Source organism: Scyliorhinus canicula, chromosome 13, assembly GCF_902713615.1.
Source record: "Scyliorhinus canicula chromosome 13, sScyCan1.1, whole genome shotgun sequence".
NCBI lineage: Eukaryota > Metazoa > Chordata > Chondrichthyes > Carcharhiniformes > Scyliorhinidae > Scyliorhinus > Scyliorhinus canicula.
The window spans coordinates 80,677,909-80,749,997 of NC_052158.1; the positions used below are offsets into that span (position 1 = coordinate 80,677,909).

A 72,089-nucleotide genomic window follows, 5' to 3' on the forward strand; every position below is an offset into this window, starting at 1 on the left:
CCATGGCTAAACAAGGAGGTCAAGGACATTACAAGGACAAAAACTAAGTTATATCATATTGCAAAGGCCAGTGGAAGGCTGGAAGATTGGGAAACTTTCAAACATAAACAAAGGGATACTAAAAATGTAATAAAAAGAGCTAAGGTAAATTATGAAACAAATCTAGCACAGAATATCAAAAAGGATAGCAAAAGCTTCTCCAGCTACATAAAAAGGAAGAGAGTCACTAAGGTGAATGTTGGCCCCTTGGAAGATGAAATTGGTGAGTTAATAATGGGGAACACAGAAATGGCAGAGATGCCTATCAATACTTTGCCTCAGTTTTCACAGCGGAGGAAACCAGTACCATTCCTATAGGAACGGGCAACTCAGATGTAATAGAAAGGGCAGAACTTGGAACAATCACCATCAATAGGGAAACGGTATTCAACAAACTCTTGCGATTGAGGGCAGACAAGTCCCCAGGGCCTGATGGCCTACATCCTAGGGTGTTAAAGGAAGTGGCAGTAGAGATAGTGGATCCATTGGTTATGATATTCCAAAATTCCATGGACACAGGAAAGGTTCCAGAGGATTTGAAAAATGCTAATGTAACACCCTTATTCAAAAAGGAAGGGAGGCAGAATGTGAGAACTTACAGTTAGTTTAACATCTATTGTTGGAAAATTGCCCGGAATCAATTATCAAGGATGTAACATCAGGACATTTGGAAAGCCAAAGTGCTATCCATAAAGTCAGCATGGTTTTATGAAGGGCAAATCATGTTGACTAATTTGCTTGAGTTCTTCGAAGATGTAACAAGCAAAGTGTCTAATGGAGATTCTGTAGATGTAGACTTCCAGAAGGCGTTTGATAAGGTGCCATGCAGAAGGTTAATTCACAAGGTTCGATCACATGGGATTAGGAGTAATTTATTAGCTTGGCTAGAAGACTAGCTGATGGATAGGAGACAGAGAGTTGGGATAAATGGGTATTTTTCTGGATGGCAAGATGTAACTAGTGGGGTGCCACAAGGTTTTTGTCCTTGGGCCCCAGACATTTATAATCTATATTAATGACTTGGATGCAAGGATAGAAGGTTCTATAGCCAAATTCGCAGATGACATAAAAATGGGTGGGACAGTAAGCTGCAATGAGGAAATAAGAACTTTACACATGGATATAGATAGGTTAGGAGAGTGGGTCAAAATGTGTAGATGGAGTTTTTCATTGGTTCGTGTGAAGTCATGCATTTTGGTTGAAAAAATGGAAAGGCAACTTATTATCTAAATAGAGAGACTTCGGAGTGCTACGATGCAGAGAGATCTGGGTGTCCTCATGCATGAATCACAGAAAACAAGCATGCAGGTCCAGCAGATAATAAGAAAGCAAATGGGCTGTTTGTATTTATAGCAGAAGGAGTTGAGTGTAAAGGTAGGGAAGTGTTGTTGCAACTATACAAGGCATAGTTTTGATCCCCTTATTTGAGGAAAGATTGGAGGCAGTTCAGAGGAGGTTCACTAGATTGATTCCAGTGATGAGGGGTTTGTCATATGAGGAGAGATTGAACAGTTTAGGCTTATATTCTCTAGAGTTTATAAGATTGAGAGGAGATCTAATTGAGGTATAAAAGGTATGGATAAAGTAGACATGGAGCTGATGCTTCCTTTTGTGGGGCATTCGAAAACGAGAGGTCATAATCTTAGAATAAAAGGTAGCAAATTTAAAACATATTTGAGGAAAAACTACTGCTCCCAAAGGGTTGTGAATCTGTGGAATTTGCTACCCCAGAGTGCAGTGGATGCAGGGACAGTGAGCAAATTTAAGGAGGAGTTAGATAGATTTTAATTGGTAATGGGTTGAATGATTATGGAGAACAGGCAGGATGGTGGAGTTGAGGCCAGGATGGGATCAGCCATGTTCACATTGAGGATGTTAAGCTCGGGCAGCTAAATTACTTTCTTCTGCTCCTAGGTCATGTGTTCTGGGGAGGAGATGCTCTGGCTGATTTCACAATCCAGCTCTTGGTCTGTAGCATTGTAGGTAGCAGATGAGGAACATATCAGCATTGATAGAATGGTGGAACAGACGCGATGGGCTGAATGGCCTAATTCTGCTCCTTTATCTTATGAAATTATGAACTTATGCTCCTCATCCCGAAAGCTCACCCTCACTAACCCCTTGACACATCCCTGCGGATAAAGAGCAGTTGATTGGTGCAAGAGGGAGCTTGGATGCTACCACCTTATCCTGGCACGACAGGAATAATGACTCAATCCAATTAAAATGTCCGGATAGGTAGAATCGTTCTTATGTCCCACTCACCAACTATTCCACCTCTAATTTGATCCTGAAGCACACCTCTGTACTAACACACTGACAGACACATTGTTTAAAACACTGTCATTTAAAATGTTCAACTTCACCAATACATTTTTTTCATGGGTATCATTACCTAGTGCCATTGATGTAGTTTATATGGATTTCATAAATGGCTTTTACAAGGACCCATATAGGAGACTGATAAAGAAGGTAAAAGCACATGGGATCCAGGGTAATTTAGCAAGTAGGATCCAAAACTGTCTTAGCTGTAGGAGACAGAAGGTGGTAGTAAAAGACCATGTGTGACTGAAGGCTGGATACCACAAGGATCAATGCGAGATCCCTTATGGTTCATTGGATATATAAACAATATAGAAAAGAATGTGGGGGGGGGGGGGGGGGGTGGAGTGATAAGTAAATTTGTGGATGACATGAATATTAGCAGGGTGGTTAATAGTGAGGAAGGTCTTAGGTTGCAGTAAGATATAGATGGGTAGATCAGATGGGTAGATAGAATTTAACCCTGAAAAGCGAGGTTATGCACTTCGGAAGGAGTAACAAGACAAGGGTGTACTCAATGAATGGCAGGACACTAAGAAGCTCAGAGGAACAGAGGGATCTTGATGTGCTTGTCCACAGATCTCTGAAGGTAGCAGGGCAGGTTAATAGGGTAGTTACGAAGGCATACAGGACACTTTTGTTTAGTATTCATTTACGGGATGTGGGCGTCGATGGTTAGGCCAGCATTTAGTGCCCATCACTAGTTGCCCTTCTGGTGGTGAATTGCCTTCTTGAACCATTGCAGTCCTTCAGGTGTAGGTACACTACCTGTGCTGTTAGGGAGAGAGTTCCAGGATGTTGCCCCACTGACAGTGGAGGACTGGTGATATATTTTTATGATGTGGAGATGCCGGCGTTGGACTGGGGTGGGCACAATAAGAAGTCTTACAACACCAGGTTAAAGACCAACAGGTTTGTTTCGAATCACTAGCTTTTGGAGCGCAGCTCCTTCATCATTCCTTAATCATTCCTACAAATTTGAGAAGACAGATTCTTACCCAGACCCATGAAGGACATCAGGGTTTTGAGAAATATAAGCAACGTGCGAGGCAATCCGTGTTTTGGCCTGACATAAATTCTGATATTGAAAATTATATTTCTGAATGTGATATTTGTCAAAGAAACCAGTCTACTCAACTGACTAATACAAGTCCCAATCAGAAGAAAGAGAATTCTGGCTACATGACTGGATTGAGAAGATCAACGAGGTCAAAAAAAGAAACTGATCATCTCAATCTATGAACTGTAAAACATTGATTTAACTCATGTGTAACTTTAATAATGTTCATTATTGTACATTGCCCATACTGTCTGCATGTAAAGTTGAATGTAAAATTAAAAGTTTTCAAAGAAAGGGGGGTGTCACAATATGTGGATATTGTAAGGAACTTTTTTTTTATTTGGAGTACACAATTCATTTTTTCCAATTAAGGGGCAATTTGGCGTGATCCATCCACCTACCCTACACATCTTAGGGTTGTGGGGGCAAGGCACACACAGGCGTGGGAAGAATGTGTGGCATCCGGGCGGACAGTGGCCCAGAGTCGGGATCGAGCCTGGGACCTCGGCGCCATGGTGCGGCTGTGCTGACTACTGCACCACTGTGCTGCCCATTGTAAGGAACATAAAGGGTTAATGTAATGTTACTACTCGAGTCACTAGATGGTGCTATCGAGCAACCATATAAATATTACATGCCTCAGGGCGGAACGGTGGCGCGGTGGTTGGCGCAGTTGCTTCGCGGCTCCGGGGTCCTGGGTTTACATTCCTGGCTTGGGTCGCTGTCTGTGTGGAGTCTTCACATTCTCACCGTGTGTGCGTGGGTTTCCTCTGGGTTCTCGGTTTCCCCCCACGGTCCAGGGATGTGCAGGTTGGGTGGATTGGCCATTCTAAATTGCCCTTAGTGTCCAAAAAAGGTTGGGTGGGTTACTGGGTTATGGGGATAAAGGGGATAGGGTGGAGACATGGGTTTAAGTAGGGTGCTCTTTCCAAGGGCCTGTGCAGACTCAATGGGTTGAAAAGCCTCCACCTGCACTGTTAAATTCTATGAAATTCTATCAGGTAAGATATACTTCAGATATATTTCTAATTCAGGGTGGTGAGTGACTTGGAGGGTAACCTCCAGGTCATGGAGTTCCAGGTGTCTGCTACTCTTGTCCTTCTCGATGGTAGTGGTCGTGGGTTTGGAAGGTGCAGTCTGAGGTTACTGCAATACATCTTGTAGATGGAACACAAGGCTGCCACTGTTCGTCAGTGGTGGAGAGTTTGAATATTTGTGGAATGGGAGCAATCAAGCGGACTGCTTTGTCCTGGATGGCGTTGAGCTTCTTTAGTATTGTTGGAGCTGCACTCATCCAGGCAAGTGGAGAGTATTCCATTACACTCCTGACTTGTGCCTTGTAGATGGTGGACAGGCTTTGGGGAGTTCCGGAGGTGAGTTACATGCCACAAGATTCCTAACCTTTGACCTGCCCTAGTTGCCACAGTGTTAATATGGCTAGTCCAGTTCTGGTCAATGGTAACCCCCATGATGTTGCTTGTGGGGTATTCAACGATGGTAATGCCATTGAATGTCATTTTAAAAATAAATTTAGAGTACCCAATTATTTTTTTCCAATTAAGGGGCAATTTAGCATGGCCAATCCACCGACCCTGCACAACGTTTTGGAGTTGTGGGGGTGAGACCCACACAGGCACGGAGAGAACTCCACACGGACAGAGTCCCGGGGCCAGGATCGAACCCGGGTCGTCGGCGGCATGAGGTAGTGGTTCTAATCGCTGGACCACCGTGCTGCCCAATGCCATTTAATGTCAAGGGAGGATGGCTAGATTCCCTCTTGTAAGAAATGGTCATTGCCTGTCACCTGTGTGGTGCAAATGTAACTTGCCACTTGCCTTTATCAGTCATAGCATCGATTATAAGAGCAGTGAAGTTATGTTGGAACTATTGAAAACTTTGGTTAGGCCACAGCTGCAATACTGTGTGCAATTCTGGTCGGCAAACTATAGGAAGGATATAATTGCACTGGAGATGGTGCAGAGGAGATTCACTGGGAGATTGCCTGGGATGGAAGATTTGATCTATGAAGAGAGGCTGGATAGGTTTGGGTCATTTTCTATAGTGCAGAGTGGGAGAGTGTGTATAGGATTATGGGGGCCAGTTTAGTTCAATCTGTTAGACAGCTGGTTCATGATGCAGATCCAGGCCAGCAGCATGGGTTCAATTCCCATACCAGCTGAGGTTTCTCCACCTTTCCCTCTTGCCTGAGGTTTGGTGAATTTCAGGTTAAACCGTCACCAGTCTGCTCTCTCTCAAAGGGGAAAGCAGCCATTGTCATCTGGGACAACTTTACCTTATACGATTATAGGGTGTATGGACAGGTTGGATTGGAAGCAGCTGTTCCCCTTAGTTGAAGGGTCAATAACAAGGGGGCAAAACTTTAAGGTGAGAGGCAGGTTTAAAGGGGATTTGAGAAAACATTTTTCACCCAAAGGGAGTTTGGAATGTGCTGCCTGGAAGAGTAGCACAGCTGGAGAAACCTCACAATCATTAAAAAGTACGTTGGCGAGCACTTCAAGGTTATGGCCAAAAGCTGGAAATCAGATTAGTGTCGATTTAGTGTAGTTTTGTCGGTGCAGACTCGATGGGCCGAAGGGCCTCTTCTCTACTGTATGACTCTGTGACTCTAATATTTAAAATAGAAATAGAAAAACATGTAAGTGCAAAAAGGTGAGTGCCAGAAAATCGAACTGAGTGGAAATGCCGTTTAGCGTTTTAATTAGTCTGATGACCTCGCTCAGTGACAAGCATTTATACAAAAACAGAAAGTACTGGACAATCTCAGCAGGTCTGACAGCATCAGTGGAGAGAGAGAAGGGAGCTAATATTTAGAGTGTAGACCACTCTTTGTCAAAGCTGCATTTATACAAGTCAACGTCATTAATTGTAATCGTTAAAGAGAATTTTGAAAGAAGGTAACAATGATTATTCAAAAGCGAATAATATGAAACATGCAAAAGGAAGATGTCAGTAATCAAACACTGCTATCAGAGTTTAGTTTCAAACTTTATACTATTTTGTGAGCAACCTTTATAATTCAGTACATTTCATGTACATTTAGAAAAATTAAAGCAAGAACAAGAATGTTATTACTCAAATTAATTCACTTGCTCCCCAGAATTCCTTAGCTGAATAAGCCAGTAACTGAACCAAATGAACCAACAAGGATCCACTGTTTATTCTTAAGTCTAGAGCTCGGTATCCCAGCCAATGAAATGGTAAGGAAGGCACATTTAGTCACTGGGGTTAAAAAAAAAAGAAAGTGAGCTAGATTTCCAATTCTTTATTGCAATGACGCCTGTTAGGCACAGAAGATTGAATGAAAGATTCAGCTTGAAAAATAATGCCTCCTCTGGTGAAATAAGGGATTGATTCTCACCACACCGAGTCAAGAGTGAAGAATAGTCACTTAGATCAGTCAGCACAGGTGAAGAAGGGTTTGGGGTTTTGGAAGGAAAGGGGAGAAAATTGGTCAAAGGGAAGGAGAAAAGAGAGACGGAAATGGAGGCTGGAAGGAAGGAGGGGAGGGGAGGTGTGGAGGTGAGGTGGGGAAGGGAGTTGAGCAAGAAAGGGAAAAGGAAGGGAGGTTAAAATGAAGAATGAGTGGAAGGGAGGTGGAGAAGGGGTGGGGGAACAAGTAAGGTGATGTACCATCAATGATCACGAAATGAAATGGTGAAACTATTGAGACTTTATTGCACTAGATGTTAAGCCTCCTTCAGCTGGAACCAGAATGGAAGCAGCGCAGGAGAGTATACACTTTTATACACCGCCTGCTGGGAGGAGCCAGCAGGCTGGGATTTACTGTATTAACTGTAGTACAGTGGCAGTACCATAATACATGTAGTGTATGACCAGTGATGTTTACCACATTCACCCCCTGTTTAAAATAAGAGTCCAGCGGGGGTGAAATCAACGCTACAGGCTGTGTCTGTCAGGGGCTTTGACCCTCCGCCGCGATCGCCTCAGTCCTGGTTGTGGTGTGGGCGCTGATGTGAGTACCCGCGACTCCGGGAGCGTGTTGTCCTCCCCTTCTTCACTCAGCAGTGGATCCGGTGAGGGGACGGATGCTGCTGGGGTGGGGGTTGCGGTGAGGGTCGATGGTGGGAGAGGTGAACGGCGCTGGGGCGGTGGAGGCAACCGGAGGGGCAGGGGATGGTACCAGGTCGGGCTTGGTGGTGGTTCGCATGGGGAAGGAGGGAGACTGTGTCCTGTCACCCGCCATGGTGTGCCACGTAGGGTTCGCATAGAGGAGGAGGACTTTTTCGACAAGGGGATCAGATTTGTGGCTCCTCGCATGCTTCCGGAGGAGGACAGGCCCAGGAACTATCAGCCAGGTTGGGAGCGAGACCCCGGAGGTGGATTTCCTAGGGAAGTCAAACACACGTTTGTGAGGGGTCTCATTAGTAGCAGTGCACAGGAGCTATCGGATAGAGTGGAGCCAGCAGGAGACCGGGAGATTCCTAGACCGAAGGGCCAGCAGGACGGCCTTCCAGACCGTCGCGTTCTCCCTCTCCACCTGCCCGTTTCCCCGGGGGTTGTAGCTGGTCATCCTGCTCGAGGCGATGCCCTTGCTGAGCAGGAACTGACGCAGCTCATTACTCATGAAGGAGGATCCTCGATCACTATGGATGTAGGTGGGGAAACCGAACAAGGTGAAGATGCTATGTAGGGCCTTGATGACCGTGGCAGAAGTCATGTCAGGGCATGGGATGGCGAAAGAGAAACGTGAGTACTCATTAATGATATTGAGGAAGTACACGCTGTGGTCAGTGGAGAGGAGGGGCCATTTGAAGTCCATGCTGGAGGCCTTCACCAGATGCACCCTGTCCGGCTGGTAGAAGTGCTGCTTGCACTCCGCCAGAATTGGCAGTCCCTGGTCACAGTCCTGACCTCCTCGATGGAGTAGGGTTTGGTGAATGTGTTATACTAATAATCCACCAGTGTACTTGCATCTGTGCTGTCGCACTTGTATTTGTATATTTGTATCTGTGCCATTCTGTTGTCCTTGTGGGCTTCTCCTATGGGCCATTGTATGGCATTATCCATAGGGGAACATGTTGGGGCATCTATGGGCTCCGCCCATGGCTCCTCCCCCTTGAAGGGAGGTATAAAGAGCAGTCAACCTGCAGGCAGTTCTCAGCATTGGTTCAGTCGCAGGCAGGCACTGTTCTAAATTGATTAAAGCCACGGTTTACTTCTACTCATGTCTCGAGTGAATTGATGGTTGCATCATAGGGCAGGTTGCGGGCCTTGATAAAGTGGAAGAACCGGGTGACCCCCGGGTGGCAGAGGTCATTGTGGAGAGCCCGAAGTCGGTCCACTTGTGCGCTGGCTTATGTACCGCAGGATAGGGCATCTGGGGGCTCATTGAGCTTCCCTGGGCGATACAAGATGACGTAGTTATAGGTGGAAAGCTCGATCCTCCACCTCAAGATCTTGTCGTTCTTGATCTTGCCCTGCTGTGTATTGCTAAAGATGAAGGCAACCAACCGTTGGTCAGTGAGGAGAGTGGATCTCCTGCCGGCCAGGTAATGCCGCCAATGTTGCACCGCTTCCACAATGGCTTGGGCCTCCTTTTCGACAGAGGAGTGCCGAATTTCGGAGGCATGAAGGGTGCGGGAGAAGAAAGCCACGGATCTGCCCGCCTGGTTGAGGGTGGCAGCCAGAACCATGTCCGATGCATCACTCTACACCTGAAAGGGGAGGGACTTGTCGACCCCATGCATCGTGGCTTTGGCGATGTCCGCCTTGATGTAGTTGAAGGCCCGGCAGGCCTCAACCGTCAGGGGAAAAACTGTGGACTTGGTGAGTGGGCGGGCCTTGTCCGCATAATTAGGGACCCACTGGGCATAATGTGAGAAGAACCCCAAGCATCGTTTCAGGACCTTGGGGCAGTGGGGGAGGGGGAGTTCCAGGAGCGAGCATGTGGTCGGGGTCGGGCCCTAGGACTCCATTTTCCACAATGTAGCCAAGAATGGCTAAGTGGGTAGTGCGGAAAACGCATTTGTCCTTATCGTAGGTGAGGTTAAGAGGTTTGGCGGTGTGGAGGAATTTCTGGAGATTCGCGTCGTGGTCCTGCTGGTCATGGCCGCAGACGGTGACATTATTCAGGTACGGGAATGTGGCCCGTAGCCCGTACTGGTCAACCATTCGCTCAATCTCTCGCTGGAAGACCGAGACCCCATTGGTGACGCCAAAGGGAACTCTAAGGAAGTTAGAGAGGCGGCCATTTGCTTTCAATGCAGTGTATTGGCGGTCCTCTGGGCAGATGGGGAGCTGGTGATAGGTGGACTTCAAGTCAACTGTGGAGAAGACTCAATACTGCACAATCGGATTGACCATGTCAGATATGCATGGGAGGGGGCACGCATCGAGCTGCGTGTACCGTTTGATGGTCTGAGTGTAGTCGATTATCATCCGGTGTTTCTCCCCAGTCTTAACGACCACCACTTGAGCTCTCCAGGGGCTGGTACTGGCCTCAATGACCTCTTCCCGCAGAAGCCGTTGGACTTCTGACCTGATAAAGGTCCTGTCCTGTGCACTGTACCGTCTGCTCCTCATGGTGACGGGCTTACAGTCCGGGGTGAGGTTTGCGAAAAGTGAGGGCGGATCGACCTTAAGGGTCATGAGGCCAGAGACGGTGAGGGGGGGGGGCAGGGGTCCGCCAAACTTCAGAGTAAGGCTCTGGAGGTGGCACTGAAAATCGAGACCTAGTAACAGGGCAGCGCAGAGGTGGGGGAGGACGTAGAGTCTGAAATTGTTGTACCCTACGCCCTGTACAGAGAGGGTCGCGTCGCAGTACCCCCGGATTTGTCCGGAATGGGATCCGGATGCCAAGGAGATTTTGTGGGTGACCGGGAGGACCGGGAGGGAGCAGCGCCTCACCGTAATAGGGTGGATGAAACTCTTCGTGCTCCCAGAGTCGAAGAGGCAGGTTGTCTCGTGCCCGTTGATCCGTACAGTCATCGTAGTGGAAGCAAGGTTGCGGGGGCCGAGACTGATCGAGGGTGATGGAAGCGAGCTGCGGAAGTTGATGGGAGGGCTGGTTGGCAGTGGCGGAGGTATTAGCCGGCCCGCGGACAGCCAGGCGAGCAGGGGTCCTGAGGCGCAGTCCAAGATAGCGGCGCCCACGGGGCGCACATGGCGGACGACATCCAATATGGCGGCGCCCACAGGCCGCACGTGGAGGTCGGCGACGAAGATGGCGGCGCCCTGGATCGCACGTGTGGGGTGTAGCGATTCTGGGCCTGAAAATGGCAGCGACCGATCAGGCCTGGCAAACGGAGTCGGTGGCCCTTCTTGCCACACCCATTGCAGGTCGCCCTCCGCGCTGGGCAACGTTGTCTGGGGTGCTTGCTCTGGCCACAGAAAGAGCATTTGGGGCCTCCGGAGTTAGCTGGCTACCTTGCGGCGCAGGCTTACCGGGGTTGGATAATGGTGGGGCCTATGACGCCCACGAGGGTGCCGCGCGGTCGGAGGTGTAGGACTCTAGATTGCGGGAGGCCATGTCTAGGAAGTTAGCGAGCTGTGAGGTCGAGCGCACCCCCTTCCAACAATCACTGGCGAACATAATTGGACTTAATGCCCGTGACATAGCAGCTCCATGATCAGCAGCTCCATGATCAGCAGCTCCATGATCAGCAGCTCCATGTGTTGGACTGCCGACACCGCCTGGCAATTACAGTTCCTACCAAGTATCCGCAAAACACGCAGGAAATCATCCTGCCGGGAGTTGCCGTCTCGTGGCCAGGAGGTGCCTGACGAACACCTGATTCACAGTCTTGATGTACTGTCCTTTTAATGATGCCATCGCATCTGTGAAAGTGGGCACGTCCCGAATGAGGGGGAATACGTGTGGGCTCACCCATGCGTAGAGGATCTGGAGCTTCTGCGGGTCTGAGAGGGCTTCTGTGGATGGTCTGAGTTATCCTTCGAAGCAGGCTAGCCAGTGCTCGAAGGTGGCTGTGGCGTTGGCTGCGTGAGGGTTCAGCTCCAGGCGATCCGGCTTGATTAAGACTTTCATCTTTAAAATTCTAGCGCAATAAATTGATGCCCCATCAATGTCCGTGAGCCAAAATGGTGAAACTATTGAGGCTTTATTGCACTAGATGTTGAGCCTCCTGGTGCTGGAACCAGAATGGAAGCAGCGCAGGAGAGTATACACGATTATACAGCACCTGCTGGGAGGAGCCAGCAGGCTGGGATTTACTGTATTAACTATAGTACAGTGGCAGTACCTTAATACACGTAGTGTATGACCAATAGTGTTTACCACCGAAGGGAAAGGGAGGGGAGGCGGGAAGGAAAAGAGTGCGGAGGGGTGGGAAGGATGGAGCAAGGAAGGGAATGGGGAGAGGAGGCAGGAGGAAGGAATGGTGGATAGAGGTGTGGGAGGAGAGGAGGAGAGAGAAAACAGGTTGAGAAGGAAGAGGGTTGCAGGGAAGGAAGGATGGGGGATGCAGGGAAGAGGATGAAGTGACGGGTAGAGCAAAGGGGCGGGCTGAGGGATGGGGACATTCTATCATGCTAAGGAATCCTGTTCCCTGCCACTGACCAAGCCATTTCCGTGAGCTCTTCTTTCTTCACTGAAACTGAACAACACAGAAAGTGCCAGGTCTGACAGAGTGCAGCTTGACCCCCTGCACAGTAACAGTCAAGGGAGCAGGCCCCAGCAGCACCGCAGTGAAATTAGCAGGCGAGCCCGATGCTCAAGCACAGTCAGATCTCAAAGTGTGAAAAGGAACTGAAACCCCAGCTGAAATTATACTGGGCTGTCAGAGAGCGAGAGAGCACCAATGGGAGAGCAGTGGCAGCTTTGTGAATGCGGCTCAGAGATGAGAGTCACCTTTGCCAACTTCACTGTAATTTTTTTATAAATGTTTTTAATTCAGTTTTCATGTTTTATATTGAACAAATTACAAATTGTTAGAGAGAGAGAAAAAAAAGAACACGCAAAAATCAACATATATATTTACAGGTAAGCATCTTCGTAGTAATAACTGTGGCCTCCCCCCTTTAGCCGGCATACATATTTTACATTCCCCAACATGTTTGTTGGCATTTATTTAGTTTGGGTATGGGCCTTAGCTAGCCATCAAACCCCCGTAACGAACCCGTAGCCCCCCCCCCACCCCCCCCGGCTACCTTCCCCCGACTATTCTTCCTCTTGTACGTTGGCCACAAACAGGTCCCGGAACAGTTGCATGAATGGCTCCCACGTTCTGTGGAAGCCGTCGTCCGACCCTCGGATGGCGAATTTGATTTTCTCCATTTGGAGAGAATCCGAGAGGTCGGACAGCCAGTCTGCAGCTCTGGGTGGTGCTGCTGACCGCCAGCCAAACAGGATTCTACGGCGGGCGATCAGGGAGGCAAAGGCAAGGGCGTCCGCCCTCCTCCCCAGGAATAGATGTAATGTCCTGCCGGCGGTATGACTCCGATCTGGACATTGCAGACCCACACAGGCCAATCTGAGACAGGTTAGAGGATTAGAAGAGCCATTTGACAGTTAAATAAAATCAGATTGCTACGGTGGGGTGGTGGGGTGGGGGGGGGGGGGGGGGGGGAGGCAGTGGGGGCGGGGGGGGGGGTTGGTTGCAGAGCAGCAAGAAATACTCCACAGAGTTTATTTGGACCTTGCACAGCTGACATGTTCAGATGTCAGGGCGCGTGTTACAACTTGAAAAGTGAAATTGACCACTTGGGAAAAGTGAAAGTGCTGGAAATCTGTGCAAATCTCAGAGAACATTGGTTCAGGCAACATCCGTAAAGAGCGAAAGCTGCTGAAATGTAATTCCACAACCCTTCTTTCCGGGCTCTCTAACGTTTGCTGACAGACCCTAACGTGTGTGTTTCTCTACTTTTGGTTCAAATCGCCCATTTCATAGTTTCATACATCCCAAATCGTTTGGCGCCCCCTCCTGCTCAGTGAAAGCTACTGAAGTAAATTGGCAAGTTGTTCCCTGTAACTTTAGCTCGCCTCGGACACAGTTGCATATTTAGTTTTCTTGAATAATTTGATTTACCTACTGAAGCGAACCAGTATTTCCTGAAATGTCACCCGTTACACTTTGAGAAACATTCTAGTCAAGAAATTTGACTGATTTAGCCATTGATTTAAAGACGGAAGCAAATGACCTTGTTTGTGTGCCTGGAGTTTGTCAATTTTGCCAGTTCGTACAGAAATCTGGACCTGTAACTGAGAATTGTTTATTCAGTGTGTGTGAGAGAGGGTGAGGGAGAAAGAATTTATCAATTGTTGCCCTTTTCCTTACATTGGACGAGAAGCAGTTAAGTGCACAATCTTGCACTGTTTATGGAAAAAACGTTTATTGTCTCACGTTTCCAAATTTGTCTGTTGTGTTAGGATTTTGAGCAGCGATTATGTTGAAAATGCTTTTGTCTGACAAAACATTTGCGATAGCAGTTAGGTGATGAGTGTTCAAGGATTTAAAACGAGGGAATGCTGTGAAATGTGGTCATTGTTTTAGGTGGATGCTTTTTGCCAGCTGCGATATAAGAGAAGTAGGATTGAGCAAGTGGGTGGTCAGAGGGACAGGTAAAAGGATCAAGAACTGAGTATTGGGTTATGTAATTCAAATTAACCTTGATTTGAGGGTAACCTGAGCTCAGTCTATTCTCTTCCTATAGGGGTCTGCCTGCCTCCCCATGGTGTCTACATTTAAAACAATGAACTATTCTGAACACAGAGTTCCAGCTCAGTCATGGGAAATTCTATACAATCCCTGCAGTGCAGAAGGAAGCCATTCAATTCATCAAGTCTGCACTGACCCTCTGAAACAGCATCCTACCTGGGCCCACTGCCCCGCCCTATCCCTGTAACCCGGGTGGATGTAGCTGTTACAAGGGGGCATAACTATAAGGTTCAGGGTGGGAGATATAGGAGGGATGTCCGACGTAGGTTCTTTACTCAGAGAGTGGTTAGGGTGTGGAATGGACTGCCTGCTGTGATAGTGGAGTCGGACACTTTAGGAACTTTCAAGCGGTTATTGGATAGGCACATGGAGCACACCAGAATGACAGGGAGTGGGATAGCTTGATCTTGATTTCGGGCAATGCTCGCCACAACGTCGAGGGCCGAAGGGCCTGTTCTGTGCCGTACTGTTCTATGTTCTATGTAACCCCACTAACCCGAACATCTTTGGTCACTAAGGGGAAATTTAGCATGGCCAATCCACCTAACCCGCACATCTCAGGACTATGGGAGAAAATCTGAGCACTGGAATGAAACCCACGTAGACATTGGGAGAACATGTCACCCAAGGTCAGAATTGAAGCGGGTGCCTGGATCTATGAGGAAGCAGTGCGGAGACTTCCGCACATTTGGGGGGGCCCGACGCCGGAGTGGTTCACACCACTCCATCCCGCCGGGACCCCCCGCCCCACCGGGTAGGGTACAATCCCGCCCATGGTCATTTATCTCATTGCTGCCTATAGTATCTTGCTGTGCATAAATTGGCTGCCGCGTTTCTTACACGACAATAGTATCAACGCTTTACTTGTGGTCTACACAATTGATGCACTATAAGCGCTTTGGCCTGTCTGAGATTGTGAAAGGCATTATATAAACGTAAGTTCCATCATTTTAGTTTTCACAAATTTTTGTGCTAGATTTATATTTGCTTCTCTCCAGTTTGAGTGTAAATTCTCTTCATTCAGCTGATTGCTTCCACGTACGTTTTCCTGGACCATGTAAGTAGTGTAGCTGAGAAGATGATGAAGGATCTAAGCCAATGGTGTCCTGGATTGGCGACAAGGAGATGCAGAGAAATGGGCTAACTCTTCCTCTTAGTTTCTTTCTTGTCTTCTCAGGATATCTCAACTCTAACTTGCAGCTTTCCCATTGGTAACATTGGGAAACTGGATCAAAGCAGCATTTCCTGTGTGGAGCAGTTTGAGTTGAAGACTTCTCCAGCACTGGGGGCCAAGATTACCTAGAGCTAATCAGCAGTTTTACTTGCATATTACCCCAACCTTGAAAAGAGAGAAAATGTATCTCCTTGCTCATGTTCCAATGCAGATAAAATGGGTTGGTGAACATGCTTGCCATTTCTTCATCAGGAATTGGAATGATAGTGATGGATAGCCTTTAGGTTAACTTCTGTCAGAAAATAAACCAACTGAACTATAAAACAATCCTCATTACTAATCAACCTCTCCTGGCACTGCATGCTTTCACTAAGAGGGATTACTAAACGAACAACCAACAGGCCTGGTTGCTGACAAAAATGCTCTTAGATCACCTGATGGCATATTTCCCACATCCCAACATCATTAATTCCTCTGTAGTTCGGCAAATGCTTATAAATCTCCAGTATCTTCACCACAAGGTCTGAAAGATCAGCAGGAAATCATTAGCTATCGATTTTTTAAAGAAGTGTACAGTTAAATACTGTACAGTTTTGGTCTCCTTATTTTAAAATGATACAGTTGTGATAGAAGCAGAGCAGAAAAGGCTCACGCCACTCATTCCTGGCATGATGGGCTTAATTCATGAAGAAATGTTAAACAAGTTGGGCCTGTACCCATTGGAGTTTAAAATAATGAGAGGTGATCATATTGAAACCTGTAAGAGGCTGAGGGCATTTGCGAGGGTGGATACCAGGAGGATGTTTCCACCAATGGGGGAGACTAGACCCAGGGTCGCACAGTTTAAGAAAAAGGAGTTGACCATTGAAGATGAGGTGAATTTCTTTCTCTCAAAGGGTTGTTCATATGTGGAATTCTCTTCCGCAGAAAGCCGAGCAGATCGAGTTATCAGATTTATTCAATGCGGAGTTAGACAGATTTCTGGTAGACAAGGGAATCAAGGGTTATGGGGGGCAGATGACAATGTAAAATTGAGACCACGACCAAATGAGCCATAATCGTATTGAATGGTGGAACAGGTTCAAAGGGCTGAATGGCCTCCTCCTAAGTCTCATGTTCCTATGTACCTTCTTTTAAATTTTGATTAACATCAGTAAGAAAATGTAACACCTGGTTTATGACATTTATGCTAAAATCAATCTATTCCAATTGATGAGTGTTGTTGCTAAAGGCAGGTCCTTGACTCAATGTCTGCTGAGGCATGATTATACAGCTATACACTATCATCTCAACAGCTTCCTTAGCATGTAGAGTCCTCTGCTTGACAATTTGCAGGTTGTTTGCATTTGATGGCTAAAAGCAAGGAGACATTGTAAGTTTGCAAAAAGTATCTTCTGATCCCCCAGCTCTAATTCCCAAGCACATGGAACATGTATTAAATCATCTCAATTCATCTCAAAGTCTACCCTGGTACATTCCCAATTGTCTTTATCATATCAATAACATTTATTCTTTTTACAAAAAGCAATCTTCCCAATTTACATTTTTGTGAGTTCCATGCGATGGAGGTAAATGTTAGGGATTTGATATTAGCAATGGCATTACTTGAAGAACAGCAGGAACTCACCCATAGCTTCAGCCAATATTCCTCTTGCAATCAACATCATTAATGATGGAGTAATGGGTCATTCATATCATTGTAGTGTTTTCGATCATTGTAGAAGATTTTGGAGAATTTGATGGGGATGTTTGGCACAGGATTTCTTGTGATCAGTCCCACACCGAATGGCGAATGGTAATAATAGCCACTGTTTCCCTTTTATGTCCTGGTGGTTGATGCGTCATTACCTTCATCATCCTTAACTTTAAAGGTGATGTGTTTTCATTGATTTAAACTATGTTTTTAATTACAATTCAAGATTTCATAAAATTTCCAGGTGTTTTGCGAGCAATGACTTCACTGGTGCCAACTTCATAGATATTGGTATGAAATCCTGAGGTAAATTCATACTGCAATCTAGTATACTGTAATGAGTATTTAATCTCTCTTGCAGCCACAGTTATTAACTTTACAACCATGACTATTAATAAGTGAAATACAACTGCTGTTTCTATCTCTTCTATGTATGTCTGTAATAATCCCTGAAATGTGGCTGATTCACTTACAGTTCATGTTGCTACTTTTACTGTGCTTATGATACACAGTTAGGAATGTCAGTTTATAACTTCATCTGCAGACTTGAATGATTGAAAAGTCAATATCGATAACCATTCTTAGTTAAATACCTGATTTATTCAGTTATTCATTGACAGACTTATAGGGAGAGTATATGAAAACTGCATGTATAATGGAGATTGCTGATCCATAACAAATAAGCAAATTGTTTAACTATTATTTGCTATTTGGTTAGTCTTTTAAACTCAGAAACTGGAAAAAAATACCAGTACTGACAAACTTAAAGTATTGCAAATGCATTCAGAGGGCAGTGATAACACTTGTTTAATGCAAATCTGGGTACAGAAGGAACCCTGTAAACACGGAATCATTATTGTTGTCAGCATAAATCCCATTAAATGTATTGTCTCCATAAACTTGTAACCACACTTCATCCCCTTCATCCAAATGAGTTGCAACAGAACCTCCAGCTTGGTCGACATTATTATTCTGAAATTGATCGTAAGTAAAAATGATAACTTTGTTGTTTTTGTATAGGCCAACTTTGACATCCTTAGTATAAACAGTAATGTGATATGAAAAGAAATACACCCCTGCATATGGACAGGTGAATTTGCCAGTCTCTTCATTGTAGTGTTTTTGATCATTGTAGAAGATTTTGGAGAATTTGATGGGGATGTTTGGCACAGGATTCCTTGTCGTCAGTCCCATGCTGAATGCTGAGCGGTAATAATAGCCACTGTCTCCCTTCTCTCCTTTACTCCCTGGCAGTCCAGGAAGCCCTTGCTCTCCATCTACACCTGCTTGTCCAGACTGTCCTTCATCACCCTTGGGTCCTAGCAACCCTAAAACAAAAGGAAACATAAAATGATGTACACAAGGTTCTGCAATGTGTACACTTATCAACCATTAACTTCATCATTCTTTATTTTGACTGAATTAAATAGTGTTTATGTGGTTCTATTTTATCGCCACTACCTGACTGGAAAATTAACAAAAGTCATTCCTAGAATAGAATTTACAGTGCCATTTGGCCATCCAATTTGCACTGGAAAGAGCACCTCAATTAAGCCCAAACCTCCACCCTATCCCCTGCAACCCAGTAACCCAACCTAACCATTTTTGGACACTAAGGGCAATTTAGTACAGCCAATTCACCTAACAATCATGTCTTTCAGGACTTGTGGAAGGAAACTGTAGCACCCAGAGGAAATCCACGCAGACACGGGGAGAACGTGCAGACTCCGCAAAGACAGTGATCCAAGCCGGGAATCTACCATGCCACCCCTGGGCTAACCACTGTGCTACCATGCCGCCCCTGGGTTGTGCCAGAATGTGGATCTATTTTTGCCAGGTGCCCTTTAGTTCCTGACCCAAGCATGTGAGCAGAGACAGATATATTTTTGTCTTCAGTGCATGAGCAGTAGTCTGGTAGAGCAGATCTCCTTGCCCATTATAGGGTTTTAATTCTATTGATTTCCATGGAATTGGAATGCAAATCGATGGGTTCCACACTCAGCAGGTAATGCACTCAAACAGGTTGTCGCTGTTGCAAAGAGATGGAAATTTATCCCAGTGAGTGTTGACGGACTGTCGGTCAAGGGAGACATGCAGACAAAGCTCAGTCATTCAATGGCCTCAGATGTGCACTTCCCAACAGGTGCCACTGGGAACGAAACATTCATTTACACAGATCTACTCCCGTTATATTCAATAGAAGAAAGCAGTATGGAAATGAGTGAAATAAAAAGAGAAAATGCGAGAAAAACCCAGCAGACCTGGCAGCATCTGTGGAGAGAGAAAAACAGTTAACATTTCGAGTTCATATGATTCTTCTTCAGAGCCAGTATTTTATGTCTACAGAAATAAGTGACCCAATCAAATAAGAAATAAAGAATTAAAAAGGGAAATAAAGAAATTGTGATAAAAGGTTGAACACAAAAAAAATCGGAAAGAATTTCTCTGTTCAAATCATTCAATATAGAAACATAGAAAATATAAGCAGGACGAGGCCATTCAGCCCTTCCAGCCTGCTCCGCCATTCATTATGATCATGGCTGATCATCAAGTTCTATGTCCTGATCCCGCCTTCTCCCCATATCCCTTGATCCCTTTAGCCCCAAGAGCTATATCTAATTCCTTCTTGAAATTACACAATGTTTTGGCCTCAACTACTTTCTCTGGTAGAGAATTCTGCAGATTCACCACTCTCTGGGTGAAGAAATTTCTCCTCACCTGAAAGCTTTACCCCTTAGCCTCAAACTATGACCCCCTAATTCTCCGACTCTTCCACCATTGCGAACATTCTTTCTGAATCTACCCTGTCTAATCCTGTTAGAATTTTGTAAGTTTCTATGTGATTCCCTCTCACTCTTCTAAACCCCAATGAATATATTCCGAACCAATTTAGTCTCTCCTCATAAGACAGTCCCGCCACCCCAGGAATGAGCCTGATAAACTGTCGCTGCACTCCATCCATAGCAAGACCATCCTTCCTCAGTTAAGGACACCAAAACTGCACACAATACGCCAGGTGTGGTCTCACCAATACCCTATACAATTGCAATTAAACATCTCTATTCCTATACTCAAAACCTCTCGCTATGAAGGCCAACATACCATTTGCTTTCTTTACAGCCTGCTGTAGCGCGCTCACTTTCAGTGACTGATGCACGAGGTCACCAAGGTCTCACTGAATATCCACCTCTCAATTTACACCCATTCAAACAATAATCTGCTTTCCTATATTTGCTACCCAAGCAAATAATCTCACAGTTATATTGATTAGGCTTTTGTTCTGAGGCTTAGTGTGATATAAAGCAAAATCCACCAGGTCAATTATGTCCTCAGCAGTCTCTGCATAGTTACTATAGTCAATATTATATGATTGTGAGTAGTTTGGCAGCACGGTAGCATTGTGGATAGCACAATTGCTTCACAGCTCCAGGGACCCAGGTTCGATTCCGGCTTGGGTCACTGTCTGTGCGGAGTCTGCACATCCTCCCCGTGTGTGCGTGGGTTTCCTCTGGGTGCTCCGGTTTCCTCCCATAGTCCAAAGATGTGCAGGTTAGGTGGATTGGCCATGATAAATTGCCCTTAGTGTCCAAAATTGCTCTCAGTGTTGGGTGGGGTTACTAGGGTTATGGGGATAGGGTGTTGACCTTGGGTAAGGTGCTCTTTCCAAGAGCCAGTGCAGACTCGATGGGCCGAATGGCCTCCTTCTGCACTGTAAATCCTATGATGTAGTTTACCCCAATGCTCGCTCTGATGCATTCTTCATCCTTTTTATCACATTAATATGTTCCTTTTACAACAAAAGCCTTTTTAATAATCTTCCCAATCCAAATTTCTGTGAAGTACATATGGTAGAGGTAAATATTAGGAATGGGATATTAATTGGCCCATGGCATTACATGAAGAAGAGCAGAAAATTACTCATAGCCCCTGCCAATATTCTTCTCTCAATCAATATCACTAATAATGGATTAACTGGTAATTCACATCGCTATTTGTGGAGTCATGCTGTGTGCTTCAAGACTACCATGTTGCTACAAAGCACTGACTGCATATTAAAAGATAACTCATTGGCTGGAAAGCAATTAACATTTTTAGAATCATCCTAAGACAATCTAATGGGCTTGGATTTCCCGGTCAGCAGTGAAGCAATGGTTCTTACCGCTGACCTCAAAGAAACCGGCCCACAAAGCTGTTCCTATGTCTGGATGTGCGGGGCTTCAGACTTCTGTACCTTCTGCCTGATGGAAGGGTCTGGAAGAAGGCAAAGCCTGGGTGTGAGGGGTCTCTGACAAATGCTGCCTTTCTGAGGCAGCGGGAGGTGTATATAGAATCAATACGAGTGTGGCAAGTTTGTGTGATGCATTGAGCTGAGTTCACCACACTGCAGTTTCTTGTGATCTTGGGCTGAGCAGTTGCCCTACCAAGCTGTGATGCAGCTGGATAGGATGCTCTCTATTGCAGAGGTAGAAGTTTGTGAGAGTCAATGCAGACATGCTGAATTTCTTTAGCTTCCGTAATATCATTTTGGTATTATTTTACACAGAGTGAAGTGAAGATTGAACCATACGTATGCGATTTAGACAGAATAGGAAATATCAAAAACAACATTTAAATAAATATAAATATGTGGAATCTTTTATAGTGTAGACATTTGACATTCCAAAAATGTAACATACGTTTTTCAATCTACTGATGCTGCTCAGCTCTCATTATGGATGTTGTATACCTTTAAAAAGCCAGACTACATCATATTCAACAGGTTGTGGTTTTGTCAAAGGTTGTTATAGCAAGATCCGTAGCATTAAGGGGCAAATTCGTATTGGTTCAGTGGTTTCTAATTGATTGCAGACCGTGGGTCTTTGACAGGGCATCCTTTAGAAAAGTGTAGAATTACTGACAGCAACATCTGGATTTCCATGTTTAACTGAAAATTTGTGGATTCCACAAGTTGCTGTCAATTTCAGAAAAGTAAGGACGGCCAATGCTAACCATTTCACCTTCATTACTACTGCAAAATATGGGAGGTATAGCTGCATGTTCTTTCTGTTTTTCACGTTGACCTTCCTCCTAATTCAGCCATACAGGCTCCGAAAATGAACTTCTGGAGTGCAAAATGGGCCATTTACAGCAAATATGATAGAAATGGGGAACGTGGGAGAACGGGACGTAATATTGATGGAGGGCAGAGTAATTCAGAAATTTGTGAGAATAATAGATGTCTAATAATAATATTTATTAGTGTCACAAGTAGGCTTACATTAACACTGCAATGAAATTACTGTGAAAATCCGCTGGCCGCCACACTCCAGGGCCTGTTCGGGTACACTGAGGGAGAATTCAGAATGTCCAATTCACCTAACAAGCATGTCTTTCGGGACTTGTGGGAGGAAACCAGAGCACCCGAAGGAAACTTATGCAGACACTGGGAGAACGTGTAGACTCCGCACAGACAGTGACCCAAGCCGGTAATCGAACCCGGGTCCATGGCGCTGTGAAGCAAACCACTATGCCAGAGTCAAAGGTGGTGGGATGGATGGTAAGGGGAAGGAAGAGGCGTAGGGTGGAAAAAGTCTGAAATGAACCACACAATGGTGAGAACAAAACAAAGAACAAAGAAAATTACAGCACAGGAACAGGCTCTTCGGCCCTCCCAGCCTGCGCTGATCCAGATCCTTTATCTAAACCTGTCGCCTATTTTCCAAGGATCTACTTCCCTCTGTCCCCCGCCCGTTCATATATCTGTCTAGATGCATCCTAAATGATGCTATCGTGCCCGCCTCTACCACCTCTGCTGGCAAAGCGTTCCAGGCACCCACCACCCTCTGCGTAAAAAACTTTCCACGCACATCTCCCTTAAACTTTCCCCCTCTCACCTTGAAATTGTGACCCCTTGTAATTGACACCCCCACTCTTGGAAAAAGCTTGTTGCTATCCACCCTGCCCATACCTCTCATAATTTTATAGACCTCAATCAGGTCCCCCCTCAACCTCCGTCTTTCCAACTAAAACAATCCTAATCTACTCAACCTTTCTTCATAGCTAGCACCCTCCATACCAGGCAACATCCTGGTGAACCTCCTCTGCACCCTCTCTAAAGCATCCACATCCTTCTGGTAATGTGGCGACCAGAACTGCACGCAGTATTCCAAATGTGGCCTAACCAAAGTTCTATACAACTGCAACATGACCTGCCGACTCTTGTACTCAATACCCCATCTAGGCAGCACGGTAGCATGGTGGTTAGCATAAATGCTTCACAGCTCCAGGGTCCCAGGTTCGGTTCCCGGCTGGGTCACTGTCTGTGCGGAGTCTGCACGTCCTCCCCATGTGTGCGTGGGGTTCCTCCGGGTGCTCCGGTTTACTCCCACAGTCCAAAGATGTGCGGGTTAGGTGGATTGGCCATGCTAAATTGCCCGTAGTGTCCTAAAAAGTAAGGTTAAAAGGGGGGTTGTTTGGGTTACGGGTATAGGGTGGATACGTGGGTTGAGTAGGGTGATCATTGCTCGGCACAACATCGAGGGCTGAAGGGCCTGTTCTGTGCTGTACTGTTCTATGTTCTATGTTCTATGAAGGCAAGCATGCTGTATGCCTTCTTGACCACTCTATCGATCTGCGTTGCCACCTTTAGGGTACAATGGACCTGAACTCCCAGATCTCTCTGTACGTCAATTTTTCCCAGGACTCTTCCATTGACCGTATAGTCCGCTCTTGAATTAGATCTTCCAAAATGCATCACCTCGCATTTGCCTGGATTGAACTCCATCTGCCATTTCTCTGCCCAACTCTCCAATCTATCTATATTTTGCTGTATTCTCTGACAGTCCTCCTCGCTATCTGCAACTCCACCAATCTTAGTATCATCTGAAAACTTGCTAATCAGACCACCTATACCTTCATCCAGATCATTTATTTACATCACAAACAACAGTGGTCCGAGCACGGATCCCTGTGGAACACCACTAGTCACCCTTCTCCATTTTGAGATATGTGGAAATGGGAAGTATAGTCAATCAAATACTTGATCAAGTAGAAGGCAAAGAATGGTGCTAACATATCACCACTGTAATAGGGAAATTAGTGTAATTACTGAATAAGATTATAACATGAATATTTAATTCATGGAGGATGTATTTCACACTAAAGGTTCATCAACAGGAAGCGTGAAAATAATCTGTCAACATTTCCCACTTTTCTCACTCTGTAACCATTAGTCCATTAAAGTGGAAGATTTGAGTTTGGCGACAGCTGAAGTGTAAAGCTCTGACCATAATCTCAGTGCAATTAATTCAAAGGTTAAAATATATAGACTAATGGATTAAATGGTGCTGAAAAGCATTCTCCATGTAGATCTGGAAAGAGAGAAAAATAATTTGCCAGTTTTTGCAAATATTTTCTGCAATTTTGATTCCACTTATGCAAATAGGTTGTTAATACCTATTTTCAAGCAATGCCATTACCTGTTTCCCCATTTTCTCCTTTTGCACCATCACGGCCATCTCTGCCCGGTTTGCCAGGAAAGCCATTATGGCCAGGACTGCCAGGTATTCCTGCCATCCAGTTTGGGCAACCTTGAATTATTTTGGGAGGCTCTTGTGGATTGGTTGCTGGAGCTTCAGGTTCACTGATGTCCGTGTGAGATTCGTCTTCAGCGACATCTGGTTCAGCGACATCTGGTTCAGCGACATCTGGTTCAACAGTTGCTTCTTCAGAATAGCCCAGCCCAACCAAAGCCACCAGCCAGATGAGCCGTTTAAATATCATTTTCACTGCGATAACCAGGTTTTGATCCAAGTGACCTGAAAGAGATATATCATCACTTAACACAATATATACAAATTCTTAACAATAGAAACACATTCTACTTCCTTGTAAATCTTCCTACAAGCCAATCAATGCTGATTTATAATGAACATTTTCATTACAGTGATTTTACAATGGACTGGATTCTCCATTGTGAGCCCGCCCCACTGCTGGCGAGGACGGAGAATTTGACTGCGCGTTTGCTGGTGGCAGGGTTCACTACCCCTGCCATTTGGCAATAGGATTTCCCATTGAAGCCACCCCATGCCACCGGGAAACCCACAAGCGGGAGTGCTCTGCCGACGGGTGCAGAGAATCCCGCCGCCAGCGAACGGCTGGAGAATTCTGGCCAATATCTCTCAGAAGAATCAATAAATATTCAAGTACAGAAGGGGCCAATCAGGCCATGAGTCTGTGTTGGCTTCTTCAAAGAACAATCTAGTTACTACAACTTCCTGACTCTTTGCCAATGCCCTGCACTTTTCTCTCTTTGAACTATTTATCCAAATGCCTTTTGAACACTGACATTGAATCTGTTGCTACCACCCTCTCAGGAAGTGCATTCCAAATCCTTACCATTCATTGCACTGAAAAAACATGTCCTCATGTCACCTCTTCTGCCACTCACTATGAATCAATCCTTCAGCCATGGTAAAGTTTATCTCTGTTTACTCCATGTAAACACTATGATTTTAAACATCTCTGTCAAATCTCTTCTTCTCTGTTCTGAGGAGTACAGTCCCAATTTTACAGCTTGTCCACATAACTATAATACCTCATCCTTGGAACTGTCCGAGTCCATCTGTCCTTCATCCTCTCCAAAGAACTTCATGTCCCTCCTAAAGTGTGAAGCACAGAATTGTACACAATCCTCCAAATGTGTTTTACATAGGGGCTAGCATCTATCATCACGTGATGTGATGTCAAATTGCAGAGGAAAGTTTAACGATGGGATATGAAGTGAAGGTCAGGAACATTAACAGAAGATGGGCATCAATATGGAAAAGCTTGTTGACTGGTGCAGGATAAGCTGGACGCAACTACTATATAAAAACACAGCAGGGTTGACGTCCCTGCTGCCGGCTAGACACAAGTCAGGTAGGATGTGCCAAAGTTCACTGGGCCTGACGTGAAAACAGATGCACAGGCCTAGTTCTTACATTGTAGATCCATCCTGAACTGCCTATGTCCTAAGCTCTGGTATTCCTTCCCTAAACTCACCCATTCCTCTGCATCTCTCCCCCTTTATGCTGTTCCATAAAACCAACTTCTTTGATGACGATTTCAGTCACCATATCATCTCCTTCTGTAGCTCAGTGTCAAATGTCTGATAAAGCTGCTTGGGATGTTTTACAACATTATGGGCTCTATGTAAAAGCACATTCTTCTGAATGAAAAATGAAAATCGCTTATTGTCACAAGTAGGCTTCAAATGAAGTTACTGTGAAAAGCCCATAGTCGCCAAATTCTGGCGCCTGTTCGGGGAGGCTGGTACAGGAATTGAACCGTGCTGCTGTCCTGCCTTGGTCTGCTTTCAAAGCCAGTGATTTAGCCCTGTGCTAAACAGCCCCTTATTGATAAGATGACCACAGCAGTGACAAATGGTTCCAGTATTGAGACAGTGCAACGGAGCAGATTGAAGGTATGGCATCCAATAGTGGAGCAATTCTGATTGGGAATGCAGAAGAGACCAGTATTAGAGCAGCACATGTATCTTAGAGGTTTGTGGGTTGGAGGATATTACAAAGATGAGGAGGTGTGTGCCATGGAGAGAATTGAAAACAAGAATGAGATTTTAAATTTCAAGATATTGCTTGATCGGGACCAATGCAAGTCAGCGAGCACAAGGGTGGTGAAAGAATGGAACTTGCAGTGAGTTAAGACATGTGCAGCAAAGTTTTGGATGACTTCAAGTTTACAGAGGGTAGATTGTGGGAGGACAGCCAGAGGTGCATTGTAATGGTGGGGTCTAAAGGCTATGAAAGCATGAGGAAGTGGGTTTCAGAGCAGATGAACTGAGACAGTGGCAAAGTCAAGCAATATTAGAGGTTGAAATAGGCAGTCTCAGTGTTGGCACAAAAATGAGATTGACAGCTCATCTCAGGAATATATGTAACGTCCTCGTTGTAAACAAACTGGTCTAGTCTCCGACTGTTACTGGGGGAGGGATGTTACGATCCCAGTTGGTGCTGTAACTGGACGGGATGATCCCAGAATGGAACACTGGCTCAAAAGACCATGGGCTGGATTCTCCGCCCCGCCACGCCACATTTCTGCTTCACCCCGCCGGTGGGATGCTCCGTTATGCCAGCTGGTCAATTGTGTTTCCCATTGTGAGGTAGCCCCACGCCATTGGGAAAACCCCGGGTTGTCGGCAAAACGGAGCATCCCGCCGGTGGAGAACCCAGCCCATAATTTTCCTGTTTTTTTTTAAGAACATGTGGAGAAACAGAATCATAGGATTGACAAATAGTTTCAACAACAAAAAAAAAATTATTAAACATGTGGTGGTAATACAATACTCCATTACTCCCCGCTTAGTTTAACAAATATACACAAATTTTAAGGTTAACACGGGTTACAAATTATATCTCCGGCTACAAAGGGGTCAATAACACGCAGTCCGTTAAACACATGATTCTCCCAGAAAATGACAATGGGTGTGTTGCACCCGGTGTGAATCTGGGCGCACCGGTTAAAGGCTTAAATCGAGATTCACGTCCGGCGTGAATGGGTTGGCTATCTCTTGATGCCGAGTTTTGGATCATGCTCAAATATGGTGAGCATATCATTAATTATTATTTGCATTAATTTTCATCTCATTAGCGAGATTGAATTCGGATGTAAAGGCTTCCCGTGAATTAACCGCCGTTCCAGCAAGAAGTGACTTGGGTGCCGTTCAGTACTGCTTATTAAACATGTGAAACCGCCGCAATGGTTGCTGAGGGGATGAGGAAGTGAGTAGCCATTTCCATTTTCCAGCATGCAGCTCCAGGGTACTGGGTAGGGCAGGGGGGACACTCAGGAGCGTTGGGCTTGTTTGGGGGCTGAAACATTCCAGATCGGTTGTCCCTCCTTGGCTAGGCAGAGGGGGGGGGGGGGGGGGGGGGGGGGGACGGTGGGGGGGGGGGGGGGGGATGGTGGTGAGGGGCTTTTCGCTTGAGAGGCCATCAAGCAATCTTTAAATATTGTGGAGACCCATAACAGGGGCAAACAGGGCAGTAGCCTGAACCGTGTTCTTGGTTATGTACTGAAGGACACTTTAATTCCCTTTGACAGTGAGCAGCCTCTAGCTTCACAGCTGAATGCTATTTCAAATTACTAATTAGCCTTGTTAGTTGTGACAACACTTCACAGCTGCAGGTTGTGTTTGCTGCTTGCTCCTGCTGGTGGCTGCAAATGCCTGGAGGCTGTTGTTGCTGTTCCCTTGCTTTTCTGTAGTCATAAGAAACGACAATTTTTTTTTAAGATACTTGGATCCTGGAACACCGGGCTCAGGTGGACGATTGAGTCCAGAAGGCAATCTGGTTTGGAACAAGAAGGCGCTCTGGGACCTGTTGCGCGATATTGATCCAAATGGGCCACCACCTGACACCATTGAAGAAATAATTTCACAGATTACTGATGCTTTTGTTGCTGGTGTGGTGAGTGTTGCATGTAACTGGCAGGTCACCATGTGTTAAACGCACAGGAAAACAAGGATGTTCAACTGCACCTTAAGCACCAGTGGAATATGTGGATGCCAGGATTTGGTTCTGGTGAGATTAGGCCGTGTGGAAGGGCCTGCACAGCTGTGGCTCCTAGACGGGTAATGGCAATGATACGTGAAACAAATAAAACTTGATTGACAAATCATTTCACTGACAAAATTCTGGACATGATAACATATTCTCAGGCTTATACTCCATTTATGTTGAGGAACCTGCAAGGGGAGAATAATCGAGGCTTTATTAAGCAGAGATGTGTAGCCTCCTGCAGCTGCTGCCAAAATGGCTGCAGCTCGGTGAGCACACATATTTATACTCAGCCTACTGGGCGGAGCCAGCAGGCAGGGATCTACCCCCGTACCTATAGTACAGGAGCCTGACCGTATTACATCTCCTATGTGTAATATATACAAACAGTGGTGACTACCACACGTCTAGAAGCATCAGCACCACAGAGGCAGCAGCCAACAATCAGAGACGCAAGAGCTGGGCTTATGCACACGTGAGCAAAAGGTAAGTGTGTGGATCAGGGGCGAGCACCTGAGTAAGGTCTCCCTAATGTTCCAGCTGGGGTCGAGGGATTCCTGCTGTGGCCAAGGCTGAGTGTGCAGAGCGAGATTTTCCAACACAACTGGCTCGCTGGATGGCACTCTGACAGAAGCCAGGACACTTAAGGGTCGGGGAGGCTTGGGGGATTTGAGGGTCCCATGGTAGAGGCCTAAGCTGATTGTTGATCTCTGTTCTTCTCCAATTTATTATAGATATAACAATATGGCTGGTGGTGTCAGTCCCGCAGAGGCTGCCCTCACGGTGCTGGTGGCAGCCCAGGCGGAGATGGCATCCCATGTGCAGGGGGCTGGCGCACACCTTGAAGACCCAGCCACCCATCAGGTCAAGGAGGAACCCAGAGTGGGATACCAGTGATGGCCCAAGGTGCACAGACATCGTTGGTCTTTCGAGGAGATGACAGACAGCATATGCCTCGGGATCCGTCTCAACACAGAGACAGTGCAGCACCTGTGCCACATGGAGAACACTCTCCCGGTGGCTGTGAAGGTCACGGCAGCCCTGAACCCCTACGCAACCGGTTCAGTCCAGGCCTCGAATGAGGACTTGTGTGGCATATCACAAGCTACTTCCCACAGGTCACGGATGCTCTATATGCCCAGACATCAGACTATATTAACTTTGATCTTGACCAAACCCACCGAGATACCCAGGCTGGAGGATTCTCTGCTGACGCCGGGATGCCCCAGGTCCAGGGAGTAATTGATGGCACACATGTCGCTTTGCGCACACCGGGGCATCAGGGAGTGCACTTCAGGAGTTCCACTCTCTGAATGTTCAGCTCGTGTGTGACTACCACCTCTGGATCATGCACATGTGTGCACACTCCCCAGGGAGCATGCATGACAGCTACATCCTGGGGCAATCGGAGATCCCCGGCATCTTCAAGAACCATCCCAGGATGATGCGGTCCTGGCTGATGTTCCCAGTGCGGAGGCTGGAGACGGTGACAGAGACCCAATGTAACGAGGCTCGTGTTACCACCCATGCTGTCCTCGAGCAGTGCATCAGACTGCTCAAAATATGGATCTGATGCCTGGAGTGCGATGCTGGTGCACTGCAGTACATCCCCAGAGGTTCTCCCATTTTGTGGTGGTCTGCTGTGGTCTCCACAACCTGGCACAGCAGCGGGGTGACATGCTGGAGGAGGAGGGACATGCAGCCTCATCTGTGCAGGAAGAGTAGGAGGCGGACTAGGAGGAGATGGTGGACGAACCCGGAGAGGATCTGTAGGTGAACCCAGAGGATGGAGGACAGGCAGCGGCAAGGGTCTGGGAGGACCAGGAAGGACCTCAACATCACCCGCTTCTCTGAGCACCATGGTTCGTCTGTCAGTTCGCCGCACCATTCCTCCTTCCCCCCCAATTCTGCTCCTTGCTCCCCACCCCCCATTCCCCTCCTTCGCCCCGTCCCTCCCATTCCCCCCACCGCACCTGCTCCTGACTACCCTCTTCCACCCTCCCAGGCTGATGGCCTGTGTTGGCCCTGTCAGCGGGTCAATATACAAGGCAGGGGAGTGACAAGGACTCGCTGTGAGGTAAGTTCTGATGCTCCTTGGTTTATGCCAAAGTCAGACTCCTGTCTTTCTGCTGACAGCATCCTCTGAGCAGGGTCCGCACGGGGGAAGTTTGGACCACTGTGCCTGGGGGCAGGGAGTGGAGGAATGGAGGGTAACAGGGGGTGAGGGTGCAGACAGGCCCACTGTGAAGATTAATGTGACAGAGGCTGAACATATATCAGGTGTAACATGTTTTGATAGTGAACATTGGACATTTCCATTTCCCTTAGCTACACATAGTGACCCCCCCCCCCACCCCCCCTTACCTAGTGTCCCCCAATGCCCACTCAGTGACCCTTTCCCTTCTTGATCTTACGTGGTCCAGTGCTACATCTAGGTATGTCCCAGGGTGTATGTTAGAGGTGGAGGCAGCCTGCTGCTTTCCGCATCCTGTGGACTTCGATGCCCTTCGCAGACGTCCTCTGGAGTTCCAGGAGCTGGAGGTCCTGCCAACTTACTGGAGTCGCTGGCATCACCGTGCCACCCTGTTCTGTCTGCTGTGATGTGCTGCTGTCAGGAGGGAGGGAGTCAGAAGGACTGGAGCCTGCTGTCATATCCTTGGTGGCAGGCCCCGGGTTGGCCTCCAGCGCTCCCTCCTCCCTGACGGTGCTCGTGGGGACCTGGAGATCTCCATGGGAAGGCAGGACTGCTTGAGTGAACTCCAGTGGGCTCTGACCCATCTGGCTTTGCCAGCCCTGAGGATAACCATTATCTGCACCATGATGTCGACGCCCTCAGCGATGCTCCTCAATGATTGGCCGACACTCAGCAGTGCCTCGGCAATGTCCATCTGCATCAGGGACACATTCCTCAGCGACTGAGACATAATGTCGAGACCCTCAGTCATAAACTGAGCCATGTCTTGGACACCACCACTTAAGACACTGACCCCAGGTTGCTTTCCACTGCGATTACCACCCTAGCAGTGTTGGCCTTGGTGTTATGCATTGTCAGCACCATCTCATTAGTCTTTGGGACGCCTCCGATCGGCTACGCACTCGCTGGAATGTCACTGGAATCCCCTCCTGAATCCCTTGGCCGTGTCCTAGGATCTACATCGGCTCTGGGATAATCTTGTACAGAGGCTCAGCATCTGACTGCGGCTCAGCTGAATCATGGAGTCCAGCAGGCCTCTGACTACTGACTCTCCTGGTGTAACTGCCTCCGCCGGATGTGCATCAGCAATTGTGTGGTGCTCACCAGATTGTGCCCCAGAGGTCTGTCCACTAATTCCGAGGTGTGTGTATCTGATTTGGTGAAAGGTGGGAGTGATAGCTGTGACACCTCAATGGTGGTCTCCTCGAAGCTCTCCTCCAAGGTGGTCTCTTGGGGTGCGGGACAGGGGGAGGGGGGGGGAGGGAACGACTCTGGATAGCCTGAGCCCTTCAGATGGAAATCCTGCGAGACAATGGGCATGGGAACAGTGAGAGAGAAGGACCATTTTTTGTTTGACATGAGCAACTCACTTGAGACATCATCTGGCTGAAGGGGCAGTGGATCCTCACCTCTGAGACGCCAGTGCAACCGTGATATCGATGACTATTTTATCCTCGGACAATGGCGTGATCTCCGGACCTCTGGTACTCCCCCCCCCCCTGTCTGGGCCCTTTCCCGCTTATAATGGGCTATCCTCTCCTGTGGGACAAAGAGAGGGCATTGTGAGCCACATGCTTGATGGATTGGGGGGTATCTATAGAGGTGGCATGTATGGGCACCACACCTGGACATGAAGGGATGCCAGGGAGTTCTGAGGAACAAGCACAAAGATAATATCGGATGTAGGAAGAGTGAGAGGTGTCAGCCAGTGATTTGTGGCAGGCAGGTTGGGAATTTGAGGGCTGGCAGGCAGAACTAATGCCAGGATAGAGGTGGTAACTTACCCTTGCAGCTCGGATTGGGCTGTTAGTCTTGTTCCGACATTGGACGCTGGTCCTCCTGGTCATGTTGCCAGCACTGACAGCTGCTGCCACTGCCTCCCAAGCAGAATTGATGGCCTTGCTGCAGGTCCTCTGACATTTTGAGGGAACATTTTTGAGATTCACTGCCTCGAGAAGCCTGTCCAGTTCGGTAGCCCCAAAGCGGGGATCAGGTCTATGGGCTGCCATTCTTGTGTGTTGACTGGGAGTGAGTGGTGAGGGAGTGTTTAAAAGCAGCTCCCCCTTGTTAGCAGCGAGACTCTAAGGCACAAGTCTGGTGAATCAGACAGCAAGACAGCCAGTAGTAGCGAGAAGCACTTGGGGGCTTATTTCCGCCATTAAGTGCTGTTAAATACAGGCCACCATCTCACCAACGTGGCCGTCAAGAAACACTCCGCAAATCGCATCCAAAATGACACTTAGAAATGTTTGCGTTAAATCATGCCCTAAGTGTCATTATGGGTGTGTTTAGTGGGATGTTTCCCGTCGGCTTTTAGAATGTAATCCAGGCCTCGATTCACCCATGCTTAGTGATTTTTTGGGCCTCGGGGAATTTCTCCCTGGGCTAGCCCAGACTTAGAAATGTTTTCAGCAGTGGGGAGCTGAACTCGCTGCTGTGACCGGCACCTCAGAGGTCAGGACACCATTTTGAAAGGGTGCCCCAATCTCCAAGTGAGCTTGAGGGTCCCCACATCCCCCAACCCATGGACAATGCCACCCCACCAGGTGAGTCAGTGGCAGGAGAGCTATGGGGTGGCTGAGGACCCCTTACTTAGGTCCTTCCAACACCCCTTTCAGGACCTCCCCTTTCAGGACCACCCATTCACCGCCCTCAACTTTTATGAAGCCCCTTCATACACCTCATTCACCAGCCCACCCTTCAAACCCCCTTCATCCCCGCTTTCATGGGTTTGACCCCCTTCAGGCACCGACCCTTGGAAGTGCCAACCTGGCACCTGGGCACCCTGGCACTTCAGAGTTCCTGGGTGCCAGGCAGAGTGGCAGGGTACTGCCCTGTCCCCAAACTCCTGGGGGGCTCCAATGGCGTCCAAGAACTCCGAAGTGGCCATCACACCTAGTCTCCGCTTGTGGAGACCAGTACCAATTGGCACCAGGTTGAAGCCTCGCTGGTTCGGTCAGTGACTCATGTGTGCGGGAGAATGCGGGCTCAACTAAGCCGCACATATTTAAATGAGCCTTATGATTTGTCTGATTATAAATATGATTGTCTAGATCACGCCGGGGAGGGTGTGATTCAGATCTCACCGGGCGCTGTGGGTCGGGTGACTCGCGTACTGTTTTACGCCTGGCATGAAGCCCGATTTGGGTCTCTCTCTCTCAATGCTCCCGGTGCGATCAGATTGCCGTGGGGTGCAACGCGATGGGAAAATCACACCCCTTATTTCTAATATTTACCAATACAAACGTAAGTTGGGTACAAAGCTATTTAAGCCAGTTGTACAGCAATCCATTGATTACTCATGCAGCATCGTACTGGACTGATATTGAAGTTCCTGATGTGAAATGGAAATACAAAAGTAGTGTTTCTGGATTTTTTACACCTTAGTTAAACATGCAGATGAGTCTTTCTTTTCACATAGAAGGTGGTTATCTAATTGTAAATATAAATGCTCAGAGATTTAAACAACTTCAGCAACCTTTTCTTTCATATTTATCACCACCATGAACATTGCTCCATTTTCCTTTCAATCAGTCAAATTGCATTGATTATTCTTGCTGAAGCAGCATTGTTTGGTCCTGCGGTCTGATATTTCATTTTGCAGCCATTCAGCGATGACATGGGGTATTTAGGCCTCTTTGAGTGTGCGCACATTTAGTGGATTGGCAGCAGGACTATAATAGGAATCCAGAGGACATCGCACTGTTTATAGTTCAGGATCACGACTGTAAGAGACAAATAGTTCAAATCTCAGGTATACTTTACCTGGACAGCCAGGAGGCTGGCTGATTCATTTCCGACTTTGGTAGTTCACAAATCTATGATTATTTCAGATCAAGACAAGTATTTATTGACACTTCAGTCATATGATACGGATTGACCTAGCTTTATTGTAGTAAAGCAAAACAGAAGGAGAAAGACTCACTGATTGGTTGGTGCGAGGATGTTCCAGAAAATCTGTGAAATATTCAGTGCATAGATTGAGGCAGAATTTTCCTCGGAAGAGCAATGGGTTTCCTGGTGTGGTTGGGGTGGGCAGTGTGGTAAACCACTGTTGCAACTCTGTTAGAAGATGTATGGTAGGACCTGTACTAAAGGTACGTTGGTAGTCCCTGCCTGCTGGCTCCGCCCAGTAGGCGGAGTATAAATATGTGTGTCCTCCATGCTGCAGCCATTTTGCCAGCTGCTGTGGGAGGCCACACACCTTAGAGCAATAAAGCCTCAGTTGTATCCAACTCAAATCTTTGTGCAATTGATTGTGCATCAATTTATTGCTCTAAGATTTTCAAAAGATGGACCTCCGTATCAAACTGGATCACCTGCAGCTGGATCCACATTCAAGCAACGCCAAAAAGGACTTTCAACACTGACTAGCTTGTTTTGAGCTGTACATCAACTCGGCGCCCAGCCCTGTCTCGGAGGCTGAGAAGATACAGATCCTGTACTCAAGGTTGAGCTCCAGCATCTTTCCGCTAATCCAGGACGTGCCAAACTACGCCGAAGCCATGACACTTCTCAAAGAGAATTACGTTCAGAAGACGAACACGCTCTTAGCCAGGCATGTACTCACCACTCACTCTTAACTCCCTGGTGAGTCCATAGAAGACTTCTGGCGGGCCCTAATCCCACTCATCCGGGACTGTGACTGTCAGGCCGTTACAGTCACTGAACATTCAAACTTCCTTATGCGGGATGCGTTTGTTACGGGGACTGGGTCGGACCTCATACGCCAGCGACTGTGAGAAGGGACCACGCTCGACCTAGCAGAGACCAAGAAACTAGAGCTCTCTATGACGGTCGCCTCGCGCAACATTCAGGCCTACACATCCAGCCGCGCGGCCCACCCCTCCTACGCATCGTGGACCCCACAGACGGCCGCCCCAGCGGGGGCCTTACCCAGTCAATACGCCTGCACTACGCACCAGCCAGCAAACCCCGGGAGTCCCAATGTTACTTTTGCGACCAGCAGAAACACCCCCGCCAACGCTGCCCGGCCCATGCTGCCCTTTGTAAGGCTTGCGGCAAGAAGGGGCACGTCACCGCAGTGTGCCAGGCCCATGCAGTTGCCGCTATCACCCCCACCCCCCTCGTTTACGGACAATGGGCGCCGTTATCTTCACTTCCCCAGACCACGCGAGGCGAGTGGGCGCCGCCATCTTCCTCTCCGAGCAACACGTGCGGCCCATGGGCACCGCCATCCTGTTCAACCCCCGCCACGTGCGGCTCATGGGTGCAACCATTTTGTCCTCCTCAAGATCTTCAGTTGCCACCATCTTGTCTCCTCCACGGCACATGGGCACTGCCATCGTTCCAGGACCTGTGTTTCCCGGGCTCCCCATCATCCGACACCAGCGACGACTGACCACACCTCGCCTCAGTGACTATCGACCAATCGCGCCCGCACAACCTGGCCACCGCATCGACCAGCGTTAAAATCAACGGACACGTGACCTCTTGCCTGCTGGACTCCGGGAGCACCGAAAGCTTCATCCACCCGGATAGGGTAAGGCGCTGCTCCCTCGTGGTAAACGCCACCAACCAAATAATCTCCCTGGCCTCCGGATCCCATTCCGTGGCGATCCAGGGGTACTGTACGGTCACACTCACGGTCCAGGGCGTAGAATGCAACGGCTTCCGCCTCTAATCCCTCCCCAACCTCTGCACTGCCCTACTACTCTGCCTGGACTTCCAGTGTAACATGAAGAGCCTAACCCTGAAATTCGGTGGGCCCCTACCACCCTCACTGTGTACGGCCTCGTGACCCTAAAGGTTGATCCGCCTTCCCTCTTCGCAGATCTAACATCGGATTGCAAACCTGTCGCCACTAGGAGTAGACGGTACAGAACCCAGGACAGGACCTTCATCAGTTACGAGATCCAATGGCTGCTTCGGGAAGGCATCATCAAGTCCAGCAACAGCCCCTGGAGAGCCCAAGTGGTCGTAGTTAAAACTGGGGAGAAAGACAGAATGGTCATGAACTACAGCCAGACCATCAATTGGTACACGCAGCTCGCCGTGTACCCCCTCCCATGCATATCTGATATGGTCAATCAGATTGCACAGTACCGGGTCTTCTCAACGGTAGACCTCAAATCCGCCAACTACCAGCTCCCCATTCGTAAATCAGACCGTCCATACACTGCCTTCGAGGCAGACGGCCGCCTCTATCACTTCCTCAGGGTTCCCTTCGGCGTCACCAACGGGGTCTCGGTCTTCCAAAGGGAGATGTACCGAATGGTCGACTGGTACGGTTTGCGGGCCACCTTTCATACCTAGACAACGTCACCAGCCATGATCGGCAGGACCACGATGCCAACCGTGCCAAATTTCTCCACACCGCCACTCTCCTAAACCTCACCTACAACAAGGAGAAGTGCGTGTTTAGCACGACCCGCGTAGCCATCCTCGGCTATGTGGTCAAGAACGGAGTTCTGGGGCCCGATCCCGACCGCATGTGCCCCCTCATGGAGCTCCCCCTCCCCCACTGCCCCAAGGCCCTCAAACGCTGCCTGGGGTTCTTTTCGTACCACGTTCAGTGGATCCCAAACTATGAGGACAAGGCCAGCCCACTCATACAGTCAACCCATTTTCCCCTGACGGCCGAGGCACAACTGGCCTTCGCCCGTATCAGAGCCGATATCGCCAAGGCCGGGATGCACGCAGTAGACGAGACACTGCCCTTTCAAGTAGAGAGCGACGCATCAGGCGTGACATTCTTTTCCCGCACCTTTCATGTCTCAGAAATTCAGCACTCATCCGTCGAAAAAGAGACCCAAGCTATCGTTGAAGCTGTGCGGCATTGGAGGCATTGCCTGGCCGGCAGGAGATTCACTCTCCTCACTGACCAACGGTCGGTAGCCTTCATGTCCAATAACACACATCAGGGCAAGATCAAGAATGATAAGATCTTGAGGTGGAGGATCGAGCTCTCCACCTACAATTACGAGATTTTGTATCGACCCGGTAAGCTCAACGAGCCCCCAGACGCCCTATCCCGAGGTACATGTGCCAGCGCACAAGTAGACCAACTCCGGACCCTGCACGACAGCCTTTGTCACCCAGGAGTCACACGGTTGTACCATTTCATAAAGGCCCGCAATCTGCCCTACTCCGTCGAGGAAGTACTGACAATCACCAGGGACTGCCAGGTCTGTGCGGAGTGCAAGCCCCACTCCTACCGGCCGGACCGGGCGCGCCTGGTGAAGGCCTCCCGCCCTTTTGAATGCCTCAGCGTGGATTTCAAAGGGCCCTTCCCCTCCACCGACCGTAACACGTATTTTCTCAGTGTGGTCAATGAGTACTCCAGATTTCCCTTCGCCATCCCATGCCCTGATATGACGTCTGCCACCATCATCAAAGCCCTCAACACAACCTTCGCTCGTTTCGGTTTCCCCGCCTACATCCACAGTGAAAGGGGATCCTCCTTCATGAGTGATGAGCTGCATCAGTTCCTGCTCAGCAGGGGTATTGCCTCCAGCAGAACAACAAGCTACAACCCCCCGGGGAAACGGACAGGTGGAGAGGGAGAACGGGACGGTATGGAGGGCCGTCCAACTGATCCTACGGTCCAGGAACCTCCCGGCCTCCCGCTGGCAGGAGGTCCTCCCTGATGCTCCACTCCATTCGATCACTACTGTGCACTGCCACTAACAATACACCCCATGAATGTCTTTTTGCCTTCCCCAGGAAGTCCACATCCAGGGTGTCGCTCCCGACTTGGCTCGCAGCTCCAGAACCCGTCCTGCTCCGTCGGCACATCCGATTCCACAAGGCAGACCCGTTGGTGGAGAGGGTGCAATTGCTCCATGCAAACCCCCAGTATGCCTACGTGGCGTACCCCGATGGCCGCCAGGATACTGTCTCCCTCAGGGACCTGGCGCCAGCAGGTTCCACACACACACCCCGACCCGGCTCCACCCGCCCCTCCCCCGGCGCTCCCAACAGCAAATCCCCCAGGACCATCTGTCCTCCCCCTGGCCACGCCCGAGGATGAAGAGGATTTCGGCACGCTCCCGGAGTCACCGAACATCAGCCCAGCATCGACATCACCGCCACCACTACGTCGCTCCCAGCAGCACATCAAGGCCCTGGACCGGTTAAACCGCTAACTGGTCCACTGGACTTCAAAAGACACTTTTTTCCTCTCTCTATCGAATATTGTAAATGTAAAAACCATTTGTTGTATATAGTTCTCCACCACCCTCGCCGGACTCAATTTTAACAGGGGGTGAATGTGGTAAACCACTGTTGCACCTCTGTTAGAGGATGTATGGTAGGACCTGCACTACAGGTACGTTGGTAGTCCGTGCCTGCTGGCTCCGCCCAGTAGGCAGAGTATAAATATATGTGTCCTCCATGCTGCAGCCATTTCACCAGCTGCTGTGGAAGGCCACACATCTTAGAGCAATAAAGCCTCAGTTGTATCCAACTCAAGTCTTTGTGCAATTGATTGTGCATCAGGCAGTGATGGAAAATTGATGCGGGACATTTTAATCTTGGTCCAATTTTCTAATGGAACCGAGGTGTCACTTGTGCGCCATTGCCAACTTCAGCGAGCAACTGATTAATGCATTACGTTTTCTGTCACTTGAGTGATAATAATACTGAGCATTAGGAATGGCTGTACAAAACACTGTATTAACATAGCACTGTATCATCCATGTCAGAAAAGTCTCTTCATGTACAATAGGGATAATTTTGATTCCCAATAATGGGTGAGTGGGTTGAGTTCTAAGTCAAAATGTTAAAAAAAGAAGCGCGCCATATGGCACATGGTTAGCACTGCGTCCAACAGCGCTGAGGACCCGGGTTCGACCCCAACCCCGGGTCACTGTCTGTGTGGAGTTTGCACATTCTACCCGTGTCCGTGTGGGTTTCATCCCCACAACCCAAAGATGTGCAGGTTAGGTGGATTGGCCACACTAAAATTTCCCCTTAATTGGAAAAAAATAATTGGGTACTCTAAATTTATATTTTTTTTAAATGTTAAACAATCTCTGAAACAGGAAAACCTGCATTGCCACAGCTGACAGCAACCAATCAAAAATTCAATTACCTATGGAAAGGGGGTACAATAAAAGATGGGACATTTGAATTTCTCTCCCCTTTCAACACGTCACACTGGCGATCAATGATACTTTGCCCTGGCGACAACCAATTTTTAAGTTCCCACAGGCAGGAACTACACTGGGATTTCACCAAAAGCATTTTGATGGGGACAATGCAAGCAATCTTTCAGGGTCAGCAGTGAGTTTGGACAGAAACTTGCAGTGTGTAGCACCATAGCCGAATCAACCTCAGGACCTGACTAGTAAACTACTGGCTGAATAGAAGAGGGACATTCTATTCAATTGGTTCATTGGGAGATTGTTCGAGAAACTCTAGCCATAATATGTAGTGCCAGTGAAAGTTTTTGTCCACATTATCTAAAGTTTAAAGTTCTTATATTAGCTGTGGCTTATTTATTGGAGTCTAAATGCTATGGGTTCAATCCCACTTCAGGACTTGAGCCCAAAAGGCCAGGCTGGCACTCCAGTGCATTACTGACGGAATGCTGCACTGCTGGAGGGGCTGACTTTCACATGGGGCATTAAGCTGAGGTGGAGGCTGCCCTCTCAGATCCCACACAGCTCTTTCATTACCAAAGCCACCAACTCTTCATTACTGCCTCCCCATTTCCCCAACCCACCCCCCCTCCCGTCGAGCCCACCTGCCTCCCCCATGATCCCCCACTATGGTCCTGACCACCCACCTCTTTCTCCCAATCTGAATACCTCCCATTAATCTCCCTGGCATCCATGCAATCTCTAACCCATCCCCCCCCCCCCTACTAGCTTCAACCACGATGCTGACTCCCAACAACCATATATCTGATTCAATATTGCAGCCTTTCCTTGTTGTAATCTACCTTTAAGGGATAGCAGCATGACATCACTCGAAAGGAAGTGTGTCATGTGATCCAGTCCTAGTTTCACTTTGGCCTGTGAGCAGAACACAGCAGACACAGCTCTGCTGCTGATGTCTTTAAGTTTTCTATCTTTTTATAACAGTTAATATATGCCTAGTCAAATAAATAAATCCATAATGTGTTTACCTAATCACTGAGGAGTGATTGGTGCCTTTTATATCATTAGAAACACGGCACACCCCAGCCAATAGGCTGCCAAACTTATCAATCAGGTTGGCTCTTGGGTGGTGAGTCTGTTTTTAAACAATTATCCATATCATGGAGTTAATATTCCATGGCCTCTGGTGATATCCTTCCTCCTTAGTTTCCATCCTAATGAATATCGGGGCCATTTCCAAAGCAATGATTGGTGATTATGCAAGCAAATAGTTTCCATACAGCAAGATCTCATATCCATCAATAAATTGAACAAGCTGATTGTACTTTTCAAAATTATTGGTAGCAGTAAGAATGTTGCTTGAAACTGAAAGTCAACTTGCTGATTTTTATGTCTTGAATCTCCTGGAAGAGACAGGGCCTCAGCTTAATGTCATTGCCAAAGGATGACATCTCCAAACTGCATCGGTGTTCATCATTTTTTCGATGATGTTGGCGTTGGACTGGGGATGAGCACAGTAAGAAGTCTTACAACGCCAGGTTAAAGTCCAACAGGTTTGTTTCAAATCACTAGCTTTCGGAGCACTGCTCCTTCCTCAGGTGAATGAAGAGGTATGTTCCGGAAACATATATATAGACAAATTCAAAGATGTCAGACAATGCTTAGAATGCGAGCATTTGCAGGTAATCAAGTCTTTACAGATCCAGAGATAGGGGTAACCCCAGCCATCATTTTTTCCGTCTTAGTCCTGATTATCAACTCTGATCAACCCATAACCTTCCAACTCTGCAGGCAAACCTACATTCTTTTAACCTGGAGAGGACGGTGTAATCCATTTTGCCAGTGTCAAAGCCAAGTTGCAGCGGGGAAGAATGTAAAACTGCTGCCAACAATGTGGAGAGTTGCACGGAATGTGGATAAATATATCTAGAGAGCCTCTTGAGAAACCAGTTTAAAAGAGAGTTGTATGTCAGGCACTATAGTTGACAGGGGCATTTAATCTTAGTATCGAGAGTAATAGAATTAATGTTAATAGGATCTATATCAGAAGGCCACCTGTTTATAAAAATGACCAGAAAACCATCAAAAAACTAGGTCCTGGGAAATTAGTTCCACCAATTTTAGAAAAAAATAGAGCAAGACATTAAACCCTTATTTTAACATGATGGCATGGGGGTGGATGGCTTGTGGTGTTAGCCACCCCACCTCCCCAAGAATAACACCCATTGCCCACTGATATTAACCAGTGTGTGGCCAAGGCATTTTACTGCCCAGGCTTCATTGATATTTCCCGTACCAGCCTCCCTGGGCAGGTGCCGGAATGTGGCGACTAGGGGCTTTTCACAGTAACTTCATTGAAGCCTACTCGTGACAATAAGCGATTTTCATTTTTCATTTCATATGTGTATGATCAGCAACCTGCCCAAAACCAGCAGGAAGTGGCAGTTGGGTGCAATTTTGTGTGGCTGGGGAGGGGAGATCAAAGGTATAGTCCCTGGCACTCAGGTAAGTAGTAGGTGAGCCCTGCTCACCCAAAAGGAAAATTATAAAAATAAACTTGTGGTCCTGGCTTCACTTGATAGCACGGTGGCACAGTGGTTAGCACAGCTGCCTCACAGCGCCATGGACCCGGGTTCAATTCCAGCCTCGGGTGACTGTCTGTGTGAAGTTTGCACATTCTCGATGTGCCTGCGTAGGTTTCCTCCGGGTGCTCCGGTTTCTTCCCACAGTCGAAAGGATGTGCAGGTTAAGTGGATTGACCATGCTAAAAAATTATCCCTCATTGTGTGCCCGAAGGATGTGTAGGTTAGGTGGGGTTATAGGGTTATGGGGATAGGAGTGAGCCTAGGTAGGGTGCTCTTTCAGTGGGTCAGTACAGACACGATGGGCCGAATGGCTTCTTTCTGCACTGTAGTGATTCTATGATTCTTGCTGAAAGGTTAACCTGCTGGTAAAATCACATCTGCTTGCCCACTCAAACCTAGAGTTAAAAAGGCAGTCAGAAAAGTCAGATTCAATCTAGGCCCAATCTAACTGTTTCAAGAAGCATCATGCTTGTTTTTGGCTAGTGTCCTTCTTGCCTAATCGGTTGGGCAGGTCAAAGTTGGAGTCTTTGGTCAGACACCAGGACTGGGATTTTGCTCACAAGGTAATTTCTGATGTTAGGACCCAATGTGGGTCTGGAATCCATGCGGGAGGGCAGTGAAACTGTAATCTTCCTGGCAGCAGCCAATTAAAAGGCTAATGCCATGATCGCTGTCCATTTAAGGGTTGTCCAGGTGCAACACTGCAGCCTCAAAGGCATAATCAATGGTGCTGGACACCGTTCAGAATGCAAGCAGACGATCAAGACTCCTTTATTTACAGGCACCAGGTCCAGGCAGGCAGGCCCAGTGTTTGGAGGGGTAACACCACCAGGAATTGCATCAAAGCAAGTGGTGGGGAGGGGCACAGAGGCAGCTGTTGCTGCTGGGAACATCCCCCCTTTTGGGCATGGAACATTTAGGAACCAACTCCCCCATTCCCCATCTTGGGAAGCCACCAGGAGACCACTTCCACACATATGGTGGCCTCTCCACAGAGCAAAGGACTGTGCTGAACGGGAAAAGTTCCAGTGATTTGGGCAAATGGCAAACAATTGGCCTTTTAATTATATAATTAGCTGCAGCTCACCTCCAGTCAGCTGATGGTCGAGCCCAATGCCATGTCTCTGGTAATGTATCCTGGGGCATGTCACGAGGTGATGCCTCTTTATATTTGAAAATACGATTTTGCAAATTTCCACTGGCTGGAACTTTTGCCATTTGAACTGAGATGGAGACTGAGACCAACTGAATAAAAATGCAAGACCACGTTCCAAGATGAAGGTGAGAAACACCTCAGTGGGCTGGAAAGAGACACATTTCTTGTAATCCAGACACCTATCAAAACTCATTAAAAATATAACATATTGGATTTTGAAACAATGGCTATTATAAATAGACCCACTCAATGCCCCTCAAAAATACACAATGGGTGAAGTATTTCAAGGCAAGGCTGCAGTGATTGCAAGTGTCACAGGTTGTGTCCAGAAATTCTTCAGCAGAGGAGGCAGGCTACAGGCTGCTCTCACTCTCTCTCTCTTGGAAAAAGTGTGTCACCCAGTTCAAGATACCAGTGCTACCAGAAATAATCTATCAGCCAGCCGAGATCTCGTAATAATTGCCAAATCTTCTACATCTGACCACATCCAAAAAAAGCTAACCTGAATTGACTGCAGCATTTAAAATCTACATCTCAAAGACAACCAAAGGACACTTAATCACATGCTATTTTATCTTTTTTTAAAATTGGATTTGAACTTCTCTTATTTCTGATACGAGTGTGCGTGTGTGTGTGTTTGTGTGTGTGTGTGTGTGGAGGGGGGGGGGGGCTAAATGATCAATGGCTGTATGAGGGCAAAGGGCATTTTTATTATTTTTCTCAGCTTTAGTGGTTAATAAATTAGCTTTTTCTTTCACTCAAGGAAACCCTGTTTGCTTACCTCCTTATTGCTCAAAGTTCAAATAGTTAAATGTATCCTGACTTGGAAAAGGCAAATCCTTGTGAAAAAGAAACTGAAACTTTGATGTGATGAACTGAGGAGATTGAATAGAGGGGACCTCATTCACCCCTTCTTACCTGGTCCTTCCTGACGCCATTTGCTGCCATTTTCCCATCTCCTCGCACGTCTCCAGTGGGTTGGCAAAATCCCTGCCCATGAACGAATTTAAATGCCCAACTGGTTTCTGTTGGGTGGACTAGACTACAATCTCCACATTAATCAGCTGATGTTGCCTACTTTATGCTCTTCTGGGTCTGGCGGTCACTTTAAGTTTTTAATTAAATTTAGAATCTATGTCAGAAGATGTGCATGTGCTATCCAGACACAAATTTTCCAACTGGAGAACATTCTTCACCAGCAAGAGGCCAATTCTATTTGCTCTTCCTCTGCAGTAGTGAGCAGGTACGGTTACTTCGTGTGATTTCCTCAAAGCTGATGTGTCATTAAGTTATCCTGGTAACATTCCCAAAAAGCACAATCAATCATCCTTAAAAAGTCACTAGTATCAACGAATGCTACAAAGTCCGGATTTGGCAAACAATACTGGCAGATCTCTTGCATATTTTCACATTTCTCGCATCAATCTTACTACAAGCAAATCTCGCAGACACCTACATTCTTTATGTAATTTAACCTTATCTAATAATAGAGCAATGCTACTGAAGAGGAATTCTTTAGTCTGGAGCATATATTAGCAATGCCTACCTCCAATTAACCCAAGCATAGCTGTTTTTAATATTACGTTTACTCTAAGTTGGCACCTTAGTAGGCTTTCTACAAATACTTCAATGGAGAAGGCACAATGCCTTTAACAATTGTACTTTTCACATTGATGTGATCATCTGACAATGTCCGAGACAGACATCAAATTGGCAGTGCAGGATTGGTATGTTTGAAATTTAGAAAACTATATTTGAAGTCGTTTTACAGAGGAAACACAGTGTACAGAATGTGTAAAGTTAGCAAACATATTTGTGAATGCTGCAGATTCTAATTATTTCAACGACCATGCGGAAAGAGACATTACAATGTTTTAATCAACTGCTCACATGAAAACTCAAGATATTTCTCATGAAAGAGACACTTTAAAATAAAAAAAAATGCTGAATGTTACCGTCAGTTTGTGTTGTCCTTCCTTTTCACTGGGAGATGAACTCCTTGCAAAGTATCCAAGGCTGGAATTACATGATCTGGCTCTCCTGTTGCTTGCTCCACATGGAGTTGTCTGTCACTCTGAACATAGATCCTATTTGGCAGCTGTTAACTTGGTCATCATTAATAGTGTTTTTTTTTATAGACACGAGGTCTAAGAAAGCTCTTAGGAGATACGTAAACTGCACCACTCGCAAAAAGTACTTTGAAATATTTTGCAAATAGTATAAAATGAAATCCATTAGAGTAATGTTGGCCTTGTCCAGCGCACAGCATCTTCTTCTCATTTCAAAATGCATTACAGTAAAATGGAGCCTAACATTATTCAATTAATGTTTTGATTGTGCTTCACGTTTAACATTTGCAAACGTGAATGTTTTTTGTACAATTATATCAACAGTATATACCACCGTTTACCATTATTGGATGTTACAGTGTCTGACATACTACAGCACTATATTTAGGTATGAGATCTTAAAGTTATATTTATATCTGCTGCAAAAGGTCGAGCCAGCTCATAGATGGAGGTTGCAGAGCTCATATGTAAAAATAGCACATTCTGGAGAATGACAGCATAGCTTGTGGCTAAAGATTAACTTCACTTATATTGGGTGAGATTCTCTGACCCCGCACCGGGTCGGAGAATCGGCGGGGGTTGGAATCGCGATTCACGCGACGCTGCCTCGATGCCGGTCCTCCGATTCTCCAGTCACCGGAGAATCAACGCCATTGCCGTCGGTTGGGGCCGCTCTACACGGCACCCCCGGCGATTCTCCACGCGCGATGGGCCGAGTGCCCACCAAATCCCAACGGCGGTGTTCACGTGTGGTCCTACCCTGCGGGGGGGGGGGGGGGGGGGGGGGGGGGCCTTCACGGTGACCTGGCCTGCGATCGGGGCCTATCGATCGCCGGGCAGGCTTATCCTGGTGGGAGCCTATGTTCCTCCGCGTCAGGCCCCTGTAGCTCTCTGCCATGTTGCGCTGGGGCCGGCGCGGAGAAGGCAACGTATGCGCATGTGCGAACTCGCGCCGGCTGTAGCGCGCATGTGTGGACCCGCGCCGCCAATTCTGATGGTGGTATTGGCAGCTGGAGCAGCGTGAGGCTCTGCAGCGCTGTCTGGCCCCCTGTGCGGCTCAGGATCGCTGCTCCTAGGGTCTGTTGACGCCGGCGTAAAATGCTCCGGCATTTACGATGGCGTAAACACTTAGCCCCAGGATCAGAGAATCCCGCCCATTGATTTGGGGGAAAAAAATACCATATTTTAATTTTTTCTTCCTTTCTTTGCAGATTTGTTCATATTACATATTTGTGATTGAAAGGTGACCCGTTCCCTGTTGTTAAAGTGGGCAGAAGGGCAATCAAATCAGCAGAGTGAGGGTGAGGGGAGATTCAAGTGACTGAGACTCAAGGCAGAGGCACTATCAGGACTCACATTTGAAGCATGACCATTTTTTGTGAGGATACTGGAAGCTTTGGCAATTTATGGAGAACCTCCAATCAAGAAAGAAGGGAGACAAAACGCAGAAAACTGTAGATTAGTTAGCCTGACATTTCTCACTGGGAAAATGTGAGAAACCATTGTGAAGGAGGTGTTTGCAAGGCATTTAGAAAATCACGGGCTGGATTCTCTGGTCCTCCAGTCGTTTGTTTCTCGGCGATGTGCCATTCGTGGTGGGATTTGTTACTCCCGCTTATCAATAGGATTTCCAATTGAACGCGCGCCATGACGCCGGGAAACCCACAGCTGGGGTGTGCTGCCAATGGGAACAGAGGACCTTAATGGCCAGAGAACTCTGGCCCAGATTGCAATCATTAGAGTTGACATGTTTTTGTGAAAGGGAAACCATGTTTGACAAATTTATAAAATTATTTCTTTGAGGATGAAACATGTAGGGTGGATAAAGGTGAACCAGTAGATGTTGTGTATTTGGATTTCCAAAAGATGTTCGATAAGGTGTCACATTGCTGCACAAGAATTAGGGTGATATATTAGCATGGATGGAGGATTAGCTAACTAACAGGAAACAGGGTCAGGATAAATGGGTCATTTACAGGTTGGTGTTATAACCCCCATAAGACAATGGGGATGACCCGATTAATTTCCCCGTGAGCCTCGTGGAGTATGAGCTTCCCCGCTGAGGGGCAGAGACCCCTCAGTGGGCTAGTTAATTCAGTACTATAAAGCCAACCCAGGTAGGAGTCTGGCAGCAGCATAGTCCTGACTGGGACAGTTACTTGTTCTTCACTGAAGCAAACCTTGTTTTTGGCTCTAATTTCTGGATCTTCCATGACTACTGAATTGGCAAGGAGGATGGGATTGTACATGGGGGCTGCATTTTCAGTAATAGGGAGGCAGACCTTTGAGAGAATCAGGACTGGAGTTCAGCAGTTGGGGTTGCAGGACACCGAGGCAAGGCTAGTGACCTATATGGGTGAACCCCTAACAATAGTGTGCATAACGATGACCACAGTTACGTATGTGCAGCAGTGCGTTAGACTGCCATTAATAATAGAGCGGGACTACGGACTGAGTGCAGGGCCATGACTGGCTACAATGCCTCCAGCTGGACTGGCAACAGATCCTCTGGGTGGGGACTGGAGGATTTTATGACGTCTTATGGAAGTACCCAGAAGTCTTCCAGGATGGCCTGGGCAAAATTAAGGGAGCCATGGCTAAGATATATGTGAATCCTGAGGCCAAGCCGAATTTTTTCTGGGCCCGCTCGATCCCTATGCACTGCTGGCAAAGATCGAGGATGAACTGAACTGATTGGAAGACCTCGGTGTCATCCAGCCAGTACAGTTTGCTGATTGGGTAGTGCCGGTAGTCCCAGTACTAAAATCTGACAAACCTTGTGCGGAGATTATAAATTGACCATAAACAAAAGTCTTCCATCTGCACAGGTATCCAATGCCATGGATAGAAGGCCTATTTGCGAAGCTGTCTGGCGGTCATTCCTTATCCAAGCTCGACATGAGCCACGCCTATCTCCAATCGCAGCTGGACACCAAATACAGGCGTTACATAACCATTAATACCCACAGGAGCCTCCACGAATACAGAAGGTTGTCACTTGGAGTTTTGTCGGCTTGTACCGTATTTCAGTGCATTATGGAGAACATCCTGAGAGGGCTACCGCCTGTGGCGGTCAACCTGGATGATGTCCTGGTCACCAGAGCCACAGAAATGGAACACCTGAGCAACTTGGAGGAAATTCTCCGCCGGTTTTCTCGACGGGCATCTGCCTCAAGAGGGGAAAGTGCTTTTTCTACATCCAATTAGTTACATACTTGGGCTATTGTGTGCATCATGACAGACGACACCCAGTTGAGGAGAAGGTGCTGGTGATAAAGCAAGTCCCCACACCAGAAAAAAACCAATAGAGTTATGGTCATTCTTGGGACTCGTAAACTACTACGGGAAATCTATTCCTGGCCTAGCGACCATCCTCGCCACACTGAACACATTGCTGAAGATGCAGCAAGAATGGGCATGGAGAGCACTTCAAGAGGAGGCCTTTATCAGGGTGAAGCAGCAGCTAATGTCGTTGGGGTTATTGGCGCATTACAACTCCTCCAAGCTCCAGTTGGTGACAGACGATACCTTGCCTTATGAGTCGGAGCAATGTTGCCCCACCACATGTCTGATGGTAGGAAAGGCTGACAGCATACGCGTCAAGGACGTTGGCCGCGGCAGAGTGCAATTACGCCCAAATCGAAAAAGAAGGGCTGACCTTTGTAGTTGTGGTGAAGAATTTTCAGCAGTATGTGTATAGGTGTCGATTCACCATGGAAAATGTTGCTGGAGAAGTAATAATAGGAAACAAAGAAAATGCAGAGGAACTGAATAGTTACTTTGCACCAGTCTTCATGGTGGAAGACACCAGTGGGATGCCAGAGCTCCAGGAGAATCAGGGGGCAGAGGTGAGTGCAGTGACCATCACTAAGAAGAAGGTTCTTGGGAAACTGAAAGGTCTGAAGGTGGCTAAGTCATCTGGACCAGATGGACTACAGCCCAGGGTTCGAAAAGAGATATCTGAAGAAATTGTGGAGACATTGGTGGTGATCTTTCAGGAATCACTGGAGGCAGGAAGGGTCCCAAAGGACTGGAAAGTGGCTAATGTAACACTGCTGTTTAAGAAGGGAGGAAGGCAGAAGATGGGAAATTATAGGCCGGTTAGCCTGGACTGGTCATTGGTAAGATTTTAGAGTTCATTATTAAAGATAAAATCACGGAGTACTTGGAAGTGCATGATAAAATAGGACTGAGTCAGCATGGCTTCGTCAAGGGGAGGTCATGTCTGACAAATCTGTTAGAGTTCTTTGAGGAAGTAACTGGGAAGTTAGACAAAGGAGAATCATAGGATATGATTTATTTAGATTTCCAGAAGGCCTTTGACAAGGTGCCGCATAGGAGATTGTTAAAAAAGTTAAGAACCCATGGTGTTATGGGTGAGATCCTGGCATGGGTAGAGGATTGGCTGACTGGCAGAAGGCAGAGAGTGGGGATAAAGGGGTCTTTTTCAGGATGTCAGCCGGTGACTAGTGGTGTGCCTCAGGGGTCGGTGCTGGGGCCACAACTTTTCACAATATACATTAATGATCTGGAAGAAGGAACTGAAGGCACTGTTGCTAAGTTTGCAGATGATACAGAGATCTGTAGAGGGACAGGTAGTATTGAGGAAGCAGGGGGGCTGCAGAAGGACTTGAATAGGCTAGGAGCGTGGGCAAAGAAGTGACAGATGGAATACAATTTGGAAAAGTGTGAGGTTATGCACTTTGGGAGGAGAAATAGAAGCATAGACTATTTTCGAAATGGGGAAATGGTTAGGTAATCAGAAGTACAAAGGGACTTGGGAGTCCTTGTTCACGATTCTCTTAAAGTTAACATGTAGGTTCAGTCGGTAGTTAGGAAGGCAAAAGCAATGTTAGCATTTATGTCGAGAGGGCTAAAATACAAGACCTGGGATGTACTTCTGAGGCTATATAAGGCTCTGGTCAGACCCCATTTGGGGTATTGTAAGCAGTTTTGGGCCGCGCATCTAAGGAAAGATTTGCTGGCCTTGGAAAGGATTCAGAGGAGGTTCACAAGAATGATTCCTGGAATAAAGAGCTTGTTGTATGAGGAATGGTTGAGGACTCTGGGTCTGTACTCATTGGAGTTTAGAAGGATGAGTGGGGATTCATTGAAACTTACAGGATACTGCGAGGTGAGTGGACGTGAAGAGGATGTTTTCATTTATTGGAAAAACTCGAATCAGAGGATACAATCTCTCAAGGGATGATCCTTTAACACAGAGATGAGGAGGTATTTCTTCAGCCAGAGGTGGTGAATCTGTGGAACTCTTTGCCGCAGAAGGTTGTGCAGGCCAAATCACTGAGTGTCTTTAAGACAGAGATAAATAGGTTCTTGATTAACAAGGGGATCAGAGGTTATGGGCGAAGGCAGGAGAATGGGGATGAGACAAATATCAGCCATGATTGAATGGTGGAGCAGCGCCGATGGGCTGAGTGGCCTAATTCTGTTCCTTTGTCTTATGGTCTTATGTGATGGACCATAAACCATTGCTAGGGCTTTTTAAAGAAGACCAGGTGATCACGTCAATAGTGTCTGCCCGGATTCAGCGATGGATCCTGTTGCTAGCAGCTTGCGAGTACATCTTCAAACATCGCCCAGGTTCACAGATTGCAAACACTGAGCAGGCTCCAGCTGCCAACATGCCCTCCATCCCCACTGAGTGTCGACAAAGTCGTTTCAACACTTAACTATACGGACAGCGCGGTGGCGCAGTGGGTTAGCCCTGCTGCCTCACGGCGCCGAGGTCCCAGGTTCCATCCCAGCTCTGGGTCACTGTCCATGTAGAGTTTGCACATTCTCCCCATGTTTCACCCCCACAACCCAAGGATGTGAAGGCTAGGTGGACTGGCCACTCTAAATTGCCCCTTAATTGGAAAAAATGAATTGGGTACTCTAAATTTAAAAAAAAACTTTATGGACACTGCCGCCCAGATATGCGACTGGATGCAAAAGGACCCGATAGTGATGAATTGTCTTGCATAGGGGCCAACAAGGGAAGCTGCCGAAGGACCTACAGGCCTTTGGTGCCAAGATGCAGGAGCTCAGTGTGGAAGATGGCATCCCCCTGTGGAGCTCACATTGTCCTCGGGTCCCAGGACAGACAGGTGATTCTCCAGGATCTGCACAACAGACACCCAGCGGTGTCGAAAATGAAGATTCTAGCCCGCAGCTGTGTGTGGTGGCCAGGCCTGAATGGTACAATCCAAAGACTAGCTGAACAATGTACCACATGCCAGGAGCAGCTGAAGCTCCCACCTACCGCCCTGTTAAATCCATTGGAATCAGCAGGCCAACCTTGGGTGCACCTGCTTGCTGGCTTTGCCGGACCCTTCCAAGGGTCAATGCTTTTACTTGTGGTGGACACCCACTCCAAGTGGCTCGAAGTCCATTGGATGTCGTTGAAGGCCGTGGTTGAGAAGCTACAGCTCTCTTTCAGCACCCACGGCACCCCGGAGGTGCCAGTCACCCCGTTCACCAGCGACGAGTTTGAACGCTCTATTAAGGCAAATGAGGTATGGCACATCCACACAGCCCCCTACCACTCTTCCTTTTATGGACTGACCAAGCAAGTGGTGCAGTCATTCAAGTGAGGGATGAAGAAACAGACCATAGGGTCATGGGGAAGCAACTAGCAAGCTTTTTGTTTCGCGACCAGGCCTTCGCTGATGCTAAAACCGGTGTAGCACCGGCAGAACTGTTGATGGTCCAGAGGCTCAGAACCTGCCTCAGCCTCACGTTTCCTGATATTGGTAGGAGAGTACAATGTGATCAGGACCTGCAGAAACGGAGACAAGGCAGGCAGATGCGAACCAGGAGTCTCGAACCAGAGGACAAGGTGTACGTTTGAAACTTCGGGGATGGTGCCCAATGGATTCCAAGGACAGTGGTACAGCAGACCGCATGGGTCTCATACCAGGTGAATACATGCAAACGGACAGTGTAAAAGTACCTTAAGCACCTCAGGAGCAGGGAGCTAGTGTTAGAGGAATCGTCCCCAAGTCATGTTGCCGCAGCACGTAAGGGCCTTGGGAAATCGCCCCCTGGAGGCCACAACACCGCGATGTGAGAGGTGGCACACTCTGACTCTGAGATGGCGACCCAGGTACCCGGGAGATCAGTCGCCAGTGGTACCCCCCAGATGGTCTTCGCAGAAACAACATTCCCTGACAGACTACACCCCCCGACCCAGCCCCGCAGCCAATGAAAGTACAGCCACAGGTGAAGAGGAGCAGACATCCTCCTGCTCCCCCTTCTTTGGAAGGACTTGCGGACTTCAGTGGGGAGCGGTTATAACACCCACGAGACCCACAGGAATACCCGATTAACCTCCTGTGAGCCTCATGGAGTACAAGCTCCCCTGCTGAGGGGCGGAGACCCTTCAGCGGGTTAGTTATTTCAGTACCATAAAAGCCGGTCCAGGTGGGAGCTGAGCTGCAGAGTAGTCCTGACTGGGATTGTTACTTGTAAATATGTTCTTCTAGGAAATAGACCTACTTTCCGGTCTCCTCCATGACTACTAAAGTTGACAACCTGTAATGAGTGGAGTGCCACAGGAATCCTTACTGGATCCTCAACTGTTTACAGACTATATTAATAACCTGGATAAAGGAACCAACTCTATTGTAGCCAAATTTGATAGAAAGATGGGAAGGAAACCACATTGTGAGGAGGATATAAAGAGCCCAAAAAGGGATATCAGTTGAGTGAGTCAGCAAACTCAAGTATAGTATAATGTGTATAGTATAGTATATATATACTTATATATATAGTATATATAAGTATAGGCAGATGAAGTATAATGTGAGAAAATGCAAAGTTGTCCATTCAGTTTAAATGGAGAGACACTGCAGGATGGTGTGGTACAGAGGGATGTGAGCAGCCTTGTACATGAATCTCAAATAGTTGGCATGCAGGTGCAGCAAGTAATAAAGAAAACAAACATAATGTTGCCCTTTATTGCTGGGGATGCAACATAAAAGTGAGGAATCTTGCTACAACGACACACATTGGTTCGACCACACCTAGAGTACTGCGTACGGTTTCTGTCACCTTATTTATGGCGGGATGGGCTTGCATTGGAAGCAGTTCATGAGGCTGATTCCTGGGATGAAGGGATTGTCTTAGGAGGAAAGACTGAGCTGACTGGGTCTGTACTGATTGGAGTTTAGAAGGAGGAATCAGAGAGGGCTTGACAGGGTAGATGCAGAAAAGATGTTCCCCCTCATGTTGAGAGTTTAGAACTAGGAGGAACAATTTTAAAATGAGCCGTCTCCCATTTAAGTTGGAAATGAGGAGGAATTTTCTCAAAATGTCGTTAGTGTTTGGAATTCTCTTCCACAGAGCTCATTGGGGGCTGGGTCATTGAATGTAAAAGAGGGTCAAAGGTTATGGAAAGGGCGGTGGTGGAGGAAGTGGTACCGTCAGGAAAGTGGAGTTGAGGCCACAGTCAGGTCAAGTATGATTTTGTCGAATTGCAGGGCAGGTTCGATGGGCTGAATGGCCTACTCTGCTCTTATTGCTCACAATGTAATTAATTGGGGACCTTTTCCACCTGATTCAGTGTCTTTAGAAGGCAGGGAGGGGGACAGTAAACAAAGCCATTAATGCTACTCTTCAACCTGGCTCTTTTCTCACAGTAGTTACAATGTGATGGCCCATTCCTTCAGTAATTGCAATACTGTTCAAGAGTATTCAGATGTTGTCTTGCTATTTTCCACTGCAGTCCATGTGGAGTGTTCCTGAGAATGCTTCTTCATGCTAAATGCTCGCTCTATAATCAACACATACTCTGTTTTTAACCTCCAATGGCTCCTGGAGTAGCCAGGAGAGCTATTCATTTCACTGGGGGTGGGACCCTTCTAATTGGTGGAGCTGAAAATACCTAGTGGGGCCCTGAGTTTGTGCGTTAAGCAGATAATCTGTCCTTTACATCTTGAATATCAGCATGATTACACTGAAGTACAGCGAAGCAAAGTTTTTATACTGCTTGGATACGGAGAAATGTTTTCTGAATGGAATGAAATTTAGCTTCCTGTGCCTGGCCTACATTCCAATATGGACTATCAACATTAACATGGTGCTGTGTCGCAGAGAGGCAGCATGGAGAGAGGAATGTAAGAGATAGAGGCTGGAAAAGGAGCTGGAAGATTTGAGGCCGAAATAGATAGATAGGAAACTGCTGAAGTGTCGTGGAATGAGTTTGGAGAGCTTTGTTTGGGCATTTCTAGTTAGCATCTGATTTGCTTGTATGGATTCATTTGAATTTATTGTTGTTTCCATAAAAAAAATATGCCTCACTTTCTGCCCCAGTATCCCTGCTGATGGGCTGCAGGATATTGTTTGTTTTCAGTCAACTCATATATCGAGTAACTAATTTTAGTGGTTAGTTTTGCACGAAAGATTCGGCATTAGTTTTGAATGTTGCTCAATGCCGGATAGAGAATTGGCTTATCATGCTTTTGAGGTTTCCCTTCATCTCATTATTTCAGCTTGTTGGGGAGCTGCCACTTTCTTCAGAAGTGAAGGTTAGCCATAGAATTTACAGTGCAGAAGGAGGCCATTCAGCCCATTGAGTCTGGACTGACCTTCTGAAAGACCACCCTACCTAGGCCATCGCCCCCAGCCTATCCCCTTAATCCGGTAACCCCACCTAAACTTTTGGACACTTAGGGAAATTTTGCATGGCCAATCCATCTAACCGTCACATCTTTGGATTGTTGGAGGAAACCCACGCAGACACAGGGAAAAAGTACAGACGCCGCACAGTCACCCAAGACCAGAATTGAACCTGGATCTTTGGCACTGTGAAGCAGCAGGTCCAACCTCTGTTGACTGTGGGTTTTTTTAATCAGTGGATTCTTCGGAATTTCTGCTTATCTTGTAATTGGCATTCAGTGGAAGGTACTGTGGTGATCGTAGAACACAGGTACTGCAAGAGAAAGTCTGTTTGATATGGAGCGTTTGTGCCTTTCGGTTGAAGAACTACATTAACATGTGAAATCAAGATAAGTGTTGAGAAGGTATCTGTGGCCATTGATATTATATCGAAATGCTGCCAGCATTGAATGCCAAAGAACAAAGGCAAACTACATGTGGAGTTGCAAGTCTGCAAAAATACTCCAGAAAATGTCAGAAATACTCAGCTGGTCAGGGAGCATCTGTAGAAAGAGAAAAAAACTTAAAGTTTCACTCCGATAACCCGTTGCCAGAAGTTTGAGATGTAAGAGGTTTTAAGCAAATACAGACGCAAAAAAAAGGGAGGGGAGGAAAGAATAAAGGGAAGGTCTGTGATAGATAAAAGGCAAAAGTGATTAATTGACAAAGTGACAATGATGCAAAGCAAAATGAAGTTGTAAAGGGACAAGAAAAAAAAGATGTGCCTGAAGGAGGTTTGAATGACAACAGCAGCATCAATACTCTGGGGACCTGGGTTCAAATTCCGCCGCTGCAAATGGTGAAAGTGGAATTCAATAAAAATCTAGAATTAAAAGTCTAAGGATGACCATGAAACCATTGCCGATTGTTGTAAAAACCCATCTGGTTCACTAATGTCCTTTAGGGAAGGAAATCTGCCATCTTTAACTGGTCTGGCCTACATGTGATTCCAGACCAGGGCAATTATTGATGGGCAATAAATGCTGGCCCAGCCAGCGATGCCCATGTTCCATGAACACATTTTTTAAAATTGATCTGAAATTGTTGAACTCAGCATTGAGTCCAAAAGCCAAGTCAAAAAAGAAGCTTCTTTTGAGCTTCACTAAAACAAGTGGGGGGAGACTGAGGTCAGAGTGATATGAAGAATTAAAGTGGTAACTAGACGCACCTGTAAAGACGTGCTCGGGCCACACTGGGGAGTATAACTGAGGCAGACCGGCTAAAGGGGGGACACTGTCACAGCGGAAGGGGAGACAATGGCATGTGAGGACTCCTATTTGACGTTGTCTTCCCTTTTGTCTTCTTATCTTTTGGCTTTCCTTGTTTTTGTTTTTAACTTTAATTTTCCCCCCTTTTGTTTGGAACATGTAATTTAACTTATGAACTGAAGTTTGAAACATAAAATTGAAAAGCAATAAAAACATTTTTTTTTTAAATGGCAAGTAACCAGTAGCTCAAGATCACACTTGCTGACTGAATGGAGGTGTTCAGCCAAGCAATCATCCAATCTGCATTTGATCTCCAGATCCAACAGAAAGGAGACTGCATCGTGAGTAGCGAATACAATATACAATATTGAAGGAAGCACAAGCTGCTTCGTATAGAAGGACAGTTTAGGACTTTGGGCAGAGAGGAGGGAGGAGGTCAAAAGACAGTAATTGCATCTCCTGAACTTGCATGGGAAGGTACTACAGGAAGAGATTGAGAGAATGTGATTGAGGAATGGACAAGGATGTCGAAGAAGGGGTGGTGAAAGGGGAGAGAAAGATGTGTTTGGTAGTGTCACCACGTGGAAGGTGGTGAAAATGGCAAGTGGGACAATCCATTGAATGTGGAAGGTGAGGACTAGGGGAACTTTATCATGGTTTGTGGTTCCAATGCCACCACCAAACTCATCTTTCCTTTTAGCTCTGGAGAAGAATCATACGAACTCAAAACATTAACTCTGTTTCTCTCCATGGATGCTGCCATACCTGCTGAGTTTTTGCAGCATTTTCCATCTTTGTTTCATCATCCCTTCGCCTTCCCTTTCAGAATTCTGAAGGCATTGTTTTTTCTGCATCACAACTGTTCAATCAGTGCGAACACCCTCTCCACTCCGTGTGGTACTGTGCTCTGCAAGCACACGAGATACAACACCTGCCTTTTCACCTCTCCCTTCCCATAGGAAAATGTGGTAGCAAATTAGTGCACGGCATTATCCAATGAATGATAATGAGATTGGTGGATAGTCTTTTGTTGTGTTGGTTGAGGGGAATATAAACCTGGACATGAAAAACACTTCCTGTGTTTCTTTGAATGATACTATGCTATCTTAATGTCTACTTCAATTGGCAAATAGGGCAGGTACACCGATCCTATTGGAAGACTCCTGTAACAACCTCTTCATTTATATGAATCAAGATGCTGTACCACCACCACCCACTTGAGGGCAGCTGTGTGCATGCACCGTGAAAGCAGCTGAGAACAATGTGCAGATGAATTGAGTCCTTCTTGTAAAATTAAGTTAGATTATTTTACTGCATTAAAATTAGAAGCAACGTAAATTCAGGGCAAACCTAAGTACTTATACAACTGTAGTTGAAATTAATGTGAATTTTATTTGTTTGCCTCATCAAACCCATCTTCAATTTGACACCGACACAAGCATCTCCCAAAGGCAGCTTTGCTCTTGTCAACTTCCAGCAGTTTTGTCTCAAGGACACCACCCCAGGTTAATGATCATTTTTTTGTGTGTGTCACGTATCTTCCATTCCATGTCAGCATTGTAATCACAGAGTTTTGCTGATGAAATTGAGCTGGACGGCTTCCATGTTCATTCCTCCAATACCCAATGGTCTACCGGTCCTCCACGGATACTAAAATGAAGCTCAGCCAGCAAGGAGAGAGTTATACTTCAGGTTGCGACTGACCTTGTACTCACCGTGATGGGGTTTGGTTTCTATGGTGATCATTCTTCATTTTAGGAGACTGGTGAATGATTGTCCCATCAGCTCAGCCGAGCACCTTTGAAATCTGACGGCACATTTGACTGGAGTTATCATCCAATGAAAACCTCGAGAAATGTGATAAATTCCCAGTTTCACGTCAATAATCTGAGGTGACTGTTTTGTTACCTGTAGAGATGGTAACTCAGCTACAGTCGACGCTCTGGAACGAACACTAGCAGCCCTGAGCTCAGTTTCCGTCCCTGTGCTCCTCACAGTCTGTTCAGCCAAAGTGAGGGGGAGGGCCTTCGGCGTCACTCTTATACGTGCCCGTGCTGCCCCCTGGTAGTCTTTCCATTACCCATCAGCCCCTTCTGTACACACTCAAGTAAGGATCACTACAGCGACATCTGTGCAGGGAAGGTTATTCCTAGCTCTTGGTTGAGGACTGTTTGTGAAATGCTTTCCCAGCCTGTGGATCAATGGGTTGGTCTTAGTTGGATGAATCAATGGTGTTGAGAATATCTAGTTCATTGTTTCAGAATACAAATTTTAGTTTTAGGACTTAAAGTTTAACAGCAGTGTGGTGGCTCAAGGTAATACCTGGGAAACTTCTAGTATAACGAAATAAGGTTTTATTAGCAACAAGCAACGGCAAACTGCACACAAGCACAGAGTTACCAAATAGGTCTCCATTCTGACTCTGAGCTGCACACTGCCTGGGCCCCTGCTCCCAGGGCCCAGTGCTTTCTCTTCAGTGGTCAGGGTTTGCACACTCCCGCATGATAGGCCTCGAGCCAGTCACATGGACCACGATGACTCACCCACACTACCACAAGTAGAAAATGGGATAAATGAAATGAAAGCAAGCTTGGAGCCTTTTACACTTGGGGCCATATTGACGTAAAAGGTTAATAGCTAGAAAGATAAGATCATAAAACAGCCAATGGGTTTACTTTACTAAAGAACTGGAGACATGAGATCTGTTATCCTTGCAAGAAAGGTAGACCAGAGAAATATTGAGTACATAACATACAAAGTTCCAACTTATCGTATTAATACCGTTTGCTTTCTTCAATTGTGTTTTTTAATGTTTATTTATTGGAATTGGCAAATTTTTTACTAAGACCGCCTCAAAACAAGCATAAGCAGAAAGATAGCTACAAGTATAAATGTATATAGATGTAGCACAAAACAAGAATTATTACATAATTGAAACAAACAAGACCGGGTAAATCAGGGAACAAAATCCCCAACAAGTTCCTTCCCCAGGTAAATGTCCTCTCTGTCCCGCAACAGGATACAGACAACATAACTGACCTACATCATAAGAATAACTTCAAAACAAAATGACAGAAGAATATAACAAAAACCCGAGAATCCCGGTGCTAAGGGGAAATCATTTTTTAAAAATAAATTTAGTGTACCCAATTAAATGTTTTCCAATTAAGGGGCAATTTACTGTAGCCAATCCACCTAACCTGCACACCTTTTGGGTTGTGGAGGTGAAACCCATGCAGACACAGGGAGAATGTGAAAACTCCACACAGACAGTGATCCAGGGCCGGGATCGAACCTGGGGCCTCAGCGCTGTAGGCAGCAGTGCTAACCACTGTGCCACCATGCCATCCATGTGCTCAGGGGAAATCAACTAACTTTTACAGCGCAACTTAAACTCTTGCCCAGGCCAAGACAGACATCCACTCTGTAACTACAAGATGACAAAATGGATTGGGTACCGCCAAACCTTAATATTCAGCAAGGGTCTCCCAAAGAAAAAGTAAACAGCAATTAGAGCATTTGAAAGAGGGAGACCTGCACGAGGAGAAACAACTGACTTTAAAGAGGAATCAAACAAACTCCAGTCCTCGACAGGATAATAACAGACCCCTGGGCCTGAAGAAGAGAAAAGCATAACCAAAGAGTGAAAATAAATTCTACGAGGGGACCTTCCTCAAACAAAGCGAGGACAAAGCTAACTTGAGCACCCATACCCTCCAGTGCCCCCACCCTTCCCCCACTCTGGCTCTGCCCATCCTCTCCCCAAGGATATATTAGGATGAAGAAACTTTGCACAAATCCCAAATTTAATAGTCATCTAAATATGATATAGCCTTCTAAAATCAGGATAAACAACAGTGCAGGACATTACACCTAAAATATATGCTTCCCTGCAAGCAGATAAATTAATAACACTAACAGACAGCAACGTGATTATCGGGAGTAAAGTCCAGGATAACAATTGAGGAACAAGATTGATACCTCATTGGCGCATGAAGAAAGCAGACATCCAGGATAAAATAGGATCCAAAATGGAGAGTACACTTCAGGATCTTCCAAGGATTCCAACGGTCAGAAAACAAACTGTCGTGCTCTCGACTGTGCCCAGGCGGTCACCAACCCAGGCTCCAGTGGGGGGGGGGGGGGGGGGGGGAATGGCCCTGTTGACTCAAGCGATATGAGCCCCTCTTGACCTACACCAGAAACGGGACCAGACAAAACCAGAGGTCGGAAGGCCAACCCGACCCCGGGCCTCGGAGACAGGATTAAATGTGCTCTAGCGAATTCCCCAAAGACAGTACTTTCTCTGGTACAAGAATCTCTTTGTGCGTCACCACTTCCTCCATAGAAACACCTCGCATCTCTGGAAATGAATCGGTGATAGCCATCATTCGCCGGTGCACACCATACCATCAGGGGGGGAAATCCTCTCAAAAGCAACCGCGCCACCAAAGTTAAGCCCCCACCTCAACTCCCTCCAGCCACCATGAATCAACCAGGATTAAAGCTTTTGACCTTGACTCAAAAGAGCTGCAACATCAAACAACAACTCCCGGCACATAGAAAAAGCTATGCAGATCAATAAAAGGCAGAAAAAGATGTGCACAAGGATAATAAGAGTGGTTTAAGGCATGAGTCAGAGCCGAAGCTGGTGAAAACGCAGCCGCTCCCATGCGTACATCATGTGACTCCCTTGTTCAACTCTTTTAAAGACAATAAAGTTTGTTTTGCTTTAAAAGTGTAAAATGTTGCAATATAATTTAGTTGGGTAAAATGAGTTGTTCAAATTTCTCTTTAAATGTTAACCATCTCTAATCAGATCGCAAAGTGACCTTCAAGCCTAGCGATTTAGTTATACCATAACTGCACAAATTGATGTTAAATTCCTCAATTGTTTTAATAGCGCAATTTCACTAGCTTACACTGGAAGGATTCTTACTGTACACCCTTACTGCAATAGGGAATCTGATCAGGAGCAGATTGCTGAGTCACAAGACCAGTGCTCGAAGTACTGACATTCAACAGTGCATTGTACCATCTAGGACACAGGTTAATGTCTCTATTCAATCAACAGACTCAGGAATTTGGCACTAGTTCATTGCTCTCACATGATATCATTGCCAAGCTGTATGTCTCAATTGACAGAACTCAGGTTGAAGTGTACAAACCCACACATCCACCACACAGGCTCATGCTTCACTTTCACATGTCTGTGCTGCATTGTTAGATGACTGTATTTGTCTCGCACAAGCCCGGGCTGCTGTGCTACAGACACGTGGTTTCACTCCTGTGTTATACAAACCCGAGAGTAGTCGTTGACGAGGTGCGGAGATTGGAGTTCAAAGATCAAAGATCAAAGAACTGTCCAGCACAGGAACAGGCCCTTCAGCCCTGCAAGCCTGCGCCGATCCTGATGCCTGTCTAAACTAAAACCTCTGCACTTCCGGGATCCATATCCCTCTATTCCCATCTTATTCATGTATTTGTCAAGATGCCCCTTAAACGCCGCCATCGTATCGGCTTCCACCATCACCTCGGCACTCATCACCCTCTGTGTAAAAAAACATTTCTCTAAACTATGCCCCTCTCATCTTAAACCTGTGTCCTCCAGTAATTGACATTTCCACCCTGAGAAAAAGCATTTGACTATCCACACTGTACATGCCACTCATAATTTTGTAAACTTTTATCAGGTCGCCCCTCAAGCTCCATTGTTCCAGTGAAAACAATCTGAGTTTATTCAACCTCTTCTCATAGCTAACACCTTCCAGACCAGGCAACATCCTGGTAACTCTCTTCTGTACCCTCTCCAAAGCATCCACATCCTTCTGGTAGTGTGGCAACCAGAATTATTCCAAGTGTGGCCTAACTAAGGTTCTGCACAGCTGCAGTATAACTTGCCAATATTTATACTCAATGCCCCGACCAATGAAGGCAAGCATGCCGTTTGCCTTCTTGACTACCTTATAGAATCATAGAATTTCATAGAATTTACAGTGCAGAAGGAGGCCATTTGGCCCATTGAGTCTGCACTGGCCCTTGGAAAGAGCACCTAAGCCCTTATCTTATCGATCTGTGTTGCCACTTTCAGTGATCTGTGGACCTGTACGCCCAGATCTCTCTGCCATTTACTATATAATTCCTACCTGTATTCGACCTTCCAAAATGCATTACCTCACATTTGCCCAGATTAAACTCCATCTGCTATTTCTTCGCCCAAGTCTCCAACCCGTCTATATCCTGCTGTATCCTCTAACAATGCTCATCACTATCCGCAACTCCACCAAACGTCGTCTGCAAACTTAATCAGACCAGCTACATTTTCCTCCAAATCATTTATATATACTGCAAACAATAAAGGTTTGTGGAACATCACTAGTCACAGCTGCCTTCCATTCAGAAAAGCACCCTTCCACTGCTACCCTCTGTCTTCTATGACTGAGCCAGTTCTGTATCCATCTTGCCAGCTCACCTCTGATCCCGTGTGACTTCACCTTCTACAACAGTCTGCCATGAGGGATCTTGTCAAAGGCTCTACTGGAGTCCATGTAAACACATGCATTGCCCTTTCTTCATCAATCATCTTCATCACTTCCTCAAAAAGCTTGATCAAGTTAGTGAGACATGACCTCCCCTTCACAAAACAATGCTGCCTATCGCTAGTAAATCCATTTGTTTCCAAGTATGAGTAAATCCTGTCCCTCAGAATCCTCACCTATAGCCAATGAGGATACAAAGATTTCTGTCAAGGCCCCAGAAATTTCCTCCCTTGCCTCCCTCAGTATTTCGGGCTGGATCCCATCAGAGCCTGGGGCCTTATCTACCTTAATGCTTTTTAAGACGCCCAACACCTCCTCCTTGTTGATCTCAATATGACCCAGACTTTTGGACTCATCATCCACCAAATCCTCTTTGGGAATACTGATGCAAAGTACTCATTTATTATCTTGCCCATTTCTTCTGGCTCCACGCACAGATTCCCTCCTCTGGCTTGAGTGGACTAACCCTTTCCTTGGCTACACTCTTGCTCTTTATATACATATAAAATGCCATGGGATTCTTCTTAATCCTGTTTATCAAGGCCTTTTAGGCCTCCTAACTCCCTGCTTAAGTTCCTTCCTACTTTCTTTTTATTCTTCAAGGGCTTCGTCTGTTCTCAGCCTTCTAGCCCTTATCAATGCTTCATTTTCTTTTTGACTAGGCTCACAATATCCCTCGTTATCCAAAGTTCCAGAAACTTGCCATACTTATCATTCATTCTCACATACCGGTCCTAAATTCTAATCAACGGAAGTTTGAAAGCCTCCCATGTGCCAGATGTTGATTTACTTTCAAACAGCCACCCCCCATTCTAAATTCTTCAGTTCCTGCCTACTATTGTTGTAATTAGCATGCCCAAATTTAGTACCTTCACCCGAGGACTACTCTTATCCTTATTTATAAGTACCTTAAAATGTACGTAATTATGGTGACTGTTTCCAAACTACTTAGCTACTGAACCTTCGACCACCTGGCCAGGCTCATTCCCCAAAACAAGGTCCAGCACAGCAGATATCCTCCTGGATGCTCCTTACAAATTCTGCCCCATCCAAACCTCTAGCAGTAAGTGAGTTCCAGTCAATGTAGTGGAAGTTAAAATCACCCAACAGATCACCCAAAAGCATGTTGCTTTTACACCTTTCCAAAATCTGTCCGTATCTGCTCCTCTATTTCCCTTTGGCTGTTGGGAGGCCTGAAGTAAACCCCCAACATTGTGACTGCACCCTTCCTATTCCTGAGCTTTATCCATATTGCCTCGCTGCAAGAGCCCTCAGAGGTGTCCTCCCACAGTACAGCCGTGATATTCTCCTTCACCAATAATACAACTCCCCCACCACTTTTACACCACCCTCTATCCTGCCTGAAGCATCTAAATCCTGGAACGTTTAGCTGTCAATCCTTTCCTTCTCTCAGCCAAGTCTCTGTAACTGCAAGAACATCATAGTTCCAAGTACTAATCAAAGCTCTAAGTTCATCTGCCTTAACTGTTAAACCTCTCGCATTGAAACAAATGCACTTCAGTCCACCAGTCCCACTGTGGTCAGATCTTCTCCTTGCCTGCTTTTCCTCTTATACTTAATGGCCTTATTCTCTCGTTTCCCCTCAGTTATTACATCTGCTAACCTACTGCTCTGGATCTCACCCCCCTGCCGCACTAATTTAAACCCTCCTGAGTGATGGTAGCAAACCTCCCAGCCAAGATATTTCTGCCCCTCCAGTTTAGGTGCACCCCACCCTTCTTATACAGGTATCATTGCCCCCGGAAAAGGTCCCAAAACATCTGAAACCATCCCTCTTACACCAGCTATTTAGCCACATGTTTAGCTGCACTATCTTCCTATTTCTAGCCTCACTGGCACTTGGTATAGGGATTACAACCCTGTAGGTCCTGTTTTTTATCTTATTACCTAACTCCCCGAACTCTCCCTGCAAGACCTTGTCACTCTTCCTGCCTACGTGTTCGTACCAATGTACACTATGACCACTGGCTGTTCACCATCCCCCTTCAGAATGCCCCGTGCCCGTTTGGAGACACCCTTGACCCTGGCACCAGGGAGGCAACATACCATCTTGGGCCTATCTGTGCCCCTGAGTATAGAGTCCTCTTGCTCTTCTGTGCTTTGACCCTCCGTGCTGAATACAGAGCCAGCCGTGGTGCTACTGCTCTGGCTGCTGCTGCTGTTGTTTCCGCCTGATAGGCCACTCCCCCAACAGTATTCAAAACAGTATACTTGTTAGAGAGGGGGACTGCCACAGGGGATTCCTGCACTGACTTCCTGCCCCTTCCAGCAGTCACCCATCTATCTGCCTGCACCTTGGGTGTGACCACATCTCTAAAACCCCTGTCTATGATGCTTTCTGCCACCTGCATGCTCCTAAGTGCATCTAATTGCTGCTCCAACCAACCCAAGTGATTTGTGAAGAGCTGCAATTGGGTACACGTCCTGCAGATGTAGTTGCCCAGAATGCTGGAAGCGTCACAGATCTCCCACATCTCACAGGTGAAGCACTTTACCTCACTGACTGACATTTCTAGACTAATTAATTAATGAATTAATTTAAAATAAATACTTATTAAATTAAGGTACAATGAATTATATGGTCCATCAGGGGCAGCAGGGTAGCATGGTGGTTAGCATAAATGCTTCACAGCTCCAGGGTCCCAGGTTCGATTCCCGGCTGGGTCACTGTCTGTGTGGAGTCTGCACGTCCTCCCCCTGTGTGCGTGGGTTTCCTCCGGGTGCTCCGGTTTCCTCCCACAGTCCAAAGATGTGCGGGTTAGGTGGATTGGCCATGCTAAATTGCCCATAGTGTCCTAATAAAAAAAGTAGGGTTAAGGGGGAGGTTGTTGGGTTACGGGTATAGGGTGGATACGTGGGTTTGAGTATTGTGATCATGGCTCGGCACAACATTGAGGGCCGAAGGGCCTGTTCTGTGCTGTACTGTTCTATGTTCTATGTTCTAATGCTAGATTTCTACTATAAATATTAAATACTAAATACACTAATCTCCACACTCTGGTTTAGTTACCCCCTCTACTTAGTTCGCCCCAGTACAATTTAGAAATCTGCTGATGCTTTGTCTTTTCAGTGGGTGAACACTTAATTGCTCATATAGGCTCTCTATTTTGTATCTACTGCGACAGTGCCTTGTGACCTCCAGCACTATGAGCAGACCCAGAACTGAAATGACATGAGAAAGGTATATCCTTCAGGCCACGACACATATTGACTTCAACCATATATCACTGTTCTTTCAATGCCACTGCATTAAAGGACTAGAATTTCCTTAATAATGTCGATGTCTCAGCAATTCCAAATATTTTAGTTTAATAACAATTCTTCCGTATGCAAAAAAACAAAATACAATACAACAACATTAAACAGGTAAAATACATCAAAATCACTGATAATTTATCGTTACAACGAAACAGATCAAACCTGGTCCATGAACAGTCCGCACATGGAGTAATCCTGAGATTACAACCGTAGAGGTCCTGTTTTTCTACCTTACTACCAACTCCCTGAACTCTCCACACAAGAACCGTAAACCCACCAGTAGACGGCAGCGTGCCATACATATGGGCTTCAATGCACTACAATATAGCTGTACAAACGAATACCCACAACATTACACTTACATGAGGTAACCATGATTTGGCGATGCCTGCACTGGACTGGGGTGGGCACAGTCAGAAGTCTCACAACACCAGGTTAAAGTCCAACAGGTAGCCAATTGTAGAAGGAACAAATGCATAGTGAACAGGCCCCTCGCAGTCGGCTGGATGCTATTCCTTGTACTCTGTATGCCCTCACGCTCGATATGTCCCAGCACTCGGGACACCCGCCACTTGATATTAAACAAGTCCCCCACACTCGGTATGCCCTCCAGCTTGGTATGCCCTCGCGCTCGATATGCCATCATGCTCGGTATGTCCTCGCACTGGGGACACCCTCCACTTGATGTTAAACACTGTGCCTCACATTCGGTGTGCCCTTGAGCTCGGTATGTCCTCGTATTCAGTATGTCCTCGCTCTCGGTAAGCCATGCACTTGGTATACCCTCGTATGCAGTAAGCCTTGCACTCGATAGGCTCTTATACACAGTATGCCCTCACACTCGGTATGCCTTCACACTTGACATTCTCTTGTACTCGGATTCCTGCACTCGAATATACACAGACCCAATACAACTCCCAAACAGAAAATACAGGCAAGTAACAATATAAACCAACAGAAAAAGTCCACACGGCTCCCTAACCAGGAGCAGCGCAGAACCACAAACACTGGAGGTCGCCGATAGGTCACGAAATACCCTGATGTGACCTCCAAGTTACACAGTCAATCTGGCCGCTGCCTTTTCTCTCAGTATTGGCATCTGGCCTTCAGATACCACCCGGTTCAGAAACTGCAAGAGCGAGCTCTCCTCCACCTTCAACCCGGCAGCAGACCAAACAAAGTCTACACTTTGCTTCACTCCAATAAGTAAAAGGCAGCCTCAGGCATATCGCAACAAGCAGTTCACTCCTCACTCTCCTCTGTTAGCAACTTCCAGCAGCAGGTTCCTCTTCCTCTTCATCAAACCAGCAGCAGGCTTGTTCTCCCTTGCCTCAGTTAAGGCTGCAAAGTCAGAAAAAGGTAGCCAGAATGCATAACACTAGGCCTGGAAACAGTGTTACAGCCAAAACAGCAGGAGCTCAGAGAAACACAACCTCCGGCCAGCAGCCATTGCATCCTTGCAGTATTAAAGACAGGTAATGAGCATTAGATCAAGAGTATAAATTTAGACAGTGGGAACAGTTGGACAGGGAGAAGCATAAGAAGACTGTTATTCTACTGAGCTGTTCTAAGAATAAACTTGGTTAAGGTAAAAGACAAGCTTCAGAATCATTTCTTCACCATGTATTATTATTGGATGTAATAAAAAACACCCTTGTGGGAGCACCATCAGTACTTCAGAAGTTTAAGAAGAGGCCCTCCCTTTAACACCTCAGGGTAATAAAATGGCAGCACTCGTGATACTTCAAACTCTTCGTGAGGGATTGGAGGAGGATCAGTGTGTTGCCTGCTCTGCAATTTTTGAACATCTGCATTGAGTTGGCTGTGCTGTCTACCGATGGAGAGTTAGTAGGCCAGGGCATCTATCATGTGTTCACCTCTCAGGCTAATCAGTAACTGGAGACGCTTATTCCTCCACAGGTAAAGTGATCAATTTGAAGGCTCACTGGACACAATGTTTAGGGCATGCTTCACCAGTGAACATTTCAAGCAATAGTGGGTGGTCATTTTCGCTTTTGCAACCTTCTCTTTTGTCATTTTTAATCATTCCTGTTTTCAGTCTATCAGAGACCTTCCAATTTGTTCTTTCCACCCCTGCCCCCTTTCCTCTCTCTGTACATGGTGTGACTTTATCTTGCCCCATGTCTGGTGAAAGACAATCCACCTGATTCTGTTCTTCTCTCCACAAATGTGGCTTGGGTGGATGCGGATTTCCAGCATTGTCTTTTTGTATTTCAAATTTCCAGCATCCAATGTATTTTGCTTTCATCTATATATTTTTTTTAACCATTATTGGTTTCAAAGTAGAGATTCTCTTTAAGAAACTCTGCATTTTTGTTACCAGATCACCAAGAATAGTTGAAAGAGAATAATTTTGTTCTAAAATGCTTTTCTCTTTTGAAAAGGGAAGAGCAACTGCTCTGATAACAGGATTGATAAATAGTGTCTAAGTTTAGTGAGAGCCTTTGTTTGACCACAACGTGTAGAGATTGTAGCATTCTCTCCTGCTATGCAGCTTTCCTGTCGCAAACTGGATTGTGGGTTGCTGCGTGCATTTTTAAAAATTAAATTCTATAGCAAGATGGCAAAATATTAGTAACCTACTTGAGCTGCATATCTGTGTTCCGTTACTCCTTTTTGCATTTGAAATGATGAATAGAGAAACAAACAGTTCAGTCCTTTTGTGTTCTACTGCGTGGAAAGTTTCAAGGTCATGATAGGCGGCTTGTATATCACAGCTAAAGAGTATAAAGAGTATAAATCTTTTAATGAGGAAATTGGGGACAAGTTTGAACTTGCTGAACATTTTTTAAGTAGGCAAAATAGGTTGGATTGAACAAAGTTCTGATAAATTTATTGATGATTAGCTTCTATGCCTGTTTGTTCTACCACTTGCTATTGACTCTCTGCTTGGCAGTATCAGGGTGGCTCGTTCTGCCCGTGTCTGCTTGGGTTTCCTCCGAGTGCTCCAGTTTCCTCCCACAAGTCCCGAAAGACGTGCTTGTTAGGTGAATTGGACATTCTGAATTCTCCCTTAAAGTACCCAAACAGGTGCCGGAATGTGGCGACTCAGGGATTTTCACAGTAACTTCATAACAGACTGTAGGGTAACCACCTTTCTAATAAAGTTCTTGTTTGTTTGTACCTTCATGGCCTGCAAGCTTATCCTTTAAAAATACCACAAAGAATCTGGTGATGTGGTTGTTGAACCATACTGCAAGCAGTTTAAAAAGAACTGCAGGAATCCAGTGGACTATGGAAAATCGTCGACCTACGCTGCAGCAATCCAAAAAGGATTATGAAGATAAAAACATTGCTGCACCAGCCCTTGCAAAGGATGCCGAATAATAGCAGAAACCATAGAAGGAACCAAAACTTAAACAAAAATTTCAGAGAAAACCACATCGAAAGAAGCTTCCCACCTGCTCTGCCTAGAAAGTGCTCCCTGTACTGTGAGTAAGTAAAGTAACAAATACCCTGTCACAATTAATTGAGAGCAAGGGAAGTTTTTCAAGAACATGCTGAGTTCAGGGTTTGAAAGAGAAAAAAAAGGTGAGGCAGTGAAGAACTTCATGGCACATTGTGCTAATGTATGCCTTCCTATAGTAAAAATGGTGAGAGTTTTTGGTACAACGAGAAAAACTAAGCTTGAAAACTTTTTAATAGGGCCACTTTTTGCAAAATGGGTGAAGAAAGGACCAGATTTCCAGTCAGATGATAGAACATAGAACAGTACAGCACAGAACAGGCCCTTCATTGTCATTGAACATACTGGCCATTACTGTTGCATCCAACGATACTGGGTCCCTTACTGGACGGAGAACCAGTGAAAATGGAGGTGGACACTGGCACAGCCGTTTCATTGGTCCCAGAAATTGAGAAGCTGGTTGTCTCTTCTGGGCAATGAGGGTCATTGTTCTGCCATTTTTAAGGAACATGTCCTAAACAAACTTCATGAAGCTCATTGTGGGATAGTAAGAATGAAGGAGGTAGCCAGAAACTATTTTTGGTTCCCAGGGCTCGATAACGACACATTGGACAACCCAAAGTTCTCCGACATTATGCATGGTAAAATGTCAGTTAGACACAGTGTTTGATTTGCTAAATGTGACGAAAGCAAGAGAAATTGAGAGAGGAAACAGTAAAGTCAGGTTTTGCAATGTGAGACCAGGGCTAAACACTGCTTTTCAGAAAGGTCGGGAAGGATTAGCAAGGAACTGTGCCACCAGTGAGAAGTGGATACCTGTTATTGTGTTCGCACAGACAGAACCAGTCTTGTACACTGTTCAAGTCGGATCACTGTAGTGATCAACTTTTAGCAACTAGAATTAGTTTGCAGAGATAGAGTCGACCCAGAGTCACAACTAACTGTACCAAGCAGTAATATTAGATAATAATACTAATCATTATTAGTGTCACAAGTAGGCTTACATTAACACTGTAATGAAGTTACTGTGAAAATCCCCTAGTCGCCTGTTTGGGTACACTGAGAGAGAATTCAGAATGTCCAATTCACCTAACAAGCATATCTTTCGGGACTTGTGGAAGGAAACCGGAGCACCTGGAGGAAACCCACGCAGAAACAGGGAGAGCGTGCAGAGTCCGCACAGACAGTGACCCAAGTCGGGAATCGAACCCGGTCCCTGCCGTTGTGAAGCAACAGTGCCAGCCACTGTGCTACCATGCCGCCCGATAAAGACAAATACTGACAGGACCAGTAACACCTGTGTATGATCCAAAGGGGCTTCTAGCATCATCTGTCAGTAAATAACTTGTATTTTTGTCATCAGGATGCCATTTCTCTGTTACTCTAAGGCATACCCTTGGAGTTTTACTTGAATTCAAAAGGATAGCTCTGGTAATTCAGTGACATGCATTTGTGTAGTAATAATGTCCACAGTGTGATGGAAACAATCCATAATATCCACATCGTCCATGATGGGGGGCGGGGGGGTTCCAGCACATCAGTGCAAAAGACAAGGTTGCAGCATTTGCAACTAGCTTCAACCAAGTGGACGATTCATCGCACAGAAGTCTGCAACATAACAGATGCCAGTCTTCAGCCAATTTGATACTTGCCACGTGATATCAAGAAACAGCTGAAGGTACTGGATAATTCAAAGGCTATGGGCCCTGACAACATTCCGGCACAGTACTGAAGACTTGTGCTCCAGAACTAACAGTTCCAGCAGCCAAATGTTCCAGTACAGCTACAACACTGTCATTCGCCCAGCAATGTGGAAAATTGCCCAGGTATGTCCTGGGCACAAAAGGCAGGACAAATCCAACTCAACCAATTACTACTCCGTCAGTCTGATCTCGATCATCAGCAAAGTTATGGAAGATGTCATGGAAGGTCCTATTAAGCAGCTCTTACTCAGCAATAACCTGCTCACAGTTTGGGTTCCACCAGGGGCATTAAGCAGGGGGTGGCATGGTGGCACAGTGGTTAGCACTGCTGCCTCACAACGCCAGGGATCCGGGTTCAATTCTGACCTCGGGTGACTGTGTGTCGAGTTTGCACATTCTTCCCGTGTCTGTGTGGGTTTCCTCTAGGTGCCCCGTTTCCTTCCACAGACCAAATAATAATCGCGTATTGTCACAAGTAGGCTTCGATAAAGTTACTGTGAAAAGCCCAGAGTCGCCACATTCCGGCGCCTGTTCGGGGAGGCCAGTATGGGAATTGAACCCGCGCTGCTGCCTTGCTCTGCATTACAAGCTAGCTGTTTATCCCATTGTGCTAAACCAGCCCTATTTGCAGGTTAGATGGATTGGATATACTAAATTGCCTTTTTAGTAGTTAATAAACTTACTCTATCTTAACTTGAATGAACCTGGTTAAATTGGCTCATTTTTAAAC

The 72,089-nt window shown here is 46.5% G+C and overlaps 1 protein-coding gene across 2 annotated transcripts; it reads right to left on the minus strand.

Moving 5' to 3' along the window:
• Positions 1-17,521: 17,521 nt before the first annotated feature.
• On the minus strand, positions 17,522-45,628 carry LOC119976349 (adiponectin-like). 2 transcript variants are annotated; one of them, XM_038816827.1, is made up of 3 exons: positions 45,433-45,628; positions 24,401-24,739; positions 17,522-18,271 (listed from the first exon to the last, which is right to left on the minus strand). In XM_038816827.1, exons 2-3 carry the CDS (start codon positions 24,702-24,704, stop codon positions 17,751-17,753), a joined length of 825 nt encoding a protein of 274 aa, XP_038672755.1. In that variant the 5' UTR covers positions 24,705-24,739; positions 45,433-45,628; the 3' UTR covers positions 17,522-17,750. The 2 variants fall into 2 exon arrangements, with proteins under 2 accessions (XP_038672755.1, XP_038672756.1); XM_038816828.1 differs by lacking the exon at positions 45,433-45,628 and adding an exon at positions 44,396-44,593.
• Positions 45,629-72,089: the final 26,461 nt, after the last annotated feature.

What these genes read in the sequence shown, in the direction of transcription:
- LOC119976349 (XM_038816827.1), bottom strand. Translation starts at nt 24,704, where the DNA reads ATGATATTTAAACGGCTCATCTGGCTGGTGGCTTTGGTTGGGCTGGGC. An exon ending in AGGAGAAAATGGGGAAACAG is followed by an intron (nt 18,272 to 24,400) that starts GTAATGGCATTG and finishes CTTTTGTTTTAG; the next exon opens with GGTTGCTAGGACCCAAGGGT.